We start from the raw sequence: 72,089 nt of genomic DNA on the forward strand, positions 1-72,089 counted from the left end.
AGCCGAAGGGGCCCCAGCAATCTTCCAGCTGCCAGCAAACTTCCAGCTGCAGGCTGATGATTGGCTCACAGCGGCCCCAGCAACATCTATCTGATTGGCTCCTCTGTGGTGATGCTCATTGGGCTGTTTCCCTGCCCTTTCAGACCACGGAGCTGCTCATTGGGGGACTTTTTTGGCTCCGCCCACGTGACCCAGCCAATCGGCCTCAAGAGCAGGAGGATTGTGGGAGGTGGGGAGAAGCTTGTGTGGGAGAGAGAGGCTTGTGGAAAGCCGGTGGTGGCAGTTGAGGCTCTGAGGGTTTTTCCTGAAAGGCTGTTTTGTTTGGCATGTGTGGTTCTAAAAATAAAGTTAGTTTCTTTTGACAAGTGGCTCCTGATTGTGCCCAGCCAGACTGCGGCACATGAGTGCTTTCCCAGTATGGCTTCTGGTTTATAGCACCATGGAAATTCACTGGAAGAGTATGTAAATTCCTTTTCCAAAGCCAGGCTATTGTGCAAATTTCAAGTTGCTTATCTAGTTATTTTGCAAGCCAGTAAGGGTTGTGCAACTTTCTAATAGTTAGGATTATCAGTATATGAACTGAGTTTGCTTGGGCTTTTTCACCTTTTCCCCACACAGAGGGGAGGCTCCACCTTTCCCAACTGTGGCATCAGGGTGTCAGGTGCTAGGATATTTTGTTTCACCTACCATGCTGTTTATTCCAGTTTTCTGGATCCTACAATGTCTACATTTCTTTCTCCTATTGATTTCCAATGTTTTCCCATGATCACTCATCTCAAAATTCAGCTATATACCTGCTGCTTTGGTTCTTATTTGTGGAGGAGCAGGTGAGTATTATTTGCCTCTATTCAGCAATCTTTCCATCTTGCCAAATTTTCTTAAAAGCAGTTTAGCAAAATGTATATTAACAGCTTTAAAATATTCAGATTCTAGAAATTCTATACCAGGAAACTATCCTAAAAGTATCCAGAGTTGGAGCTAAAGAAGCACACCATAAATGGCCATTTTTTGTTTATTTAAATAGTGAAAAACGGGCAGGTATTGAAATGGCTATATATCAATGCTCAGGGAGTATTACCTAATCACCATATGTTAGAGATTATTTAACAACATGGCCAAATGCTCAAATGCTTTCTAAATATTATGTGACAAAATCAGCATACAAGTTTTTGATACAAATTCACTAAGTGTTTCACACACACAGTAAGAGCAGAAAATGCAGACAAACTTGAAGAAATGCATTATAAAGTTAAGAATGATAAACTTTGTATGATGGGATTTTGAAAGATTTTGTGTTCTAACTAGTAATCATGATCTTAGAATCCATCATCTGCTTTATAGATATCAGAATTTTTGCTATGTTTGCTTGAGTCTTTTTAAAAGAATAAAAGAACAAAACATTTAAAACCTACTTTTTAACCTTGAGTTTACCCCAATATTCCCTTCCTAGGGATAATCACTATCCTAAAGTTACTTTCCTTTATGTCCCAGTTTTAGTTTTTATACAGAATGTTTCCATAGATCACTTGCAGTATATTGTGTGATTAAAAAAAATTCACTTACATTTTTTTTCTATTTGCCCTTTTGTAATATGCTTCTTTTTGCATTTTAGATTTTTATTTGAATTTGATTGTCTCTATGTTCTTGGGAGGAAAAAAAAATAATGAATGCAAAACTTTAAAAGGCCATGCAGATAATCCACTGTAAGAAAACTATCAAATAGAAATCTTAACAAGCTTTTATTTTTTAAAAAAAATTATTTGTTTTAATTAGTTACACATGACAGTACAATGACCTAGACATATCGTACATTTGGATCAGTTGGGATATAATTTCTCATTTTTCTGAGTGTACAGGTTGCAGAATCACATTGGTCATGCATTTACATATATACACACAGCATTAATAATGTCTGTTTCATTCTACTATCTTTCCTATCCCCCCTCCCCTCCCCTCCCTTCCCATCACTTCTCTCTACCCAATCTAAGGTGAGCTATTCTTTTTTTTCTCACATCTTCATACATGTATTTTGTATAATGATGAGGGTCTCCTTCCATATTCCATGCAATTCCCCTTTTCCTCCCTTTCCCTCCTACCCTTCTTCCCTATCTAGAGGTAATCTTCTTCCCATGCTCTTTCTCCTTACCCCATTTTGAGTCACCCCCCTTATGCTTTTATCTTTCATGTTGTTTTGAGATGTGTCTGTATTTATTATCATACATATTATCGATGCCTTCACTATCTTCTATTTTATTAGAGTATAAGGATTCAAAATAATTTCTAATTATCTTCTGTATTTCTGAAGTGTCTGTTGTGATATTGCCTTTTTCATCCCGTATGCTAGTAATTTGAGTTCTCTCTCTTCTTCTCTTCGCTAGCATGGCTAAGGGTCTGTCGATCTTATTTATTTTTTCAAAGAACCAACTTTTAGTTTTGTCAATTTTTTCAATTGTTTCTTTTGTTTCGATTTCATTAATTTGAGCTCTGATTTTAATTATTTCTTGCCTTCTACTTCTTTTGCTATTGTTTTGCTCTTCTTTTTCTAGGATTTTGAGATGAAGTGTGAGATCATTTATTTTTTTGGTTTATCCTTTTTTTAAGGAATGAACTCTAGGCAATGAATTTTCCTCTTAGAACTGCTTTCATTGTGTCCCATTGATTCCGATATGTTGTGTCTGTGTTTTCATTTATCTCTAAGAATTTTTAAATTTCCTCCTTGATGTCTTCTATAACCCATTGATCATTCAGTAACCTATTGTTCATTCTCCAAGTGATGCATGATTTTTCCTTCCTTCTTTTATCGTTGATTTCCAGTTTCATTCTATTATGATCAGATAAGATGCATGGTATTATCTCTACTCCTTTATAATGTCTAAGAGTTGCCCTGTGACATAATATATGATCTGTTTTTGAGAAGGATCCATGTGCTGCTGAGAAAAAAGTGTAACTGCTTGATGTTGGATGGTATATTCTATATATGTCAATTAAGTCTAGGTTATTAATTGTATTATTGAGTTCTATAGTTTCTTTATTCAACTTTTGTTTGGAAGATGTGTCCAGTGGTGAGAGAGGTGTGTTGAAGTCTCCCATGATTATTGTATGGTGGTCTATTAGACTCTTGAACTTGAGAAGAGTTTGTTTGATGGACATAGCTGCACCATTGTTTGGGGCATATATATTTATGATTGTTATGTCTTGTTGGTGTATGGTTCCATTGAGCAGTATGTAGTGTCCCTCTTTATCCCTTTTGATTAACTTTGGCTTGAAATCTATTTTATTTGATATGAGTATGGACACTCCTGCTTGTTTCCGAAGTCCATATGAGTGATATGATTTTTCCCAACCTTTCACCTTCAGTCTATGTATGTCTTTTCCTATCAAATACATCTCCTGTAGGCAGCATATTGTTGGATCTTTTTTTTTTTTTTTTGATCCACTCTACTAGCCTGTGTCTCTTAATTGGTGAGTTTAAGCCATTAACATTTAGGGTTATTATTGAGATATGGGTTGTTCTTCCAGCCATATTTTTTTATTTATGTTACTAAACATGGTTTGTTTTCCTCTTTGATTATTTTCCCCCCTTTACTGTACTACCTCCCATGTTGGTTTACATTGTTATTTTCCATTTTCTCTTCCTGTAATGTTTTGGCGAGGATGTTTTGAAGAGATGGTTTTCTAGCTGCAAATTCTTTTAGCTTTTGTTTATCGTGGAAGGTTTTAATTTCATCTTCCATCCTTAAGCTTAATTTCGCTGGATACACAATTCTTGGTTGGAACCCATTTTCTTTCAGCCTTTGAAATATGTTGTTCCAGGATCTTATAGCTTTCAGAGTCTGTGTTGAAATATCAGCTGTTATCCTGATTGGTTTACCCCTAAATGTAATCTGCTTCCTTTCTCTTGAAGCTTTTAAAATTCTCTCCTTATTCTGTATGTTGGGCATCTTCATTATAATGTGTCTAGGTGTGGATCTCTTATGATTTTGCACATTCGGCGTCCTGTAGGCTTCTAGGATTTGGGATTCTGTCTCATTCTTCAAGTCTGGGAAGTTTTCTCGTATTATTTCATTGAATAGATTGCTCATTCCTCTATACCTTCCTGTATCCCAATGACTCTTAAGTTTGGTCTCTTTATGTTATCCCATATTTCTTGGATGTTCTGCTCATGGTTTCTTAAGAGTCTCGCTGAGCTGTCTATGTTCTTTTCAAGTTGAAATACTTTGTCTTCATTGTCTGATGTTCTATCTTCTAAGTGTTCTACTCTGCTGGTAGTATTCTCATTTGAGTTTTTAAGTTGGTTTATTGCTTCCTGCATTTCTAGGATTTCTGTTTGTTTTTTATAACCTCTATCTCCCTGTATAGTTGATCTTTTGCTTCTTGGATTTGTTTATGTAATTCATTGTTGAAGTGATCTTTCATTGTCTGATTTTGCTGTCTAATGCCTTCCTTGAGACTCCAGATCATCTGAAGCATGTATATCCTGAATTCTTTATCTGACATTCCATCTGCTGCAGCTATTACCTCTTCTAAAGTTGAGTTGACCTGCATTGCTTGTGGTCCTTTCTTTCCTTGTCTCTTCATACTGTTCGCGTTTCTTTCTGCTTGGTGAAACTGTTGTGTTATTGAATTTTCCCCCTATATATTTATATTGCTCTTGTATAGTTGCAAAGTCTCCCTTGCAGGGGCGGGCGGCGGCTGTGCTCCTCCTCCAATTGGGGTGATCTATCATGCCAGCGGGCCGCTGGGCCCCTTCTCCAGGTCACATGGTCTGCCTACCTTGCGGGAAATGGCTGTGCCCCTCCTCCAATTGGGGTGATCTTTCAACTAGGCCAGCAGGCCGCTGGGCCCCTTCTCCGGGATGAATGGTCTGCCTACCTTGCGGGCGGCAGCTGGGCCCTTCCTCCAACTGGGGTGATGTGTCTATCACGCCAGCAGGCCGCTGGGCCTGTTCTGCCAGTCGGTCACAGGTCTGCCTACCTTGCAGGCGCAGGCGGAGGCTCTCTCTGAAAATACTTCAATAAAGTGTTTCTTATAAATTTATTTCTTCTTTGTTATCCTCAACTCTCTCCTCCTCCTCCACTCCTCCTCCTAGTCCTCATCCTCCTCCTCTTCCTCCCTGCTCCTCCGAGATTGATTATTTCATTCAGCATAATTCTCTGGAGATTTATGTTGCAGACATGAATAGTCAATTCCTTTTTATTATTAAGTAATATTCTCCACGGAATGAGTGTACCACAATCCACAATTGGTTTAAATACACAGTCACACAGTCATTGGAAGATATTTGGGTTGTTTACAGTTTACGAGTGTCTTTATTTTACCATTCTGTGCAAACTGAAGAAAACTTACTTCCCTTTACTCTTTTAAAAATAGTGTTATCATATATATACATATATATATATATATATATATATATATATATATATATATATATTTACTTATTTAGATCTTCTTTCTTTTTTTCTTGGTGTTCTAAGGTTCTTTCATAATTTACTTATCCCCCCCCACAGAACTTCCTTTAGCATTTCTTTCTTTCTTCTTTCCTTTATTCCTTCCTTTTTTTGTACCAGGGATTGAACCCAGAGTCATTTTACCACTAAGTCACATCCTCAGCCCTTATTTTTAAATTTTGAGACAGGGTCTCACTAAATTGCTTATGGCCTCACTAAGTTGGTGAGGCTGGCTTTGAACTTGTGATCCTCCAGTCTTAGCCTCCCCAGCTGCTGGGATTACAGGTGTGTGCCACCATGCCCAACTAGCCATTGTTTTAAATTAATTTTTTTAAAAAAAATATTTTTTAGATTTTGATGGATCTTTATTTTATTCATTTATTTATATGTGGTGTTGAGAATCGAACTTAGTGCTTCACACATGCTAGGCAAGCGCTCTAACTCTGAGCCACAACCCCAGCCCTTAAATTATTTTTGCTGGCAATAAATTCTCTTTGTTTCATTTCATTTGAGAATGTCTTAATTTTCCTTTCATTCCTGATGGTTATTTTTGCTATCTCTACATTTATGGGGTTGACAATTCTTTCAGCACTTGAAAACTACTGTAGAATTTCCTTTTGTTCTCCATGGTTTCTGATGAGAAATCTGTCATTCCAATTTCCCCTCTATAGGGCAAAGTGTTGTTTCACTCTGCTTTCAATACTTTTTCATTGTCTTCAGTTTTCAATTTTTAAATTATGATATGTCTCAGTGTATATTTCTTTAAGTTTATCCTGTTTCAGGTGCACTAAACTTCTTGAATGTGTAAATTTGTTTTGGAGTGAAGTTTTGAGGGATTTGCTACCATAATCTCTTGGAAGACTTTTTCAACTTTCACACTCCAATTAGATTTTTCTAAAAGGTACTTCATTGTTAAAGTTGATGTCAGAGTAGCTCCCAAGTTAGCAAGTTCAGAATCACATACTAAGGCTATAAAGGCAGTAGGTAAAAATCTAACACATCAGGCCTCTCATTCTACACAAATTGTCTGACGTGTATATCTGCCTTCTTCTAAACAATAGTACCCTGATTATCATACTAGCTACCAAATTGTTCTTCTTAGTTCCAACCTTGCCCTCTTAGAGTATATCCTTTTCATAACAGTCAAGTCATCTTTTAAAGTTAAATCAGATCATTATCTGCTCAGAATGTCCCAAAAGCTTTCTATTCAACTCTGATTACCACATTCTGCAAGGTCTTCCATGGTCTTATCTAGCCGATCTCTCTGACTTCAACTCATACTCTCCTTGCTCACACCAGCCACACAACCTTCCTACTATTCCTCAAATATGCCAAGCATCTTCTCACCTCACAGAATTCACATTTGACTTTCCCTTTGCCTAGAAAACTCCATTCTCCTATGGTTTGTGCCTTCACTTCCTTCAGATGTCATCACCTTTTACAACCACTATTTAGATAAAAGCTCATTACCTTCTGATTCTTTGTTCCCCTGAATCTACTTTACTTTTCTTCATGGCACTTATAATCATCTAACATATCATATGATAATTTGCTTTAAAACAAATCTTTCTAAAAAATAACAAATACTGTCAAAGATGTAGAGAAATGGAAACGATTACCCACTCTGGGTGGGAATGTAAATTAGAACAGTTATCCTGGAAGAGTATAGAGCTTCCCTTCAAATGAAAAATGATCATCTTATGATCTAGTAATACCACTACTGTGTATATAGCCAAAGGAAATAAAATCAGTGTGTCAAAGAGGTAATTGTACTCCCATGATTATTGCAGTGCTATTGACAATAGCCAAGTTAAAGAATCAAACTAAGTGTCTATTAATGGATGAATGGATAAAGAAAATGTGGACACACACACACACATACCATGGAATACTATACACACTATTTAGCCATAACAATGAATGGAATTATGTCACAACAAGAATGAATTTGAAGGACATTATGTAAAATAAGACATACTTAGAAGGATAAATATTATGTGATCTCAGGTAGAATCTAAAAATGTTGATTCCTATAGCAGTTGAGAGTAGAATAGTGGTAACCAGAGGCTGGGGATGAATGGGAGAGATTGGTCAACCAGAACACAGTTAGACAAAAGGAATAAGTGCTGGTGTGCTATTACATAGTAGGGTGACTATAGTTAATAAGAATGTATTATATACTTGAAAACAGCTAGAAGAGAGGATTTTTGAATGCTCTTACCATAAAGAAATGATAAATATTTGAGGTGATGGAAATGTTAACTACCTTGATTTTATTATTATACAGTGTATATATCTATCAAAGCATACTCTATGTCCCATAAACATACAATTATTATGTCAGTTAAATATAGAAATTTTAAAGTCAAAATAAAAAATAAACTCCAATTACACTAATGTTGACTTTTTCCTTATACCCCCTGCACGTTGAGTCTCAGTTCTTTTTTGTTTGTTTCTATCTAATTTCTCTCTGTTGTTCAGTTTGTTTAATTTCTATTCAATTTTTCTAATGACTGATTTTCCCTCTATTCTCTTCATTCTGTTTTTAAGTCCATCCACTAAGCTTTTGACTTTAGTTATTGTACTTCTGAGTTCTAAAATATCCATTTGATTCTTCTTGTGTTGTATTTCTTTGCTAAGATTTCTACTTCCTTGCTGAAGCTTTCTAATCGCTCATTTTTAGCATGTATGCTTTAAAATCTTTGTCAGATTATTCTAGTATTTCTGTCTTAGCACTGGCATCTGTTGATGTCTTTTTACCTTCATTTTAAGATCTTCATGGTGGGGGCTGTGGCTGTGGCTCAGTGGTAGGTCATCCAACATGCACGTGTGAGGCCCTGGGTTCCATCCTCAGCACCACATAAAAACAAATAAAGATACTGTGTCCGTCTACAACTAAAAAATGTTTAAAAAAAGATCTTCATGGTGGTTACTATGATGATGATTTTTCTATTAAAACCTGAAAATTCTCATTGAAAAATGGATCTTATTTATACCTTTGATTATTTCATGGATTTTCTATTTTCTTTGACACTGTTCTGGCAGGAGAAGAGGGGATGCTGCCTCATTACAGTCTGGTATAGTAAAAGTCAGGGTTCCCCACTTGGCTTCCATTGTTACCTGAGTATTGAGGAGTTTTTATCATTCTTTTTGTGTGAAAGTTGCCTTCCATCTCCCCTATGTAGTCTTCATTGACACCATAGTGAGAGATGTCTTCTCTTATTTCTAGGTAGTAGTAAAAGTCCTGTCTGTCCACTACACCTTCCCTGACCCAACCGTTGAAGAGAAGTGGGTGCAGTACTTCATTAGTGTTGGGTGGGAATAAAACCACACACCCCATGGATTTACTGATGCTATATGGTTATGATTTGTTACCAGGTGATGGATATGAGATTCTGTTCTCTATTTAGCTTTCTCTGAAACCACCCAATTGTGATCACGGGAGAGCCTTTTTATACTTTTGTGAAGGTGGATGCTTAGGCTACCCACTTGGCCTTTTTGGTAATGTTTAGGGGTCAGGCCACAAAGTTTTCTGTGATATCTGAGTGGAACTGACTGGTTATTATCTAAACTTTTTCTGTGTTACTAAATTTCCTGTCCTGATCCTTTAGATCATGTAAGCTTTTGTTGAAACTTTTTTGTTTATTTTTCCCTGCACCTATTGTCATTTATGGATTGAGTCTGGGATGGACATATTCAGGAAACTCACCAATATATCATTTCTTGGTTCCAAAGGTCCATATTTGGGCTGATTTCTTCTCCACATCACAGTCTTTTATGTTGTTTTTTATATAGTAACCAGCATTTTCAGTTTCACTTAGCAGAAGGAATAGGGAAAATACATCTATATTGTGTCAGCCTGGAAGTGGAAGTCCCAGGTTGTTTTTAGATTCCTATAAAATACAAGCAATGCCTCATAACCTTTACTCACATATGTACCTATTTCTTTGCTTAGGATTGCCTTTTGCATTTCCACTGCTTCCTTCAAATTCAGTCTCTTTCTTGTTGTAGTATAATATTAAGATATGCTTTCAGTGAACATTCATTAGTGGCAAGTTCCTTTAGTGTTTATCTGAAATTTTCTTTTGTCACATTAATTCTTGAGTATTTCTGGGTATAGAATCCTAGGTGAACAGTTATTTTTACCTAGCTGTTAAATAATATATGTCCAGTTGCTGTTATCTTGTGTTGTTGATATGAAACTGGCCTTTAGTGTGATTCTCATTTCTTTGGAGGTAACATTTCTTTTCTTATATTTATTTTAAATAGTTTTCTTTGCATTTGATAGTCTATAGTTTTCCCATCTTGTTTCCATGTATGAATTTAATTTTCTTTATTTTGATTACATCTTTACTCTTTCAATCTTGGAACTCATATCTGCCTTAAGTTCTGTATAGTCACCCTGTATTTTTTACATTTTTCTTTGAATTTTTATGTTCTCTTGTTTTGAAATGCTTGTTAGATGTATGTTACATCTTCTCTCATTCACATTTCTCTGTCTCTTAATCTCTTTTTAATATTTTCTAGTTGAGTCTTGCATCAATTGAATTTTTAAATTCAGTGACACTATTCATATTCCCAGAATTTTTATTTGATCTTTGTAATTATTTTCTTCATTTCCCCCACTGTGTTTTGTATTTCCTTTTATTCTGTTATTCAGATTAAATCTGTTTATTTTTACTTTGGGGATATTTTTCTTTTATCTTAAAATTACTTAAAAGATGCAACTGATTATTGCATCTTCAGAATTTCTCAAGGGTAGTCTACATATATGTGATCTGTGTATTTTTTTTGTATGACTACGTACACACGCTTTCCTTTTCTTTCAATTTCTTTCCTTTTTCTTCTCCTCTATTTTTTCTTATCTTTTTAAAGTCCCTAGTACTCTGGTTTGTAACATTATCCCTAAAGAATAATTTTTCCACTTACTTATTCTAGAGGCACTGGGGATTGCATATATCAGGAAGCAGTTTTTAGTGTTAAGTTTACCTTGAATTTCTCTACCCTATGTGTAATATAAATTCAGATCTTATAAGGGTAATTTATTGCAAGATTGTTTTTATTTCTCACTGCAAGGCAGGGGCTTGTTTCCCTGAAGCTTCCCTGGGATTTGGGCAGAGATATTTTTCCCATAGTCTTCTGTTCCCAGAGTGCAGCTTATTCATACTTCTGGCTCTGTTGACAGTTATACGCCTTACACAGGTACAAGGTCATGATTCCTTTCCCTGCAAAAGCTTTGATAGACTAACCCACAACAGCCAAGGCCTATGACCAGTTCAAATTGTTCTTAGGTCACCGCAGTACTAGCTAATGTACTTATCACTCCAACTTTGACTTCCTTCTATACTTCTGGCATCTGAGAATTTTGCTTTCAAGATTCCTTAAGATTATCAATACAGTTATATTTCATTCAACATTTCTATGACTTTAAAGAAGAGTTCAGGGTTAGATTAGTTTGATATGTTAATGGAACTATTACATAAATTACTTCTGTAATTTAAAAGGCTATTGTTCTTATGTGTTTCAGATAACATTGATTCCATGTAACATTCTAAAAATGTGCTTGATAGGTTTTTCTACTGGTTTAAATTATTATTATATTTGAAAATGTATTTGGTTTAGCATTTTCACAGGAAAACATGACTCCTTCTAACTCTGTCTCAAGAATATAAACATATAGGTATATGATCAATCACAAAATGTTATAAAATAAAATTTCTGACTTTTAAAGAACTCATATTTTTGTTAGCATAGAACATATTTGACTACACTTTTCATATTTTTTCAAAAATGGATAAATGCATGTTTACCTTTGTTTGGTTGAAATTATCTATTATTTTCTCTGCATCATTTTCCAAATTTATATAATATATTTACTGTGTTTAGACCTATTTTAGTTAAAATTATGTCTGGTGATTTCTGAGGTTGTTCACTTGCAATTAGTGGCCAAAAGACCTAAATTTATTGGAGAGACATACTAAGAACAGTCAAATGTTAAGGAAATCAAAGAAGTGAGCAAATATAATGAGCAACTGGGCAAAATGACCAGGGAAGTTCACAGGCAGAGCGGAGAGATCCATTATGGATAATTAGCTCATCAAAATTTTAGGATGAAGTAAATGAGATGAAATGAAGACTTCTCAGTGAAATTTTTATTTAGGTGCTAGGATAAAGATCATAGCCTACTATATTTCTTTTGTTTGAAAACATAGTCTCTACAAAATGCTAGACCATGCCTTGGATACATAAATTATATAGGCATGGTAGTTCAATATTTTTGCATGAAAGCCTGCTCTGGGCAGGAGAGGTTAAATTAGTCCAAATGAAAGCTTGCTCTGGTCACGAGAGGTTAAGTTAGGCCCAAAGAAACATCTGGTAAAAGCCCTGAAACAACTCACATCATAAATTTGAAATGAACTGCTATCCTCTATTTTCCATATTAATCTTAGTCTTGCAATTATTGGAGGATAGACTGAATGTGAAAATAGTGTTTTTAAACATGAAGATTTTTACTTAGGAGAAAAATCGTTTCAACTAAATTGGAGTTTTTTCAATTGAAAAATATTCCTACTTATGAGTATTACTGAAATTTATGTTTTAAGATGCTTGTTCCTATTTTGCTTTATTTATTCAGCTTTAGGAAATTACTGGCTGATTGAATACAGAGAAATGAGAACTGTACTATGAAATGAGCTAGACTTTCCCTTCCCATCACATGTTATTTACTTCTTGGTCTCTTTCAGTCCTAAAGCTGAAAAAGGGGACTATTATTTTGGATTCTATTTTAATATCAGTCTATACAGTACATTAAACTTAAAATCCTGTTATTATTATTGTTCCTTAAATTTCACTCAAAATTATATTGTAATAAATCATCACACATATTAAAATTCTCTTCAGAAAAGAGAAGGCAAAATTTAAAGACAAGCAATTAGTGAAGCTCTAAAAATTGCTAAGAAGGTCTAGTGAAATTTAATGCTGTATGAAAATACAGAGAACTCCAAAAAAGATTTAAAAACTATTATTTTGATGTTACTTACTTCAGTTGACCTATGTATTTTGAATGCTCATTGATATATTTTTGAACAAATTCTAAGGTTTAGAGATTTATTTGAATATGAAATTTTAATTTTTCTTTAGCAGAATTTTGTGCACCTGCAATTATGGGTATATATTACTATAAAACAAATTGACAATTTCCCCTTTCCCCTAGAATCCATTGCATCTGCCTGATAGTTAAATTTTAAAAATCCTAAAGGACATAAAAGATTTTATAGCCTATCTATGACTATGTTATCAGAGAGGTGGTGATATTGGAGAAAAAGCATAGATTTATATAATCATAAAATTAGTTTTCAAATAATCTTATTGAAACTACAGACTTTGTAACCTCATATTATCTACCATCACAGAACTCAGTTTTCTCATCCAGAAAGTGGGGGAATTAGTACCTGCTTCCTGCATTCTCTAAACTTGGCACATTTAATAAGTAAAACATTTATTGAATTTGTTGCATCATTTGAAGGTTTTGATTATAATCATCTTCAATAATTCTTCCATGGCTATTAGTGTAACACTTAAAATTTCTGTGTTATATTTACATGTTAGTTGCTGAAGGTTTATCTTAAAATATACACTTTCTGAATAGGATAAATTTTGAAGTCATTATTGGGTAATAATACATAAGCTGAATGATTTTTTTTCCTGTCCCTTAAATCCTTTCCACTAAAAGTGTGACCCCCCCAAACTGGCAGGTGTGAACTTTACTAGGAAGCTTATTAGACAAGAAGAATTGTAGGCCCCATTCAAGCCCTACTGAATAAGAAAATTCAATTTAACAAGGTGCCAAGTGAGTCATAAACACATTAATGTTTGAAAAGCATTTATCTAAATGTCTCCTGAGGGAATTGGATAGCTTTTGACATGAGCAAGTGATTCAAGTCTGGGCAGGAGAGAAGAGAATTACTGTAGTAGAAGACCTTATACAGTCAGATGACAGCAGAAAGAAAAAGACTCCAAGGAGAAAAGAGAGAAGGATTGCAGAAGGGATGTGAGCACAACAAAACAGAGTGAGTGAACTGTCTATTCAATGCTATGGGATTTATTTTTTGTTTTATTGAATGCTATATTAATTTAAAAGAACCATCTCTTATAGGGTAGCAAAACTTCCTAGAACCCCTAAGAACTAGGAGCAAATTTACATGTTGGTTATTAGTCATCCCACAAAGCATAAAACATTTTATCACTTTTGATAGACAAGTCTAGAACAATTCCACTCTAAAAGCTTTATTCATGAAAACTAATTGTCTTTTAGCCCTACTTGTTAAAAGGTACTTGAATTTATTCAATCAATAAGACATTTGTTTTTGTATAAATGAAAAACATTTTGAAGTCCTTAATAATTATTTACTACTTTTATAGCAGGGCACCCCTCTTTTTCTTTTCCAAGTTTAGACCACAGTATGAATTAGATTACTGGAGGAAAACAAGTTAAAAATAATCAAACTTTGGATGAGACCTTTGGAAGGTCTAGTTGAAGAATTGCCAAGAAGCTTTCTGTTCCAATGATGTTTTTTCAGTGATTCACAACATGACATCATCAGCTTTGCCTCTGGAAAAATCATATCATCTCCTCTGCCTAAATGGATGAAATAGAAGTTGAAGCATGAAGTCAAATTGAATGAATGACAAAGTGATATAGTTTCTCATTAATGAAAATAGAGTGTATTGAAACTATATGAGTTTATATACTTATATATCTATATTTATGTGTCTATAGTTATATTTGTAGAAAGTTCAGATTGTTAATGTATACTTTAATAACATTCGTAGTTCCAGATGAGTTCTCTGATAGCAGTACATTCACAGGCAATTTCAGCCTTTTCAGAATGATGAAATTTGTTTCACTTTTTTAACAGTATGTTCTGTATAAACTACTATGCATGAGGATCTGAGCTAAGCATTATGGTGAGTACAGGCTGTCTAAGAAAGAGCTTTTATGTGGTTATGGCCTAATAGAGGAGATAGATTATATTATGAAACAAGGCTTAAGTTCCATAAATGAAATGTTTCAGAATTTCTCAAAGTGTGAGTAATCAATTCTATCTGGGAGAAGTCCAAGAGTACATGCAGGAAGTGGCCTTGGGATGAAACCCTCAAAATAGGGATTGGAATTAGCAGACATGTGAAGAGAGGGCATTCTAAATAGAGAGAACAGTGTGTACAAAGAACCAGGAAAGGCAGATAATATTTAAGGTATGGCTATAATCCTATAAAGAAGCAGAGTGAGACAAGGCTGGAAAAGGTATGTTGAGACAATAGTTTTCAAACTATTGTACACATAAAAATCTTCTGGTAAGCTTTTTTTAATATAAATTCATGGGCCTCACCTTAGAAGGAATGATTCACAAGGTCTAGTTTGGGGACCTCAGAAAATTTTCTATTGAAAAAACTCTTCCAAGCCAGGTGCTGTAGTGCATGCCTGTAATCCCAGTGGTTTGGGAGGCTGAGACAGAATGATTGCAAGTTCAAAGCCAGCCTCAGCAATTTAGCAAGGCCCTAGGCAACTTAGCAAGACCCTTTCTTCAAATTAAAAAAGGGCTGAGAATGTGACTCCATGATTAAGTGCCCCTAGGTCAATCTCTGGTATAAAAAACAAAACAAACATAAAAATACCTCTTCCAGGTAATCTGAGGCTCAGTGTTTCAAAAACCACTGAGTGAAGGACAGACTGCAAAGGTAGATACTAAAATAATATAAGAAAGACAAATCTGACCTCAATGAACTGAAAGGATTGAAGTTGAAAGTGTTCAGGAAAGAACATTGAAATTGTCAATTTGTTGGGCAATAGCCCATAATTGTGGTTATCAATAATGAAAATGTAAAGATGTGTGGGGCATTGCTCAAAAGAACTGGATGTAGAAATGAAGTAAGAGAAGTCAAGGAATGGTATATCAGTGATGATTATGAAAATCAAGTTTAATTGATTGAATGAACTGGGGCATCATTAATCCAACTTAAAATATAAAAAAACTAAATGAAGCTTTCTTTGTGTCTTTATGAAGAGAAAACGTCATATAAGCCTTTACTGACACCCCTGACTTTAGGATAATTTTACTCTTATACAGTTTCATAGCATCATGTATTATCTTTTCTTGTAGTACAACATAAAGTGGAATTTTATACCAATTACTAATTATAGCAATTTTAATAATATGTGTGTGCCCTGCTAGACAACAAAGCCCATGGGGATAATGTACTACACTGACTAGAACATCATACTTGACACATCTTTTATTGATTCAATTTTCCATCTGAATAAACATATGAATACATTTAAAATTTTTGAGTAATTTATTATATATTACTGGTAAAATATTTACATAAGAAACATTCATTGGTAACTATATGTATATCTGTTCTAAGTACTTAAAAATACAATGGTTAAAATTGTGCATTTTCTCTTAACTTAGACAAAAAATTTAAATAAACTAATTTTATGAAAGACTCTCTAGATGAGGCATGTGTACTTACTTGAACAAGAAAAATTCAAAATATTTCAGAAATCCCATTTATCCAAGTGTCTGCTCATTTTAAGGAAAGTATGTATAAGTGATTCCTTAGGGTTGATTTTATAATTCAAGATCATAATATATGATTTTATGTGAATTTTGGAAATTATAGATTGCATTTCAATAAAACAATTACATAATGATCCTGTTCTTCATTAAATGATAAAGTCATGGGTATATAACTGCTGTGAGGAAACCCAGAGAAATTTTAGAGACATAAAGCTTTTATTTTGTTCAGGATCTACCCCATTCTTTGTGGGGGAATTAATATCTGCCTCCTTCATTCTCAAAGTACCAGGGTTAAACAAGCACCATTGTTCTCTTTTATTTTATTCAGAAAAAATGAAAGTTAAAGGGATTAAAGTACTTTGTGAAAGCTTTATATCTAGTTAATGAAAGAGCTAGATAATAAGGGAGGTGAGTCCAGTGTTTATTGAGTGTATCTAGTATGTGATAACATGTTAAACATATCCATATTTAAATATTACAACTCTCCCCACCATGTTTTAGGTGTTATTTTTATAGACAAAAAAAATTGGGGCCCATGATAATTCACTTTTACTGTGTCAAAAGTTGTGAGTACTATTTGATGACAATCTCTAAGCTTCTTTAATTACGACATGCTTTTCTCCAATTCTGTTGATTTTTGCTACAGTGGTCCATCCTGATTGTTTTCTGTGAAGTAGAACTATTTCAGTAATGACAGCTATTGTCAAAGGGTGGATATATTCTTACACTGTAAACACAAAGAATATTTATGTGATTATTGACAAGGTGAAGAAGATAATGGGGCTGTTGTTGTGGCTCAGCGGTAGAGCTCTCACCTAGCATGTGCGAGGCCCTGGGTTTGATCCTCAACACCACATAAAAATAAATAAATAAAATAAAGGTATTTTGTCCAATTACAACTGAAAAATAAAAATTTAAAAAAAGAGAAGATAATGAAAGTACAATTTGAGGGACATGCAGCACTGACTCAGAAAAGCAGAACTAAAATACGTACAAAAAGGCAGTTTTTGACAGAGTATAGCAAGAATCACCTCATATATAGGAAGAGGAGTTGGCAGATAAGTTAAGTAAAGGGAAATTGGAGGTCACCAAAGAGGACTTGGTCTTCCTTATGATTCGTGTCCTATTCTCTTTCTCCAGATTCCTTTTTAAAGGTAATAGTAAAATATACATTACAAAAATGTATATATTTAACTATTTTAATGAATACAATTTAGTGGCATTTAGTAATATCACCACTATCTAGTTCCAGCACTTCTCCATTACCACAAAAGGAAAATCCATACCATAAATTGTTTTATTTTTAAAGTCAAATTAAAGAGTAGATGAGTCCAGGAGAAAAACATTTAACTGTGAAATAAAAAAAAAACTTCCTGGTGAAAAAAATCAAGGGCTCCATGACATTCAATTTCTTTTTTTTTTTTTTTTTTTTTTTTTTGACATTCAATTTCTTTACTCTGCCAAATGTTCAGGGTGGAACTATATAATTAACTCCAGCACATAGATCAAAGGCAGCTATCAGAGAAGCCATTCTCTTTGTCCAGTCCACAGACACAGACTGATAGAAAACTAATTTATTAAACCATGTCAGTTAAACACCCATTCTTGATGTGAAAGAAGGGAATCTCATTTGACCCATGACAGAAGACACCATTAGGATGATACACTTTGGTCATTAAAACTTCACCATTCATGCACATAAGAATCCTGAAAAACTTGTTTTGGGGGATATGGTAGTAGGTGGGGAAGAATCTCTTGTGGTTACTGCTTAAAGAAAAGAAATTTGTGATAAAATGTGAATATTTGGTTTAATATTTCCAGGCAAAAGGAAATAAGGAATGCACCTAAAATGTTGAAGAAATATTGGACATTAGTGTACAAGAGGAATGAAAGAAAGCAACTGAACAAGGAGAGAATAAGGCATTATAGCTTAAGTTTTGCTTAATGTAATGGAAGCTATAACAGAGTCAACTGGAAGTTTTCTTCAACAGAGCAGAGCAACCCTGCCTCCAATAGAAAGAGAAATAGAAACTGATAATTGATTTTCTTCCTCAATAGGCAATGCTCTTTTCACAGTTACTGTGCAGGGTATTGTCTGCAGAAACCCACCAGATGGTCTGAGTAGGGAGGGAGAATAAGCAAGATGATAACGTGAGGGAATACAAATCAGTCACTTTTGTGGCATCATTGCTTGGAATTTGATTGGAATGGCAGACAGCAAGAGTTTTTTAGTATTCACTTGATATCTTTTTTGGGGAACCGATTTACTTTGATATCTTACCTTAGACATCAAAATTATACACAGAGCCAATGATTCTCAGCAGGCTTTCTTTGTTTGTTGTCACTAGAGTGGGGTCAGGCTCAATCTCCCAGCCAGATTACAGTTCATTAGAAGAGAGAACAAGAAGACCAACAATTTGAAACAAGTGGACCAAGTATTTAAAGAGAATATTGAACCAGTCTGCATCACCTCTTGGAAAGTTTCAGTAGGCAGAAAAGGGAACAATTTTTACTGTGACATAATTTTTACTGTGACATGGATTTAACACAAATTTTTAATGGATAATATTATCCTAAATATTCAGCTTTAGAAATATATATATATATATATATATATATATATATATATATATATATATATATATATATATATATATATAATCTTCTCTGGAAGGATCATGGCATAGGAATTAAGATCCTGAGAAGATGAGTGGGAACACCTTTCCTTTATAAGTCAGGTACTTAGAATTTATAATGCATTATCTTTTAAAGACAAAGATCAAGTGCCCCACTCAACCTCTAAGCCTGGACAATAATACTAAGCTCAGTCTGAGGTCCTGCTTTTGGGTCATGAAATAAAGGACAAAGAAATGAGAGGAGAAATCGGAGTTTTCACCTTCTTTCCAGGTGATGAGTTAATTACACCGGGGAGAATGATCAGCTCAAGGTAAATTTTTAAAACAGTCAAGATTGGTTTTTCATTTGGAGGCCATACCAGTGTCTTAGAGTCATATAAGCCTTTGTGCTCTCAGGCTGCCTAAATATTCCCACTGCCCATCACTGTGGTATTATAATGAGGCCTATCCAATTTCTTAAAATTCTGAAGGATACAAAATTACCCATTTTATTCTCCTTCAATAAAATCACCATGCCTTCCTTTCATATAATTCATTGTATATCCTAGGGCTAGGAAGAAAACAACCAGTTATAAGTCTCTCACTTACATCAATATCCACTAATCTTAAATTATTCAATTAGAATTTTTATTAATCTAAATGTGTCATTCACTAATCAACAGACTTAATTTTTATCAATAACATGGCTGAAAATATTCAACCAGCCTAGACAATGTTTTTCTAAGCTGAAAGCCACAAAATATGCTATTATTTCTGGGTGGTCTCCCTCCTTTCTAAGATGTTCTTCATTGGTTCTTCTTTAGTTCTTCATTTTCATGTATGTATATTTATAAATTTGTACAGTGACATAGTGACTCTTAAACCAGCATAAGTGGTGGCATCAGTATCAGGGAATATAGTAGAGACAAGGCAGAGAAAATGATATCTATTTTAATTTGTAAAGTAGGTGTTTGAATGAACTAATTACATTCCCTTTCATTATTAAATTCACCATGAGAACAAGATGTTCCTTCTTTTGTTTAAGTCCAACTGAATCATCAATAGCACAAAAAAAGTAAACATAGCATTTGGCAATAATAAACTATGGGTTGGCAAAACAATTTAACATAAAACTTATGTGAGACAAAGTTCAATTTCCTCCATTAGGGTTATTTCTGTTGAAATCACACTGGAGAAAGTCAGGATGGGCAATATAAATACTAGCACTTAAAAATTAAAACTACAGGTGCTGTTATAGCCCTGGGGTTGTGGGCATGCACACGCCCACATTTGCTGGGCTTCTTTGTGGAAATTTCAAAGTCATCTCAGCCGCACCAAAGAAGGGTAGGGCAAGTTAGGTGCCATTAGATCCAAGGGTGTGAGTGCATGCACACCTGCCACCACAGTTACTAGGACTCATCACAGAACTCTCAGAATCACCATGGCCTCTCAGAATAAAGGTGGAGTAAATTATTACTATACACTCCAGAGATATAGCATTTCCCACATGACATACAAAGCTGTACTTCCTGCCAGGGAAATATCTGGCAATAGGGCTGCAGACACTTGGGGGACATTCTCTCAGATTCTCTCAAGATTTTAGGTGCCTAGAAATGATATAGAAACATTAGAGCTGCATAAGCTCATATCAGAGGAGGGCAGGTTGAGGTTGATATACAAAGGCCCCCAAACCTGAATTTGGGGCAGCTTTTGAAGCAAAAACCTGAGCTAAACAAGTGATGAGTTAATTACACAGCCTCCAAACCCAGCAATGGATACAGCCAATGTGGTTGCTACCATCAGGCCCAGAGACACTCAGATTGTATGTATAGTCAAGGCGTGTGCACCCATTATACTTCCCAATTCCTGGCATAATCCAGAGCTGGAAGGCGAAATAAGAAATCCCCCTATCTCAACTATATTAGCAAGGAGTAATTTCAGACTCCTAAGTAAAGCTACTTTTATTTAACTGGTATTATTTTCTCTTGACATGGCATGGCTAATTCAATTTTATAAATTTTTCGGTAATGTATTATGTTAATTGGAGTTATTTACTTTATTGTTTTTCTTCACTCAGTTTTCCTCTCTCCCTCTCTTTTTTCTCTCATTTTTTTCTGTCTCTCTTCTCTTCTCCTGCTTGTTTTTTATTTGTTGTTTTTAAATACACATGACAATAGAGTGTATTTTGAAATTATACATATATATGGAGTATATCTTATTCTAATTAGGATTCCATTCTTGTGATTGAACATGATGTAGAATCTCACTGATTGTGTATTCATATATGAAAATAAGAAAATTATGTGTGATTCATTCTACTGTCTTTCTTATTCCTATTCCTCTCCCTTTTCTTCATTCCCCTTTGTCTAATCCACTGAACTTCTATTCTTCCTCACCCCTTCCTCCCTTGTTGTGTGTTAGCATCTACATATCAGAGAGAACATTTGGCCTTTGATTTTTTTGGGGGGTTGGTTAATTTCTCTTAGCATGATATTTGCCAGTTCTATCCATTTTTTAAAAAGTATTTATTCTTAAGTTTTGGTTTGGACACAATATATTTATTTTACATTTATGTGGTACTGAGGATCAAACCCAGTGCCTTGTGCATGCTAGGCAAGCACTCTACCACTGAGCCACACAACTCCAGCCCCTCTATCCATTTTTTACTATATATTGGCAGAATAATTTAATGTAGATATTATATGAATATTATATGAGTGCTCCTGGTCTAGGACACATAGTAAAGAGAAAGCAGCTCACTAAAGGACCTTCATATAATAGTGGAAGAGAGATCTAATCCAGCAGATGGGCATATCTCAATATTGAACCCAGGCAATATGAGGAAACAAGGAAAATAATGTATCTCTAATAGTCCATAATCCTCCAATAACTGAGTTCATAGATATCCCAAAGCAGGAAATGTCAGAGAAAATTCAAAAGTTGATTGTTAAAATGATCAATTAATTAAAAGAAGATCTAGGAAATGAACTAAGGGGAAATTACAGGATACAAAAGAGCACTTCAGTAGAGAGATAGCAATTCTGAAAAAGAACCCAACAAAAATCCTGGAAATGGAATATTCAAATGCAATAAAATGAATTAAAAGGTAAGCAAATAGGAAAGTAAAAAATCAAATTTCCCTATTTGCAGATGATATGGTCCTATATCTAGGAGACCTTAAACACTCTAACAGAAGGATTTTAGATCTGATAAAGAAATTTAACAAAGTAGCAATATACAAAATCAACAATAAAAAATCCATAGATTTTCTATACATTTTGACCCCACTGAGAAAGAAATCAGAAAAACAATTCAATTCACAATAGCCTCAGCAAAATTGCAGAGGAATAAGTTTAACCAAGGTGGCAAAAGACCTCTATAAGGAAAATTTTAAAACACAGAAAAAAACCAAATAGATGACACAAGAAGATGAAAGACTTCCCATATTCATATGTAAGATGAAATAATCTCATTAAAATGGCTATAATACCAAAAATGGTCTACAAATTAAAAGCGATCTCTATCAAAACACCAGTGACATTCTTCACAAAATTAGAAAAAAAAACAGTCCTAAAATTCATATAAAAGAACAAAATACCCTAAATAGCCAAAGTTATTCTGGGCAAAAAGAGCAAAGCTGGAGGCATCACACTACTCGACTCCAAACTATACTACAGAACTATTGTAAATACAAAACACAACAACAGCAACAAAAACACAGGCACGGCATGGTACTGGCATAACAACAGACTAATACACCAAAAGACTATACTAAAAGATACAGAGACAAATTCATCTGATTTTTGACAAAGGTGTCCAAAACGTACATTTGAGAAAGTACAGCCTCTTCAACAAATGGTACTGGGAAAACTGTATATACATATGTACAAGAATTAAATGGATCCTATCTCTCACTCTGCACAATAGAACACAAAAAGTGCAGTCAAAGTGGATTAAAGATATAGTAAAAGAACAGAAACTTTGCCACTGCTGGGAGAAAACAGGAGAAATTCTCCAACATATATGTGTAGGTAGCAACTTCCTCAGTAGGAGTCCTACATTTCAGGAAATAATAATAAGCATCAATAAATGGATAGCATCAAATTAAAAAGCTTCTGCATAGCAAAGAAAACAAAAGCATAAAGAGAGTCTACAGAATGGGAGAAAATCTTTGCCAGCTACTCTTTTGACAGAAGATTAATATCCAGAATATATAAAGAACTAAAAAAAAAACACCAAAACTCCCAGATAATCTATTTGATAATTGGGAAAATGAACTAAACAGACTCTTCTCAAAAGAAGTATAAAAGACTAACAATTTTATGAAAAAAATGTTCAACAACTTTATCCACCAGGGAAGTGCAAATCAAAACTATATTGAGATTTCATCTCATTCCAGTCAGAATATCAACCATTAGGCACACAAATAACAATAAATCCTAACAAGGAGGCAGGTGGAAAAGAAATTCTTAAACACTTTTAATGGCAATGCAAATTCTATAGTGGCTCTTTAATGAAGAGCCACTATAGAAATTGGTATGGGGGTTCTTCCAAAATGTAGAAGTGGGAATGCCATATGGTGCAGCTATACCACTTCTTGGATTTAAAAACAGCATACTTTACAGATAAATATATTATCATATTTCTAGTAAAACATTTCACAATAGCCAAGTTATGGAACTAATGTAGGTATACATCAACAGATAACTGGATACAGAAAATGTGGTATATGTACACAACTGACTTACATTCAGGTATAAAGAAGAATGAAATTATATAATTTGCCAGAAAATGGATGTAACTAGAGACCATTATGTTAAAAGAAATAAGCCTGACTCAGGGAGACAAGTATCTTATGTTTTCCTCTTGTATGTGGCAGCTAGAGGAATTAAAGCAAAGGGAAAAAATGGGTCTCATGAAAATTGAAGGGAGACAATTAGGGTAGAGTAAAGATATCACAAAGAGGAATGAGGGGGAGGACCAGGGTCATTACTGGATAGTAGAACTGATGAAATTATGTTATTTGCATGTACAAATGTACCACAATAAAACCTATTATTCTGTATAATTAATATTCACCAGATAGAAAAGTAAAAACAATAAAATAGCAAGGATAATAGATTTAATTAATATTATATATTAGCAAGCAAAATAACTCACAAGTTTGTAAACAATGACATATAATTTCTAGGAAAATGCAGTCAAAACTTAGTGTTCTAACCCCTGCCAAATCTTTAATATTTTGGTTTGAAATAGCAGGTATAGATGAAGAAGATGAAACAAGCAAGTATAAATTTACTTCTCTGAGATGCTCCAACAAGACTAGAAGCCAGTGAAATGCATGATATCCTAGAAAGAAACTGTAAGGGAAATATTCGCTACAAGGACCAATGGGTTTATTCATGATGGGCTCATTTATTCCTTAAACATGGCTAGTTAGGAAAAGAGTTCCAGGGCATCATCCCAAAGGCTGTCTTCTGAGAACAATTATATGCACTATGAAATGGGTATTTCCCTTCCTTCTCAATGATGCATGCACATTTAAAAATTTTACCCAACTCATGGATTGGAAAATCCAAGGAAATAATTTTGCTAATAATGCACAAAACATATTGGAGGTCAATTTGTGTTACACATTTATTACACATTTAGCACAGTTATTACACACATTTTCTAACTTAAGTCTCATAATTGCATGAGATATATATTTTAGCACTCCATTTTATAGATGAGAAAATGAGGCTTAGTGAGGTCACATTTAATATAAGGTCACACAGCTAATAAGTGGTAGAACACAAATTGAAACTCAAAGGTATCAGAGCCAATCTATGTTCAAAATGTATGATCTTAAAAGTGGATATACACACTCTAGGAAGTGTGCAAGAAGATTCCCTTGGGTGCTGAAAGTTAATAAAATATACATTTCAAATAAAAATCAAAACCATAAAGTTTATTAATGTTTGGTATACAGATAGAAACAAGCACCCTCACTAGATATGTATGTCATATGGTTAAATATTATATGTGGTATAAAACTTATCTCAGGGAAGTGTCAGCATTTCAGTATGTAAGGGGATGGCAGTAGAGCCCTATTGTGCACATCAGATAGAGTACTAATCTCTAGGGTATATAAAGAGTTCAAAAACCTTAACACCAATAAATAAATAAATAACCCAATCAATAAATTGGCCAAGGACCTGAACAGACACTTCTCAGAAGAAGAAATACAATCAATCAACAAATATATGAAAAAATGTTCAACATCTCTAGCAATTAGAGAAATGCAAATCAAAACTACTCTAAGATATCATCTCACTCCAGTCAGAATGGCAGTTATCAAGAATGCAAACAACAATAAGTGCTGGCGAGGATGTGGGGAAAAAGGAATACTCGTATATTGCTGGTGGGACTGCAAATTGTTGCAGCCAATCAGGAAAGCAGTATGGAGATTCCTAAGAAAACTGGGAATGGAACCACCAGTTGACCCAGCTATCCCACTCCTCAGTCTATACTCAAAGGACTTAAAAACAGCATACTACAGGGACACAGCCACATCAATGTTTATAGCAGGATAATTCACAATAGCTAAATTGTGGAACCAACGTAGATGCCCTTCAGTAGATGAATGGATTAAAAAAGTGGTATATATATATATACACATACATACACACACACACAATGAAATATTACTCAGCATTAAAAGAGAATAAAATCATGGCATTTGCAGGTAAATGGATGGAGTTGGAGAATATTATGCTAAGTGAAGTAAGCCAATACCCCCAAAACCAAATGCTGAATGTTTTCTCTGATACGTGGATGCTGATCCATAATGGGGATGGGGGGCATAGGAGTAATGGGGGGCATGGGAGGAATAGAGAAACTTTAAATAGGGTAAAGGCGAGGGAGGGAAAGGGAGGGGGCATGGGGGTAGGAAAGGTGGTGGAATCATTACCCTAGGTACATGTATGAAGACACAGATGGTGTGACTCTACTTTGTGTACAACCAGAGACATGAAAAATTGTGTTCCATATGTGTACTATGAATTGAAATGCATTCTGCTGCCATGTGTAACAAATTAGAAAAATAAATAAATTTTAAAAAGAAAACTTTGGATATAGGTAATAGTCAATTTAAGCACTAACAAGATAGGGTTGACATTTCTCGTGTGAGTTTTTCATCAGGTATGAACATTTAAAACTGATGGTATAAACAGATATGACTCTAAGGTGACCAAGATACAGTTTTCAATTTTCATGGAGTCTATTTGAAATGCAGGTGTATAACCACTCTTATTAAAAAATGAATCCCTGTCTAAATGTAAGTTGTGTCTTGCGCCATTAGCTATTTTTATTAGTGCATTATAGTTATACATAATAGTTAGGTTCATTTTGACAAAATCATGGATGTGTAGAATTTAATTTACTCAATTTCAGTCCCCAGAGCCTCCTTTTTCCCTTCCCCTCCATCCCCCTACTCTCCTTCCTCTGCTGTACTAGTCTTCTGTCATTTATTTATTTTTAATGTTTTCATAGTTATATAAAGATGGTATGTTTATATATTTAATAAATCCATTCAGCATTTCTTCCCCTTTCCTGTCCCTTATATCTCCCTCTCAGTGTTCTTCTTTTGTTCCACTTATTTTCCCTGTATCTTTATGATGTTCCTTCCCCACCTTACTTCCCTTATTTTGCTCTAGCTTCCACATATGACAGAAAATATTTGACCCTTGATTTTCTGAGTCTGGCTTATGTTACTTAGCATGATCTTCTCTATTTCCATCCAGTTATGAGCAAATGTCATAATTTCATTCTTCTTTACGGCTGAATAATATTCCATTATATATATATATATATATATATATATATATATATATATATATATATATATGTGTGTGTGTGTGTGTGTGTGTGTGTGTGTGTATGTGTGTGTGTATGTGTGTGTGTGTGTGTGTGTATAAAATATTATTTATCCATTATCTGTTGATGGGCACCTGGGATGGTCCCATAACTTAGCTATTGTGAGTTGCACTGATATAAATACTGATGTTGCTGTATCAGTACACTATGCTAATTGTACTTCTTTTGGATAAATACCAAGGAGTGGTAGAACTGGATCAGATGGTGGCTCTATCCTAGCTTGTTTGAGGAAATTCATACTGCTTCCCAGAGTGGTTATACTAATCTGCAGTCCCATCAGCAATATAAACATACCTCTCCCCCAACATCTATGTTAGCATTTATTATTATTTGTATTCTTGCTAACTGCCATTCTGACAGAAGTGAGATGAAATCTCAGTGTAGTTTTACTTTGATATCCCCTGATTGCTAGAGATGTTGAAATTTTTTCACGTCTTCTTTTGAGTTTAGTACTTTTACCCATTTCTTGATTGGGTTTTATGTTCATTTGGTATTAAGCATTTTAAGTTCTTTATATATTCTGGATATTAAATTCCTGTCAGAGGAGTAGCTGTCATTCTGTAGGCTCTCTGTTCAGGCTCTTAATCATTTCCTTTGTTGTGCAGAAGTTTTTAAATTTGATGTCATCCCACTTACTGATTCTTGCTTTTATTTCTTGAGCTTGAAATGTCTTGTTAAGGAAGTCAGTGCCAGAAATGATATGATAGAGTGTTGACCCTAGGTTTTTCTTCTAGCACTTGCAGTGTTTCTGGTCTAATTCCTAAATCTTTGATCCATTTTTATTTAATTTTGTGCAGTGTGAGAGATAGAGATCTATCTTGTTCTTCTAAATCAGCAATGTTTAAAATAATTCTCTGTAATATTTGATAGTAATTCTCTGAACAATCAAAACTATTTAGAAGCCTCTATAGCAGTTTCTTAATATATTTTGTTATGCCTATGACTTATAGATATGTATACATATGTTAAGTGTATTTTTAAAAGCTGATAAGCCTGTATGATCAAAAATATTTAGAGACCAATCCTCTAAATCACTAATATAGTATTTCTCCCTTTATCCACAGGAATAGTTTTAATACCTCCAGTGGATGTCCTCAAACATGGATAGTATTACACCCTATAGATACTATTTTCTTCTATACATACATATCTATGATAAAGTTTAATTTGTAAATTAAGCATAGTGAAAGATTAACAAATGTAACTAATATTTGTCTCTCTTGAAAGAACAATATTTGTCTCTCTTGAAATCGTTGAGACAAATATTAGTACTTTTAGACCATGGTTGAACATGGGCAACAAGCCACAAAAAGTAAAACTGCAATTAATGGGGAACTACTATACTATGCTTTTTCACAAAGGAAAGTGAAGCTTAAGGTTGTTCTGTAAAAAGACATTCAATATTATGAAAAGGAAAATATGGTACAAAAGAATAATTTTTCTATGACCATTTAAAACTCTTCAACTTTACTCTTTAGCTTCTTTTGCAGTCCCTTGTGCTTATATTATGTGATATAATGCTCAATGTTTTCATTACAACCTTGAGTGTCAGAATTACCCAGAATAATATTGGCAGTATAATTCCATTATTGTATTTTTAAAGTTGTGACTTCTGCTGTATTATTTACCATATAGGCAAATTTGTCTACTGTAGAACAAGTTCTTAAAATAATACTTTACCACATTTTCTTCACTCATCCAATTTTCTTTTTAGTTTAACATTATGGATTTCCAAATGCTATAAAACATTTATATTCAGATGATTTTCTTCAGTAAATATGAGATAATTAGATTTGTACCCTAACATTTTTGTTAATACTAAATATATTTTAAAGCACCATAATCTGGATCATGTGCACTAATTTCCCTTCTTTCATTTACACTTGACAAACTTGAGTCAATTTCACCTAATAGCATTGATGCTGCCATCCACCTGGTGGCAATTCCTTGAATTGCAGTAGTAATGTTTTGTCCCAGAACTGAGATACAATAGCAAGCAGTAAGATGTTGAAAAGCCACAGGAGGAATTTCCATACTGCTTTCTAAAGTGGTTGTACTACCAACAATGTATGAATGTACCTTTCCCCCTATGTCTTACCAGCATTTATTATTTGTATTCTGATGACTGTCATTTCAAGTGGAGTGAGACGAAATCTCAATGTGTTTTTTATTTGCATTTCCCTGATTGCTAGGGATGTGGAACATATTTTTATATATTTCTTGGCCATTTATATTTATTTTTTTGAGAAATGTCTGCTTAGTTCTTCTGACCATTTATTGATCGGGCTATCCATTGTTGATGTTAATTTTTATGAGTTCTTTATATATACTGGTATTAATCTCTAGTCAAAGGAGTGGCAGCCAAAGATTTTCCCTCCTTTTGTAAGCTCTTTCTTTGTGCTCTTAATTGTTCCTTTTGCTGTGCATATGCCTTTTAATTTAACAGCATCCCACTTATTTATTCTTGGTATTATTTCTTGAGCTGTAGGGGTCTTGTTAAAGAAGTAAGTGCCTGTGCCAATATGTTGGAGTGTTGAGCCTTTGTTCTTCTAGAAATTATAAAGTTTCTAGTATAATTCCTACTCAGTTATGCCTGTCCTTAGTATTTACCCATAAAAACTAAAAACAGCATTCTACAGTGATACAGCCACATCAATGCTTATAGCAGTGTAATTCACAATAGTTGGTTGTGAAACCAACTCAGGTGCCCACCAACAGATTAATGGATTAAAAAAATGTTGTCTGTATACATAATTTTACCTAACAATAAAGAAGAATAAAATTATGGCATTTGCTGATAGATGAATGGGATTGAAGAACTTCATGCAAAGTGAAACAAGCCAGACTCAGAAAGTCAAGGATCAAATGTTTTCTCTAATATGCAGAAGCTAGAATTAAAAAAAAAAAAAAAAAAAAAAAAACGAGTTGGGGGAAAGGTGAGAATTTTATGAAAAAGGAATGATCAGTGGCATAGGGGAAGGTTGAGGGGGAAGAAGGAGGGTTAGTAAAAGAGAGGAATGGTGTAATAAATCTAATTAAATTACCCTATGTAAGTACATATATAAATATACCACAGTGATTTTCACCTTTATGTATATCTACTATAGACTGTATTTTATAACACTCTAAATGAATAAAAGAAAGATCAGTAGAATAGAGGAAAGGGAACAGGGGGAGGGAAAGGGGAAGCACTGGGAACTGAACTGGAGCAAATTAAATACCATGCTTGTATCATTATGACAAAATGAACTCCAATATTTTTGATGTTTAAAAATTAAAAAAATAAATATCCCACAAAATAAATGTACATAAGAGGACTTGGATCATCAAAACAGAAGAAGGAGAGCAATTCAAAAAGGTAGAAAAATAAAAAATGTTTCATAATTATGCATATATTATTATATTCATCATTATATCTTATATATTGATGTATTTTATATATTGAATATACATATAAAAGAAGCTTTATTATTCTTCCATTTTTTAAACTCAAGCCTTCTTATTAAAGTTATATGAGTAACTGAGAATAAGACTATATTGAAGCCATAATTAATATTTACAGATTATTTATAATTGTTTTGTGAGAGAAATTTAGAGTTACAAGTAAATGGCAAGGTATTTGGAGTGAATAGTTTATATTTATTTTAAATTATGTTATGTTCAAGGGATACACAAGATTATAAAATAATGTTATAACATGTACAAATACAAAGAATTACTGAACTGTGAAATGACTAAGCAGTTTGAAAAGTTCCATATAGTTATTTATTAGTTATAATAATAGACTTTTTTACCTGCTTAGATTCATAAAACCTTGCCCTCAAACCACAGGTCATTTGGGGAGTAAACTTGGCTTGGATAGGACAAGAATATGTATATGCATATTCATTTGTGGATGTGGTGGAATTGCTAGTTGGAAGGTTTGGTAAGAAGGTCTAAGGGATGGAGATATATCTATATCTAGATAGATCAATGTAGGGTAATTTAGTGGAACTGATACATGTCTATAGGGAGAGAGATAAGTTCATGGGTATTATATACTGAAGTCATGGATGTCACCAGATGGAGTTTTTCTGAAATGGTGTGGTTGTATTGTTTAGTGCAAACACTCAGGAAGTGAAGTATTTTGTCAAAGACCCAAGCAAATGAAATAAATAGCTTAATTTGACAAATAGAAATAATATTACATGATCAATAGAGGATAAAATAAACTAAAGATGAGGCTAAAAGGAAAATATGGAAGAAGAACCCAGTATTATAAGCAGAAAACACTGAGGAAGGATTTACATTAAGTCAATCAAGCATAAGTAACAATGTGAGGTATGCCAAGAATTTGTCCATTTCATAGATAGCATTCATCCTAAGAGTCTCTTGTCCTGTAGTAACATGTCCTCTGAAAATAAAATACATTTATTTAAGTGGCATAATATGGAAAATACTGCTCAGGACACTAAATTTTCAATTAGAAGAGCTATCCAATGGGAGCTATATCATGATACCTGAGTAAGGAGCAAAGGGGAATCTATGGATCCAAAGGATATCATTTTGAGAAGAGACATCACAAACAAATTATACCCATGTCCCCAGATAATAGCATCAGAATGGTATCTATTATAAATCACATTTAATATATTGTATTCTTGAATTTTCTATGGAACATAACTAGATTACTGAGCAGTCTGAACTTGATGGTCTACAATTATAGAATAATTTTTCTCTCTTTTCATTGGTCAAAACTCTGCTACTTCTATAATATGATTAATATAATATTATATTATTTATGTATATAATATAATATAATTAAATATAGCATAATATACTTTTGTAGTTTAAAGCTACCAAGTTATAAGGTAGTTTTAAATAGCAGCAGAAATCCCATATGTTATATAACACTATCTTAAAAATGACTGGCTTAGAAGAATAAGCTTTCATTATTTTAATGATTTTGTGCAGTAATTGGACGATTTTGCTAATCTCGTCTAGGCTCACACATGTGACAGAATACAATTGGTAAGTTTTCATGGGGTTTCAATCAATTAAAAAGTGTGGAATTGCTAGGTATTTTACTGAATATAAACTTTCCTGCATTTACATTTTTAAAATTTAAATTTATTTGAACTGATTCATAAAAACATAAGCCTTGTATATATTTATGGGGTACCATTTGATGTTTTGACTCATGTATACATCATATAATGGATATAAATATTTATCATTTCTTCATGTGAAAATATTAAAAATTTTCATCTAGCTTTTGAAATATAGAACATATTACCATCATCTCTACGCATTTTTTGTATAAGTTAAAGTATTTTTGCTTGAGTTCTAAAAATTACTTCCACACAGGGAGATCAGTAGACTAGAGGAAAGGGACCAGGGAGTGGGAGGAGGAGAGGGAGGAAAAGTGCTGAATATTGGTCCAATTTTATTATTAAATTGTGTGCATTTACTAATATGTAACAACTTCCACCATTATATTCAATTGTAATGCACCAATAAAAAATGGTAGAACACTCGCCTAGCATGTGTGAGGCCCTAGGTTCGATCCTCAAAACCACATAAAAATAAATAAATAAAGGTATTGTGTCCAAGTACAACTAATAAATAAACAAATATTTTTAAAAGTGGAGAAAAAATTGAAAATAATAATTGCTTCCATCCCTGTTAAGAGTCTCTGTCAGAATATTGGGTATTTTCTCTGCGTTCTCTGGAAATTCAATGATACGTTATTTAAAATTCTTCATTCATGAGTTCCTTCATACTGGGTACTCCATGGATAGTCTCTGGTGCCTTATTTTGACCTTTAGGTGAGGTCATGGCCAGGCAACAAAAAGAAATAAGGGCATCCAGATTAGAAAACAAGTCAAAATGTTACTCTTTGCAGATGACTTGAATTAATATATAAAAAACCATAAAGACTCCACCAAAATTCTATCATAACTAACAAATAAATTCAGCTAAGTTACGGGATATAAAGTCACACAATGATCAGTGGATTGCAATCTATTAGTAGCCCAATTGCCTAAAATAGAAATTTTTAAAAAATCAACTTATAATAACAACAAAAAAACTTACTTAGGAATAAATTTAACTAACTAGGTGAAAGATCTCTATGATGAAATATTTAAAAAAGATGAAAGAAATTGAAGAGGACACAGAAAAATGGAAAGATATCCTGTGTATGGATTGGAAAAATCAGTGTCATTAAAATGTCCAGACTTCCCAAAGTGATCTGCAGAGTCTATATAATATCTATAAAAAATACCAGTGACATTCTTCACAGGACTAGAAAAAAAAATCTAAAATTTGTATGGAATGACAACAACAACAAACTGAAATCACTAAATCAATCCTGAGCAAAAGAGCATAGCAGGAGGTATTACACTACTTGACTACAAAACATACTGCAAATATGTAGTAGAAAATACAACAAAGTATTGATATAAATATAGACACATAGACCAATAGAATAGAATAGAGTGCCTAGAAGTGAGCACATATAGCCAACTGATTTTCAACTAAGGTGCTAAGAACACACAGTGGAGAAAGGACAGGCTTTTCAATAAATGTTTCTGGAAATATTAGATACCTCCATGTAGAAAAATTAAATGAGACCCATATAATACCAGTTGCAAAAATCAACTCAAAATTGATAACAATTTAAATGTAATAACCCAAACTATGAATCTACTGGAGGAAAACTAGAGGAACTCTTCAGGGCATTGGAATGCGATTTTGGGGGAAGAGTCCAAAAGCATAAGGAACAACAGCAAAAATAGAAAAGTGGTATTTTATCAAACTAAAAATTTTCTGAAGAGAAAAGGCAATAATCATCAGAGTGAATGCACACGATGGAAGAAAATCTTTGCAATTATCCATCTGATTAGGGGTTCATATCAATAATATATAAGGAACTCCAAAAACTCAAAGAGTTTAAAAGCAAATAATTCAATTAAAAATGGGAAATATACATAAATAGATATTTCTTAAAGGAAGACATAAGAATGGCCAAAAGTATATGACAAAATATGCATCATTGCTAATAATCAGGAATATGCAAATCAAAACCAAAATGGGAATCACTGTACTCCAGTAAGAAAGCCTATTACCCAAAAGACTAGAATTACCACATAATCCATAAATCCCACCACAGGGTCTATATCCAATGGAAATGAAATAACTATGTCAAAGAGACATCTACACTACCACATTCATTGCAGCACCATTGCCAAAAAAAATGGAGAACAACCTAAGTGTTATATAACTAATGAATGGAAAAAGAAAATGTGGTGTATACTATTCATCCTTGAAAAAGAATGAAATTCTGTCTTTTGCAAAAACATAAACAGAAGTGGAGGACATTATGTTAAGTGAAAGTCAGGCATAAAAAGAAACAAGTGTCACATAATTGTAATCGTGAAATCTCACAGAGTTGATCTTCTAGAGTTGAAAGTAGATTGGTTACTAGAAGCTAGGAAGAGGATAGAGGAGGGGCGGCTGGGAAAAGTTTATAAGGTAGTTTAGTTATAGTAGGAGCAAGAAGTTCTGGTGTGCTATTGCACATCATGATGACTATAGATAAGAACAATGTACTGCATATTTCAAAGAGCTAGAGGAAAGGATTTTGAAAGTTTTTACCACAAAGAAAAGATAACTTAGGACAGAAGTATGATTAACTTGGTTTAAACATTATTCAATGTATACATGTATTGTACTTTACATGGTACTCCATTAATAGTGCAACTTTCATACTTTTGTGAATTAGTTCTTTTAAAAAGTTAAAAATTTAAAGAGAGTAATGCTGGTCTTATATAATGAGTTAGGAAGGGTTCTTGTGTACCTTTTGTGAGAGTTTGACAATTGATGTCAATTTTTCTCTATATGTTTACTAGAATTTATCAATGAAGCAATCTGACTCTGTGCTTTCCATTTTGGGGAAGTTTTTGATTATTGATTTAATCACATTAATTAACACAGATTTTCTGTGATGTATTCATTAATAAATTAGTTTTCAAATATGTATGCTAAAATAAATATGTATGCTTTTTCCTTTAGCAGTGATTTAACATTTTTGAGAATTTATGAATCTATGAATACTTTCTTAGGAAAATATACATATCCAGATACATACTCACAAAATATTTCAGGTCTTCTCAATTTGGATTCAACCCACCTTTCTAACCTCACAGATTTCATATTATTACAATATTGGCTTTCACTTTCCTTCTTTATAACATGTATACACTTTTCAGTCACATTTTTCAAGCACACACTATTCTCCCCCAGTTGTGTGAGTCTTTATTCTAATCTAGCATGTCCTCTCCATCATTTTTCTACCCACTTAGTTTTTTTTCATATTTATTTGTCAATAGATCTTTTTTTTAATTTATTTATACACGATGCTAAGAATCAAACCAGTCCCTCACACATGTTAGGCAAGTGTACTACCACTGAGCCACAACCCTATCCCCTACCCACTTAGTTTTTAATACCTAAGTCATGCTTTACTGGTGAAGCCTTCTTTAAATTACTCAGCTCCATAACTTTGAAGTCCTATAGAAAATTGTATATATATTCTCTTTTACTATAAAATATTATATTGCACTATAACAATTATATAATTTTCTCTCTACCTTCTCTTTTTCAACTTGGAACCACTAAATTTAACTGTTATGTCTTATATATCTGAATTACTATTTAAAAATTAATAGAATACAAAAATAAATGAATACATTAATTTATTTATTGTTTAATAGAAGTAACTAATGATAGAGTATCTATCACAAATTAGTCTTCCACTTATTTCTGACAGGTGTTGTTGGATTATTCAGATGTACTAAAATATCCAGTATGAATTTTTTCCTTCTTTTCATTCCAACTGGACTCCTATCTTCTCACTCTGGAGTTCTAATTAAGCAGTCACTTTTAATATAAAATATCTCATTATCTTTCAGCAGAAGAGAGCAGTAAGAATTTCTTGTATTTTAATAAAATTCTGGAGGTGGAGTGTGGTGGGAGTTCTTCCATCATACTCAATTATTATAATAAAACAAAGAATTATTGCTGAGTCAAAATCATGTTGCTAAAAATCTTTCAAAGTCATACAGGCACATAGTACATTGTGCAATATTAAGTGCATATTATATGAAACACAGTTCATTTTGCCTAGATTAGTATAATTAATCTATTCACTTACAGCTTCTGAATCTTGTGAGGGGGATATATGACCTCCAGAAATACATCTTAAAGTTTATTTTGTTTATTTTTGTCCTATATAGTTTTCTCACATGTCAGTTATATTTATATCTATTACCTCTTAACTCCCCCAATTCTATGAAAATCTCCAATCTCCAGCCCTAAATACCAGTTATAGTTCTCCTTTTTTATCTTCTTTGATTCTGACTCTCTATCACTAAAAATTAAAAATATATTTGGCATAGCTGGACTATCTTCTGAGCATGGGAAAAGGGAGCAAACTATAAAGCATATTTTTTCTTTTTCAGGGATGGGGGAGAGAACTGTGATTATCAAACTTTAATAATTTTTAACTTGCCATGTTATAAGTTTGTTGTGTGACTTTAATCAAAATCAATAACCTCTTTGCTTTCTTTTTCTCTTCAGTATCTATTCACAAGTGTATATGTAAATGTAAAATGAAACAAAAAGTAAGTGCTGTACTAATTTACAATGGTTGTATTTTTATACAGAATGATCCTAGGTAAAAAATAGAAATGCTTTAATGATATCATTTTATATAAAGTAGTTTCAATCTTTAATGTTCAGAAATATTACTCATGGTGAATGTTTTTATATAATGCTTGGTCTGGGACTTTTCATTCCTGAAATATTACAATTTAGAATTCAAATCTTGATCCTTTTATTACTTGTACAACATCTATTTCTTATTTGACCTTCAAACTTTAAGGAATCTTCTCTGATTCATTTTGAAACAGTGTTTAAATTCTTTATTGAGTGTTAAGTTAAAATCTTTTATATTTGTCTTTAATATAATCTATTATGGTGTGTAACTTTCTCAACTCATTTAGATTTTTCTGGGAGTTAGTGTCATCTTGAGAGACATTTGATCACTCAAGATCCTGAAAATGACTTTCAAAGTATTAGTCAGCAGAGAATAGTACATTAAACTTCAGAAAATACAGATGTGATTACATTTGGGGCTAGTTAAATAAAACTAAACAAAATCTGAGTCTCTGAATAAGACATAGAAGGACATATATATTAGAAAGCAGTGAATCAGAAAAAAATCCTTACCTTTCTCCCTTTTACTCTGCAAGAGTTGGCAGCATCCTCATTAAAAGAGACAACAGATACAACCTTTGGTAGAATGGGATCTTGGTCTGTTCAGAGAGCAGAAGAATCTCTAGTTTTTCAAAACGGTGACATATAGATACTGTCATCCATATTTTCAGTATAATTTTTTAAAACTGCAGTTGTGAATTGCATAACAGGATTGTTTGCTTGAGGATTAACTCCTGAATTGCAATGAGAATGATTTTTTCAGAAAAAATGTTGTGTCGTTGAAGGATGAAATATCTCGCTGGATCTCTTTGTGGTGACTTTCCAGACAAGGGTATGTCAGGAAGGTGGGAAGGGAGAGGAAAGAAGTGATGATTAAATACTGGTTAAGTAGGGAGGAAGATTCTGAGGATTTTTATTAAGCCAAAATTTAGAAGAGGAGAAACTAGAAAAGTAACATTAGTCCTCTGAAATAAAAGAACTTGCATGCAGAATAGCAGTTATTCTGGTATATGCAGTGGGGTATAAAACAGGGAGTGAGTGATCACAAGTAGCAATTAGAGCACAAGAAGGAACTAGCAAGAAAACTGTAGGGCTGGGGCTGTGGCTCAGCAGTAGAGTGCTCACCTAGCACATGCGAGCCCCTGGGTTCGATCCTCAGCACCACATAAAAATAAGTAAACAGGGGCTGGGGATGTGGCTCAGCAGTAGAGTGCTCGCCTAGCATGCATGAGGCACTGGGTTTAATTCTCATCACCACGTAAAAATAAAATAAAGATATTGTGTCCACTTAAAACTAGAAAATAAAAAAATATTTAACAATAAATAAATAAACTAAATAAAGATATTGTGTCCAATTACAATTAAAAAAATAAATATTTTAAAAAATAAAGAAGACTATAGACTTCTTATTCACAGTTGCAAGTTTCTTATTAATCTCCAAATTGGCCTTAAAATGAGTTTGTTTCTTTAGGTTTATACATAAAGGGGCTATCTGCTCTTCCATTTCCTATGCTTCTAAGATTAAGACATTTCTAACTTTAGTACTATTCATATCTATAATTAAAATATTTCATAGTTCTAGTTCTGACTAAACAAGTATAGGCAATATCACCTACACTATAATTTAGGGGAATGCTGAAAGATTTAATTTCATTAAGCAAGATCATAAAAACCTGCTGTCTGAAGATATGATGCAGTAAACTTTCAGTGTAATTTCAAAGATAATTCGGTGTGCATCTCTGTTGTAGCTAATAGAACATGGATATCAATAGCTATTTGCAGGAAATTAGGAATGAACTTGTATATGTCTTACCTTTAGAATTTTGGAAACTAGGGGCATTGTTATAGGGGCAAATTAACTAAATTACTATGAAGGTGTTTGATTTTTAAAAATCCAACTATTTTGTTTAGGTCTCAGTGAAAGGGAATCATTTTTATAAGAAAATGTATAGAATTAATATTAGGAAGAAGGAAGCCCAAGATTAAAGGATGAAAATGGATCCCTCCCCTTTCTCCTGTTTCCTCTCTCCTCCTTATTCCCCTTTTCTTCTTCCTCTTTTCCCTATCTCCCCTTTCCATAACAGAACATAGTGTTTCTTTCCCTCTTGCACCCCCTCTTTTCTTACATTTGTCTTTCTCTTTCCCTGCCTACCTCTCTCCTTATCCTTCTTGTCCCCCCATCATGACTGAATTGTTCTGTCCTCATCGGTCCCCCTTCCCCAGGATTTAAAAAAAATAGATAAAAATGTCATTCTAATAAATAAAGGAAAATTAAGCCTTTGGAGGCTAGTGAACATTTTTTTCAAAGTTGTGCATGAATTAAGAAACTATTATGAAAGGAGTAGTTTTTAAGTTCATATTAGAGAAAACCATGATTCCTAAAATCCACAATGAGGTGATCAACAGAAGACATTTCAGACTATTTCTTTCCTTTATAAGGAACACAATCTTTTTTTTTTTTTCCTTTGGTACCAGGGATTGAACTTAGGGGCACTGGACCACTGAACCTCATCCCCAGTCCTATTTTGTATTTCACTTAGAGACAGGGTCTCATTGATTTGCTTAGTGCCTCACTTTTGCTGAGGCTGGCTTTGAATCCATGTTCCTCCTGCCTCAACCTCCCAAACTGCTGGGATTACAGGCATGTGCCACCGTGCATAGCACAATCTGTTCTTGATGCCACATTTGAATAATATTATTGTGCTATGATTTGAATGATTTTCCTTCCCAAACTTATGTTGAAATTTAAATTCCATTGTAATAATAATAAGAGATTGGATCATTAATAGGTGATAATGAGGCAGAATCCTCATGAATGTTTTACTGTTGTTAGTTAGGAATGGGCTCTTTATTAAATGCTGAGCTTGCTCCCACCATGTTTGCCCACTTTTTACGAAATGATACAGCAAGGAGGCCCTTGCCAGATGTCAGCTACTCAATCTTAGACTTCCCATTCCCCCAGCTAATAATTTCTTCTTCATTATAAACTAACCACTCTGTGATATTCTGCTATAATAACACAAAGTGGACTATGACAGCAGGGAAATAGGAATTCCTATAGAAGAGAGCAGCTATGCATACTCACCACACACAAAAAATGGCAGAAATACTTTACAAAAAAATTCAAGAACAAATGACCCTCCAATAGTGCTTTCAAATCTCCTTTTCTTTTAAATGTGTTGTCAGATTTAAAATAATTACATTTAAAATAAATTCATTTACTTTCTAAATTTAAAATGTAGTCATTGCATTTTATGTTACTCATATTCATAGGTATATTTGTAGGGTCCAAATAATTGCTGAGAAAAATTCTTGAGTTTTTAAATTTTCTTATTTTTAATTCATGAAAGAACCTCTCTATGTACTATTGGAAGGGCATTCATAATTTCTCTTCTTAACCCAGGTGCCTGGAAAGGAAAATGAATTGAGGAATGATTTTAATGATTATTGATTACTTCTATGTTGTGTCTTTTAATAAGAGACAGTACAATAGAATGGAAGTATATTGGATTTGGGGAAATACCTGAATTATTTGCTTTTCGTCCCTTTTTTGAGTCTTAGCTTTCCCATCTGCAAGATAAGGACTGCAGTACCTGCTTCATTTGCTATGGTGCTTCTTGAGCTGGTACATTTGAAATGGTTGTGTATACTTGGCATTTAATAGACACTAGTTGCCACAATAATATTATGACCGATGGGAAGCAATATCTTGGTAGCAACAGGAAGCATGGAGCCTGGATGAAGATGGGTCAAGGTTTGTCTCTGGTGTTTTATCTTCTTCTGTGTTCTTTCCTTTCACCTGTTCCTTCAAATCAGTCTGCATTTTAAATATAGCATTAAAAAATAATGTAAAGGCTTCATATAAGGTCTCATTATATACACTTATACGAAGGGCTGCAGTTTGTAAGAAAAAGGCAGATAGGGAAATCATTAAAAATGAGATGAGAAAGGTTAGGATATGAGAAAAGTGGGATAGGGTCATAAGAAATGGAAGTGGAGGGAAAGATTTTAAAATGATTATTACATAAGCAAAATATGTGTAGGTTATTTAAGAAGGAATACATGTAAATATAATGATATTTGAGAGAGTTAAATATAGGAATAGTAAACAAAATTGGGGAAGAGGAAGTCAGGGAGACCACATAAAAGACTGCTAGAATAATATTGGCAGAGGACAGTAACAGCCAGCCTGACTGAAGGATGTTCCCTGACTTGGGAAATGAGATTGGGGAACAACACAAATAGCATAATTTCCCACCGAAAGGAAGATAGAAAGATGAAGTGAATTGGTATATCACACAGGCTTTTAACCAACCTTAGATTCTGACATAAATGGGGCAGCCTTTTTCTGCAGACCCTGTCTCACTTATTCTGTTTCCTCTTGCTGTCTTAAATTCTTTCAATTTAATCTTTTGCACTCTCATTTCAAGGCTTCTAGGGAAGGGAAAGGCAAAGTTGTTCCTTATTCCCCCTTTGCCAATTTCAGTGGTTTATCCCATGTGTCACCAGTCAGCCTGACCCTGTTATTTCCAGCATTTGAAATGGACTATATACTAATCAGTCAATCTAGGTCAGATTGTATTACGTCTGACTTGGGGGATAAAATCACATTGTTCCTGGTACTCAGGAGTTAAACTCCGATAATCGGCTTCTGTACTCAATGCAGGCCCATGGGGATGAAGAAGACTCAAAGAGCAGTAAATCCAGAGTGAATTTTAACATTGGGATATCATACATTTTATTGTTTTATAATTCAATTGTTTTATTATGTGAATTTCTATTTTTTTTCATTCTTTTATTTTTGTTATTTTATATAGAAATGAGATACATATACAGATAGGAAGTCAGTATCATGACAGTATATAAATAACATCACCAAGAACCTAGGTATCACAAAGAAGAATAAAAACATTGGAGGAAATATTTAACTAGTACTTACATTTGAGAAAAATTATCTTTCCACTTTCAAAGACACCTCATTTTCAGCAGCACTTATCAGATAGCCACTATAGCCATCGCAAAACTATTTTCTTTCTGCAGTGCTGGGATGGAACCAAGGGCCTCATACATGTTAAGCAATGCACCCTATCATTGAGCTACATCTCCAGAATTTATTTTTAAATACGCTTTAGTTGTAGATGGACACAATACCTTTAATTAATTAATATGTGTTGCTGAGGATTGAACCCAGTGCCTCACATGCACTAGGCAAGAGATTTTCCACTGAGCTATAATCCCAGCATGCCCAGAACTTAATTTTTAATAATGAGGTCTATGAATTAATTGAAGCCCTGACAAAGACAATAGATTTTCTTTTTGCTGCTTCTTTTTTTTAAACCATTGTGATTTCATGGTTTCTCTTGGTTATGAGGAGAAGCATTTCTGTTCCTGGATCTTCTAGGATTCCCTTATATGGCTATAATACATATTTTCAGTTTTGTAGGAACAAAAATACCAAATCGGTACAATCAAACTTTCACTGGATACCTAGGGGAATGAGGATTTCTATGTACAGAACAGTCACAAGCTTAATCCCTCCCCTAAACAAATCAAAACGGGAAACACCCAAAGGCCACTGTTAAACACAAAGTATATGTTGATATATTATGAAATAAATGCAAGTTGCTGAGGAGATGCTAAATCTGACATCAAATCCTTCTGTTCTGCCTATTAAATATTCTTGTATGTTACTCTTCATTTTAATTCTCATTGTTGCCATGTCAGTGTAGGCCAGGCATGAGAGTTTTATTTTAGGCAACAGTGACAGAAGCCAATTCAAACTAGTGTAAGCAAAATAAGGAAGATTATTATAAGGAACAAAGGTCAAAGATGCATGCCAGCCTTATGAAAAATGGAAAACAAGAATGAGCATGCGAATCAAGGTAGTGTCTCATGTACTTACTCTCAGACTACTTTATCTCTTGAACAATCTTGTAATGCATTATGGATTCCTTCTGATACTCTGTCTGTGCCTATTTCATGTTCTCTTTGCATCTTACTGAAGAATATAGCCAAACTACAGCTTCCAGACTAGCAGATTTCCATTTTAGGTAATAATTTGATATCAAGATCTCTGAATACCAATTTCAAATAGTTAGGAAAGAAGAATTGATTGATTTCACCTCAGTCCTGTGTCCACCCTTGATCACTATGGTCCATATTGGAAGGAAAGAATCATATAGTGTGAATTACAAAATTCCAACCTATTGTTTTCTATGTATTCTTTCAGTTTTATTGTAGTAAAAAAACATGAAATCTACTTTTCTAATGGTATGTGCCATTGTGCTTTACAATACTAATTAATAAATCTCAAAGGAGGACTCAAAACAATTTAAAAACATCCCAACACCCATTTGGGAGAGGGATAGTTCTCAGAGAAGGAAGATTAACACCACAAGAGATGTCTGTAACAAAAAATAATGAGAGAAGGGTGGCTGATGATGGAATTAAATTGGTGCTGAAAGAATTGAATGTTGAAGTGGTAAGGGTGATCTTTGTGTTAAGATTGTATTTTTGTTTTTACAATTAAACAAAATTAAAAGCAAAAGAAAATGTAAAATCACACAAAAGTTCACCATTTGGGGAAATGGATATAGTAATAAATAAAAGTCACTTCATTACATATAATATTGAGTAATAGTTTTATTTATAATCTTCCCTATAATTTTCTATGTGAGGGTGGTTTCTATAGGGCATATTTATTGGTTTTTCTCTTTTCATTCTTTATTCACACCCATCCTTGTTTTACTTCAGGAACAAACTGAGCCTAACTACATGGGCATTTTAGAATGTGGTTTATATTATGGAGAAATTTGGGAAGAAGCAAGAGCCTTGAATGAATGCGAAGTATACACTGAAGGCAAATAATACTTGGCCATTGAAAGCTTTGAAAGATGATAATACTTCCATTGCTTATGCCCATTTTTGTCAGGATACCAACTGTTATGGTTGTTATAAAAAACTTTGGCATGCAAATATATAAAGCTCTATATTAAGATGAGATTATATTTTTGACTGGCTTTGATTTTTATTTAGGCTCTGATAAGACAATAGGTTAAAGAAGAAAGGTATAGACTCCATGTAAGAAGGGAAGCTAGAGGAGTAAGAGTCACTTTCTGTGGTAGAACTCAACATTGTAGAAAAAGCTGAAATAATACATACCTGGTTTCAAATTCTGCCTGAGCTATAAACTAACACTAAACTTTTGGTGAAATTTTGTCCTAGGGTTTGGTTTTATTCTCCAAAAAATTCGTATGCCAATATTTACTTTGCAGACTTGTTATGTTAGTAGGTTAGAGTCCCAAAAGAAATCAGGACTGTACTTGTCACTTAGTAGGTACTCAGGAATGTATTGCTATTGTTTATAGATTGCTTTCTATTTTCTATCAGTTTATTAGATTTTATTTAATATTATTATTATGTTATAGGTATTTCTACTTTATGTAAATAATTTGATTGGGTTGATGACAAAATTTAAGATTTCTTTCTTGAAGTCCTAATCTTAGAGTGCCTTTCCTACCATTAGTCATAAAAAGAGACATTTCAAATCTCCTATGGAATAGAATATTAGAATTGGGAAGACTTTTAAAAATCATCTGGTCCAACCTACTTATTGTACTGCTGATGGTGAGATCAATAAAAGGAAATTGACCTGTCCAAGAACAGAAGTGTTATATTAACTTTGTTTTGAAGTACTCTCTTCTCTGGATTTCCATAACAGCAACCACACCTTATTTTCTTCCTAGATCCTTCTCAATTTGATCTGATGTCTTATTTTCTTCTTTCTATCCCTTAATATTGGTGTTTCTCAAGGTTATGTCCAGGCTCTTTTATTCTAAACACTCTGGTTTGGGTAACTTTATGTACTTTTATGGCTTAAATTACTATTCCTCTCTTAATGAATACCAAATCTACAATTTAAGTTTTGAACTTTCTTCTGTTGTGCCAATGTCTGCTAGCATCATTGTTAGTGTTACACAGATACTTGAAGATAAATATGCACAATATTTAAATAATCATTTCCCCTCCTGCTCTGCATTAGTCAGTTTTTTGTCACTGTGACAAAATGCCTGAGGAAATCAACTTGGAGGAGGAAAGATTTATTTCAGCTCACAGTTTTAGAGGTTTCAGTCCATGGTTGGTTGGCTTCACAACCTTGAGCCTGAGATGAAGCAGGACATGAAGGCAGAAGGGTTTGGTGGAGGAAAGCTGCTCACACATGGCAACCCAGAAGCAGAGAGTGGGCTGATGGGTGGGGGACAATAAATATCCTTTTAGGAGACCCCCTTCGTTATACAGAATACAGGTATGACGATGTGAGGGAAAAAAAGAAGTGTGTCACATTAGATTGGGTAGAAAGAAGTGATGGGAGGGGAAGGGAGGGGAAGGAGGGAATGGAAGGAGAGCAGAATAAAATAGACATTATTATTGCTGTGGGTATATATGTGACTGCATGACCAATGTGATTCTGCAACCTGTACACTCAGAAAAATGAGAAATTATACCCCATCTGATTCAAATGTATGATATGTCAAGATCATTGTACTGTCATGTATAACTAATTAAAACAAATAAAAAAGAAATATCCTTCTAGATCATGCCCCCAGTAACCTACTTCCTCCAAATAGTCCTCACCTCCTAAACTTTCTACCACCTCCCACTAATGTTATCAAATTATTAATGTATCAATGGATTAATCTACTGATGAGGTCAGAATCCTCATGATCCAGTCACTTCCTCAAAGCTCTATCTTTGAACATTGGGGACCAATCCTTCAACACATGAACACTTGAGGAACATTTCAGAAACAAACTATAATATACTCCCTCTAGAAATAAGCTCTTCTTTTTTCTTTGTACCCTATTTTAGTATTTGGAACCACAATTAACCCAGCTGACAAAGAGAGAAACCTAAGGATCATTCTTGGCTCCTTCTTCTCCCTTACCTCTTCTCCACCCTTCATTCCATTTGTCAACATCATCAGTGAGGACTAGGCCAGACCATTAATCATCTCTTGCCTGTATCACTGCAATAATCTACTAATTGGTCTCCTAGCAATTAGAACTTCCCCTACACATCCTCTATACTCTAACCATAATGATCTATTTAAATATACAAAATAATTGTCACTTAGCACCTTAAAATCATTCAGTAATGCCTGCTTCTTTCAGGATAATCTCTTAACTCCTTAAATTGTTTATAAAGCTCTGCATGATCTAATCCTACATACCTTTCCAGCTTTTCATTCCTTTCCCACCCCATTCCATGACTTTTAAGCTTTATTCAAACTCTATTACTTATTTCCCTGGCACAAGGAATAGAGCCTTACACATATTCAGTGCTCAAATAAATGCTTGTTGACTAACTGGACAAAATAGGTATAATGCATAGCTAGCTCGATACTTAGGTCAAAGCAGTTGTTTTTGTCAAATTACTCTGCTAGTTATATAGTACAAACTTAAGATTTAATATTTTCTCTTTCCTCTTTTGCCATTCTGCCCTGTGTCCACTTTACTGCTTCCTCATTAGTATGCTTCATCTCAGAAACAGTTCTCTACCTTTGGGTCTTCAGTTCAAAGATCATTAGTCTGCATTTATCAGCTCTAATCAAACAATGATGAAAAGTGAGCCTCGATTCGTGTAATAAAACAAGATCTTCTCTTTGTTCAAATGATATAATTCTATATTTTGTGATTTAGAGTAATCTGAATGTTGTACTTTGGGAACAGAAGTAAGATCATTTTGGTCTGGGCAAATCCATGACCAAATTTCCCCAATCAATTCGTGATACTGGGAGAATAATTTATTGAACCCAGGGTCTTTTGCATATGAAGCAAGCACTATACCAACTGAGCTATATCCCCAAGCTCCCTGGGAGAATCTTAACAAGAATTGTCTTCTGAACTTGAGTTCAGGAATTTTAGCACCTAGAAACCAGTTTCTACTTGATTTTCTTTTGAGATTTGGCACTATGAACATATGTGAAATTTAATGTCTTATTTCCTATTGTAGTAGTTTAATGATCTTGAAAATTATTGGCTGCATATTATTAAGTATTTTTGTACAGATTGAAAATGTAAAATGGAAGTGACTTTTAAAAGGCATTTTTTTTCTTTTCTTCACAGCCCATGATCATGAGTAGCAATTGCTAGACTGTACTTGGCTCTACCTTCCTCTTCTCTCCTTTTGAACTTCTCTTCCTTCCCTCCTCATTTGCACTTTTATATAACACCTTCAGCACTTGCACAATATCACTTTTTGCTTCCCTTCCTTTTCCTCCTTGCTGCTGATTCTCAATATGATGAATGGTGTGTGTGTGTGTGTGTGTGTGTGTGTGTGTGTGTGTGTGTGTTTGGAAGGAAGAGGAAAAGTAGTAAGAAAAACAATACTGTCAACCTAAAGGAATTTGCAACCTAAGACAGAATATGCTTCTTTCCTCATTCTTGTACACAAAAAGGACATAAAACCCTGAATTATCAGATCTCTAAGGAGGTATACAGAAAATCTAAATTCTCACATGTGGGTACCTGAGGCTCAAAAATGTGAGCAACTTGCACAAGCCAGAGCTCAAACACCATAGTTTTACATACAAAGGTCAAAACAAATACATTAATATACTGAGCATATATTTTTAGGTAAAGGGATTTTTTTTTTTCAGAAGGAGGGTGAAGTGAGTACACAAAGAATGTGAGAATAGTTACGAAAGCTCCATTTCAAAGTTTGAATTGAGAGACCAGAGTGCAGTAAAATTGTCATAACGTTTATGTGCCTGTTTAAGTGTCCATAGTTGACTTACACTTTCCTTTATACTGTCATAAACTCTATTACAAATGGCTACCATTATACTTTGAACTTCTCAGAGAGGGCCTTGGGCTTTATAGAACATATTGCATATATCCAAACAATGAAGGAATAAATATATAATATGGCAACTTTGTTGTATAAGCATCAAATCTGTATAGTTCTCTCTCTTTCATTATAATTGTATCCCAATTTGGACAAAAATGTTATATGATCACCCTATGTACAAGACATGATGGGAAGAAAAACAGAATCCTTATTTTATTTTAAAGTCCTGTAATAGTCTGTAACAAGTTGCACCAAGAAAGTGCCAAGAGACACTTTATCTTTAGTTCTCATCATCATAACATATTTTATACATATATAATTTCATCATTGGAGTCTCTCAGAGGGCTTGTGAAGTCTCACATTTTTGTAACATTTGAAACCTCACTTCAAAATTATAGATGGCATCTATGGCAGAGAGTTTAAATGATCTGTGTTAGGTCATACATCAATTTAGATGGAGCAAACCTGGAAACATCATGGGCATAATAATTACTTAACATTGTAGTACTTCTTTTTGCACTTGTTTATAACTCTGTGAGCTGGGTCAGCTTCATTTTAAATAGACTAAAAGACCACATTTTAAAATAAAACTAGATATGATAATTCTAACATATATTGGCAAATACACTATGTATAAATAATTGTGGTCTTCAGACTGAGAAAGGGATTAATAGTTCTTTGTAATTTCTAGTTAACATCATTCTTCCAACAGCCCCATGACACTGTTTCTTCCTACTAAGCACAACCACAATCCTACTTTACATAGATAAGGTACAAATAAAAGCAGGCTCAACTTCTTTTCCTGCATGAATGCATTCATATGAATGTTATTCATTCTTATCTTCTTGTTGTAAAGGGAAAGGTATGCCTCTTGTACAAACATATTTCGTTCACCATGGGATCTCATTGTTACGTTTGATGGTGTGCTCTGAAGTTCATGTATTAGAAACTTAATCACCAATGCAATGCGTTTGGAGGTAGAGCCTAGTATGAGGAGATTAGTTCATGAGGGTTTTGCCCTCCTGAGTGAATTAGTGTTATTATCAGAGTTTGATTTATTCTTGCTCAGTTGCTCTTTTGAACTCTTGCCCTCCTGCCTTCTGCCATTGGATGACACAGCAATAAGCCTCTCACTAGATGTTGGCACCTGTTGGACTTCCCAGCCTCCAAAACTGTGAGAAATAAATTCAATTTCTTAGAAATTACCTCATCTCTGGTATTCTGTTACAGCAATTGAAAATGGACTAAGACACTTGTTTGATCACATCTTTTCAGAATTTAGATCCATAGATTACCCTGTATTTTTTCTTGTAATTTAAATTTCCATTCCTTTTCATATCTTTACCCTTATATAGAAACATGACAAATTTTATCTCATTATAAAATAAAATGAGCTTGATCAAAGGAAAAAATATTGTCTTAACTCTTTATTATCTTTTAGGAACTTATTATGACTTTTCCTATTTAGATAGCTTATGAAAATAACCATATCCACTCAGTTTTCCACATTTTTTATTTTTATATTTATTCTTTATATCCTCTTTACACAATGTACTGGCTTTTTTCCCTCACCATTTCATCATGGCAAAGGAAAAGAATATCTGTGGTGAGAACTAAAGAACAGAATAGGAAAAGCTCCTAGAACAATACATGGTGCAAAGTAAACATATAATAAATCTTCACATTTTATCACCACCATCATGATGATAATATTCCTAATTTTACTTCTATATTTTTAGTCATCCTACAATTAAAATATTAATAACCCTCAAAGTGCCATTTTTTTCTCAGTGATACTTTTTTTCTCATTTTTTATATGCTTATTCTGGGTGATTTCATCTACATCAAAATTCTTCTGCCTTTTGCTTATGAGTCATTCATTCTTTTTGTGGGGGAGGGTAGCAGGAATTGAACTCAGGGGCACTCGACCACTGAGCCACATCCCCAGCCCTATTTTATACTTTATTTAGAGACAGGGTCTCACTTTGTTGCTTCGTGCATTGCTGTGCCTGAGGCTGGCTTTGAATTCGTGATCCTCCTAAGTTCCTGAGATTACATGCATGTGTCACTGCACTTGGCCATTCATTCTTTTTCATGCTTCAAAGAGGGAAGTAGAGAATAGGATAGAGGAGAAATAGTGGTGAAGTAGACAGTGAAAGAAAAGGAAAAGGAACAAGAGGAAAGCCAGAGTAGAAGAAAAAGAATGTAGGTGATAAATATATTCCCAATGTAAAAAGTGATAGAAGAAATGAGAAAGAATTAGAATAAATATGTGTAAACACTGATAAAGAGATTATCTGAGGTATTAATAAGGTCAATTTAAGTAATGAGTAAAATTCTCAAAAGAAGCATAATGGTTAGAGAACTCAATTAGTAATATCAAAATTTGAGGACAGCTGAGTGTGCTGGCACATGTCTGTAATCCCAGGGGCTCTGGAGGCTGAGACAGGAGAAACTCAAGTTCAAAACCAGACCTAGCAACTTAGTGAAGCCCTAAACTTAGTGAGAACTTGTCTCAAAATAAAAAAAAAAAGAGGGCTGTTTTATGGGGCAGTGTTTAAGCACTTCTGGGTTCAAACCTGGTACCAAAAATAAATAAATAAAAATAAAAAACCAAACCAAAACAACAACAACAAAACCACCAAAACAAAAGAAACAACAACAACAACAAATAGCAGTACCTGAAAAAAAATTATGGTTATAAATAATCTTTTTTTGTTTTTTATTGGTGCATTATAATTATACATAATAATGGGATTTGTTATAACATAATTTGATCTATATCATTCCAAAGAACATTGAAGAATGAAAAAAAATGAGCTAAGTGTTCAACTGTTCAACTTAAAATGACAGAAAAAAAACAGTATAATACAAAAGAAACAAAGTGGGAAGATTCATAAACATGATGGTACAAAGAAATAAAATAGATTACAAAAATAACAATAGAGAAGATTATAAAAATAGCAAAAACTTTATCTCTGAAAAGATCAATAATTTAGCATCTCTCTAGACTGATCAAGACAAAAAGAGTGCAGATGCAAGGAAAGTACATAAGTAAAGGGACAGAAGTATTATTGGAAGAAAGACTTTACCTCTTTTTATGCCACTAAAACTTTAGGAGACAGAAATATAGGTTTATTCAAAGGCAGATTTGAGGAAGATACTGACTCAACTCTCCACTTTGGGGTACTCAGGAATGTGGATACCTTCCCCAAAAGAAGAGAGGGCAGAGTGAGATAAAATGCAGGAAATATGCATGTATATATTTAACTAGGCTGTGTTGATCAGAAATGTTTCAGTCATAGGTTCCCTGGCTCTCATCAGGCCGGGGAGCATGGGCAGCCCTTCATATTCTCACTATGAGGAAATATACAATGTAGAAAAGTTGCTTTTAATTTCTAAAGGAGTCTGTTTTATAACTACAGATAAAAATTTAAAAATAATGAAATATAAACAATCATCTGCCAATTAATTTGAAAGTATAGGTTTTATAAAGACATATTTATAAATATGTATATTTACATGATTAAATGCCCAAATCACCATTAAACGGTCATGAAATATCTTTGTATAATAGCAAATAAAAGTGAACCAATTTAATTTTCAAGTATGGATAAGGATACTAACAAGAAAGGATTGTAGACACAATTATTCATGAAGATATACTTGTATATGAAAATAATAATTAAAATGAGAGCTATTTGTTCTTGTGAATGTAAGAATAGTTTAAAATCATCATAAAGCATTGTGAGTCAACACATTAATAAAAGTAAGAAAGAAAATTAATATGACTAAAATATACAGAAAGGATTTCATAAAATTCAGTATCAATCATGAATGATATAAAAAAACTCAAACCAGGGTAAAAAAATACTAATTTAACTTTAAAAGGCTATATATAATAACAACACGTGATGATACTCATACTCCATGAGAATTTTATATGTATACCCATTTCCTTTAAAATAATAACTTTCCTATATACCAAAGTGAATGTCACCACCATGTACATCCACAATAAATTAATTAAAAGAATAACTATGGGTAAAGAGCAGAAATATCAATAGAGGGAAGGAAACAGGGGGTGGGTAGACCAAAAGGGAAGGAGAGGTATTGAGGTTTGAATTAGAACAAGATATATTCTGTGCTTGTATAATTATGAAAAACTGAATTCTAATGTCATGTATAACTAAAAAGCACCAATAAAAATACTGATTATGAGACATCACTAACACCGTTTAAAAAGTAAAATAAATAATATACAAGATAATATGTCCAATATTACTAATACTGCTTAGCATAGTATAGATTTCTTAGCTAAATTCGTGTCAATCACCACATGTTAACATATTATAAATACATACATAATGCACATATACTAAACAATATATATATATGTTGTTTTTACATATATAATATGTTGTTTATAAACATTTATATATATTATATATGTATATATATGCATATATATGTATATATATGAATATATATGTATATATGTATACATCCCCTAAATTATTTATATATATATATATATATATATATATATATATATATATATATATACATATATACATATATATATCAGCATCCCGCTTTATTTCCCAAACCATTTTAGTGGGAAGAATTATTAGAAGTTTCAATGGGAATTATGATTCAGTTGGTATGGGGTATAGCCTAGGGTATCTGTATTGTTAAATGTATTCCTAATGTATTTCTTATGGTTAGGAAAGATAGGAATTGCCCTGATTCTTCTGTTCCCTGAAACCCCACGCTCAAATAGTCATCAAGTTCTATATATAGTCTGCCTCCCCCTGAAACATTGCTCAAATCCATCTACTTTTGCCCATTTCATTGTAATTCATTCGGGAATCATTCATCATCTCCAGTACTGCAGAAGATTTTTGTTCTCTCTGCTTCCAGGCTTGTAACACCACAAGTAATTCTCCACAGTTGGAGAAACTTTAAATTCCAGCTACTTGTCAGGATACTTACACAACAAAAATTTGACAAGATTTCTCCCTTGTTTCATACCCTCCAATTACTCCCATTTACCTCCAGGCAAAGTTCAACCATGCTCATATTGTTCATATGACATCCTACATTATCTAGAACCAGTGAATTTCTTTGGGTACATTTCTGCTCTTGCACTTTAAGCCCCAACAATTCCAAATTTCATATTGCTACCCATACACAATGATATTTTCTCTTTCTGTGTCTTTCTTTGCTCATATTGTACTTTGCTTCTGAAATATTCTCTTTTTCTACCAGTTTTTACATGGTCAATTACAACATAAAAACTCTGCTGAGGAAATCATTCATTTTATTTCACCAGCCTGAGTTCGGTGCCCCTGCTCCATGCTGTCATAGCATGTTTTATTATACTTCTGTCATTGTTTTTCTTCTCTAAAAATTCCTTTAAGACAGGAGGATGTCTTTGGTGTCTCTCATTTCTGTGTCTCCATAGACTTTTCCAGTTTCAGCAAATAGCAGGTTCCCAGTAAATTATTGTTGAAAAAACTAAATGTCACTTTGTATTGCAAATGGAATGTATTACTTTTGTACTTCAGCCAATTAGTTGTATTTTTATTTTAATTGATATAGTAGCAATTTTATATATACAAGCCCAGAATGTGCTTATAGACTTTATTGCTGTACATTTTATAGCCTTATATTCACATGAAATCATTTTTTAAAAAAGAAATCTTCAAAGTTTATTTCATCTCAAAGTTTGTCACACACTTGGTCAATTTTAAAATAAATTTACTCATCCCCCCAAATTATTATTTTTCAAAAAATATCATGCCATTTTTTAATTTAAAAAAATGAAAAATTTATTCAATTAAAAATACCATGGTTGTGTTTTCAATTGAAAAGTCATTTAGAACTATTTTAGCTTTGGTCTTTATAGACTTTTACAGAGTTAACTTTATAAAGCTATTTGCTATATGAGAAAGAAAGGTAAGCACATGTGTTTGGTAAAATTCTAGAAGTTAAATATTTCAGGATTTGTCATAAAGTGATTGAAGATCATTTTGTCCCAAAGTGATTGGGGTTCTTCCTGTCACTAGCTTCTTGGATATGAAGTATTGAACAACTCACTGGCTTTAACTTTTATAGTTGCTTAGTTGCTACTATGTCATTTTTGAAATTACATTTAACTCAAGTTTATGGAATAAGTTCAGAATTAAAGTTGTGAGGTATATATTATGTTCCAAGGCTAATAGTCTTAAAGACACATGTTTTAAGGGCTGGGGATATAGCTCAGTTGGTAGACTGCTTGCCTCACATGTGCAAGGCCCTGGGTTCAATCCCTAGCACCACACATGAAAAAGACATATGTTTTGAATCTTTTGCTAAGACTTTTATCTATCATAGGATGTTGATGCTCTTTTATAGTTTTTCACAAGCCTTAATATAATAATGATAACATGTGGCAGGTTCAGGTGGAGCCATTATGTGACATAAATGGAGTCATATACCATCACTGGTACCCAGTCTAGTATGCGTATATGGAACAGAACTTCAGATGACAAAGAATAACATTGAGGTATTAAAGCCAATTTGGAAAATAAATTAACTGATTCTAGTGAATGGAAATCTCTAAAAGAAAAAATTCAAAGAGACTGGGTTAATTTATGCTTTCACAGAAGCCCATGAGTTATCATTTAAAAAATCCCATAAAATTCTATAACTTTTTATAATCATGTTAAAACATCATTTAAAGCACAAAATAAATTTCAAATAATATTTAATTAATAATTTTGATATTTGATCCAAAGGATCTATCTAGAATGGGAGAAAGCAAGAATCACTTCCCATATTAAAACTGGGTCCTTGTAAACCATCAATTTACGATATTGCTAGTAATTATGAGTTATCACTAGGCAGAAATAAACTTGGTCTAACTATATTGAATATCTAATCTTATTAGATAAGTATTATTTGTGAATTCGAATGTGGTGAAGCTCAGTTTAGGCAAAGATTTAATATACAAATACATATAGATAATGAAATTGTTAAGAATGTTGAAAAGTCTGATATTTTATCCTACTTGCAAGCTAACAAATAAACCATTACAATTTCATTGATACTTACAGCAGATATGAGACTTCTGAGTCAGAGACAAAGGACTTTAATACTCATGGCACAGCAAGTGGGAATGAACACAATGCTCACATCAGTTCCTCATGCCAACTCCCACCCAAACACCACAAGAATAACAGGGTGTTCCACATAGTGAGTTTTCCTTACACCAGAAGAACCCCCAAATTAGAAAGCCCCTATTATTTATAATGGGCTGCAAACACACCTGCCTTAAATTGCTCTAGAGGAAAATGAGTCTACCCTTTGTTCTGGAAGGAAACATTATCTTCCTAGGCTTTTTGCTGTACAAACATCTTTGAAAGGGTAATCTAGAACAAATGGAGCCAATAATTCTGCTCATAAGACATGGAAAATTGTGATATATTCATGGAGAATTGTCTCCCAATTATCATTAATTAATTATATTTATTTCAAATTGCTGTTTTCACATGTGAAATTGTAGTACAAATGAATTGGCCCTTAGATCTCATCACCTAAATATCTTCACAAAGTACAATTTGTCTATCCATATGCATGGGTAATTGGTTCCAGGGCCTTTTATTCATGCAAAAATCTGTGGATCCCCAAATCTCTTTTATAAAATGGAATGGTATTTACATATATCCTATGCACATTCACCTGTATACTTAAAATTATCTCTAGATAATTTACAATGTAAATTGTACATACTTAATACAATGTAAATGCTATGTAAATATTTTTATATGTGTCATTTAGAGAATAATGACAAGGAAAAATATTTCTACAGGTTTAGTACCAACACAGATATTTTTCAAATATCTTTAATCCACTGCTGGTGAATCTACAGATTCAGAATCCACAATTTGCTTTGTCAGTTACACTTTACATGTTGATCCTTATAACAATTTGAATACTTGGATTGCTTTTGGAAGGTTGTATAATTCTCCTGAAGGCACAATATGGCTAATGGCTTATATTAGTGGCTCTGCACGGGCCATTCACTTTTCATTCCAATTGTGCAGCTGTATCACGGTTCCACAGAATGATTTTTGAAATCCTTAGTCAAGTTGCTTCTTTTAAAGGTCATGTTAGTACAATAGCTGATATACTGAAAAGGCATAACTTTGGGGATATGGATGGAGATGATAATTTATTGATATGGAAACCTGTTTGACTAATAAACATTTTAACATCTTTCATTAGGCTTGGTTCTGATGGATCAAAGACATTTTTTGATGTACAAGTAATTTGATGGGTTGTTGAGAATTTCTGTTTCCATTTGGTCACATAATCAATATAACTTGTATCTGTTTAGAGGTCACATAGGCATGCCTATTTATTAGTATCAATTATCTTCAAGTGCCATTTTCTCTTTTGCTTTTTTGACTTGCCAAAGAATATTGAGGTGGTCAATAAATGTGTGTTGCATGAAACAATGAATGAAATTTACTGTGGGATTTTGCTACTCTTGCTACATTCTGAAGTGTGTGAAGTTGTGCAGCTGTTATATAAAAATATTCATGTTGGCACCAAAAGATGCAAGTACCATAGTCCCCACAGTGTGCATATTAGTTAAAATAACTGGCAAGCTATTTTGATCGACTTTATAATTCTTTTTTATATGAAATTGAGCCACATTATCACTGAAATTTATTAAAATTAGCAGATGTGGAACATTGAAAATTAATCTATCATATTTCACATGTTTGAAAATTGAAGAGGCAAGGGAAAATGTTAGATTCTTAAAAATTGATTTTCTCCAAATTTGTAATTAGATTTACAGTAGAATTGTCATCTAACTTCAAATTCAGATAAATTAATAGTATAGTATAAAATTTAATACTGAAATTGCAGGAATATATTTTTATAAATGAAAATATGAAATCTTGTGTAACAACAAGGTGATCCTGCAAAGGATAAAATATCAATACTGATAATGATTTGTAACTACCACTCTGCAAAATAAAAGCTTATTTTTTAAATATTTTTTTTAGTTGTAGATGGACACAATACCTTTATTTTATTTATTTTTATGTGGTGCTGAGGAATGAACACAGGGTTTCACACATGCAAGGTGAGTGCTCTACCACTAAGCCACAACCCCAGCCCTAAAAGCTTATTTTTTTTGTGAAGAATTTGAGAGAAAAATCAGATGTTTCTGTGGTGATTTTGAGTAAAATTTTCTGAGATGATCTCTAAGTTTACTTCTAAACTGTGGATCAATTTGGGAGAGCTAACTCAAGGAAGATAAAGTCCTGCTCTTAAATTCATTATCTTTATTTTATTTAGATAAGCAACAAAAATTCCACCAGTGAGCAATTCATTTCAGTTTCCACAGTTTCTTTTTAAAGAGCTAATTCTTAGAAGAGGAGTAAGGACAACCAGGCTTTCATACAATCCAATGAATGACATGGATACCATTGCTTCCACTCACAACTCAGTTGTGCTATATATGTGATCATTGACAGGTTTGACTGGATGTGAAACAGAAGTTGGTGAGGTTTTTTTTTTTCGCTGGATCACTGTATGAGATAAAGCTCATATGGGTCGGATACTGCAATATATGTGTAGGGGTTGGGTGGGGGAATGTGGTTTGGGACAACAGGAAGAGCCTCCTGCCTGAGAAATAATTCATTAGTCAGGAATGAGGAATAGCTATGTAGAAGGAGGTATAAGTATAATAATGAAAGCTTTTGTCTACTGTGAGATTTTACTCAGTGTTAATAATTTCATTACATAGCCCTCAGGTACTAGGACTTGAATTGAGGATACCATCATTTCTATGATAGCTCAAATTATATTAAGGATTAAAGAGGATTTTGTGTCACCCTACCCCATATCAGGGTGAAAGCATTCAATTGCCCACTGCTTAAAGGGTTTGGTGGCTGGAAACTTCTAATTGAGTCCCTCTGAGAACTGGCCTTGAGCACAGACTACCTTATCTCAAATCACAATCCTTTCCTAAAGTCAGCTTGCATCCAATGACTGGTCAGCGTGAAGGTGTAAAGGCATAGCCCTTGTCACAATTTGGGATGATTAAAAAAAAAATGATTTCAACTCCAGAGCAACCCAGGAATCACCTAAGGACTTTGTTGTGACTGTATCATGATTCTACTTTTCCCTCTGCCCAATTCTACCCCCTTCATTTCTCCCTCATAGATGTTCATCCTACTCCTAGATACACTGCCAGAACACATATTTAGATCTCAAAGTCCACTTCTCAGTGAACTTAACCTTAAACATGTACTGAGAATTTTGTCTGAAATTGCATTTTTATTGGGAAGTGAATTTCAAATTCCAAGCATCTTATTAAGTAGATGATCTTTCAATGTGCAATCTATTTGCTTGTATTTGGGGAAGGAACACTCCTGAACCTTAGATTGTTTTAAGCATACATAAAGTTTTAGTATTAACATGTTTGATGACTTGATCATATTTCTCTAAATGTAAATCTTTGAAAAGGTGTCCTTCTCTATGCCCAGACATAAGTAGCTTCTTTTTTGTATAGCTATAAATATTACTTCTTTTGTTAGCCTCATTTCCTTTGAGTCATTCCATTTCTATTTTTCCAATATATGCCATACTAACAGCCATAATTACCTTTATGGATCAGTATCACACTGATGCAAGATGTGAAGTTCAATAGGTAGTTGTCAGCAATTGAATTTTTCCCTGCCATATTTCAATTCTTTCTAAGCCTTTCCCTTCATCTCCCTTCACTTTTAGTTCTCACAAGAACTTAAAAAAAGTCTTATCTAACATCTGTTAAACCTTGTATTGAGACATGAGGTCTAAGTATAAATTATATTTGCATTAGGAAAAGCATGAGAGAAGAAGGAAAATTGTAAGGAGAAAAATAAATTTTCCAGAGACTGCAATCCAATATCCACACTAATAAGATGGTAGGTTATGTACAACCAAATTTTGTGCATGTTAATTCTTTTACCATTTTATTTCACAGCAGGAGTTCTAGGTATTATAAGGAAGAAAGAATGCTTAGAAAAGAGCTAGGATGATTTTCTTTTTCTCTCTTTTTAAGAGAAGAAAAAAATAGATACCCCATAATTTCTCACATAGGCATGTATGTTCTCCCAATTATTTGAATTTTTATTTTAAAAAGGCATGAAGTTCAATTTTTTCAAACAAGCTAAATGAACAAATTGATGTGCTTACTGTTTCATATTATTGTACACTCATGTCATAACTTTGCATCTATCTTTTTAGAAAGAATTTTACCACTCTGAGAAATTCAGCATGTCATAAGAGTTAAGTTAATTTCCTTTTGCACATCAGCTATTTGGTGTTTAATTGCTGTTGGGTAGCCTGAAATGAGTACATGTAACAAGATGATAATTTACTGAAATATGACATGATCTAGGATGCAGAGAACTCATCAGATTTATTTGTGAGCTTGGAACCATGGGAATCAACAGTCAGATCAGATGTTTTGGAGGCTAAAAAGAGATACTAGGCAGTGTTGAGTGAGATTATCTAAATGAGAACATCCACACTCCCTATGTGTAATGATGACTGTGGATGCTTCCGTTTCATGTTCTTAAGACTGGCACTGGGAAAAAAATGTCCTACTCAAATCTTTCATCTATAATACAGCACAGAGGAATAATTTCAGTCTGAACTCTCAATGCAATGCAGAGAAGGACAGATATGCTTTGGCATTAACTCAAATGAATGGTAGTTTAAGTAGGGCAGAGAAACATAAAGGCTGGAATATATGCATATTCAAATTACCCATCTGCACCATCTACTTACACTTGAGGCATTTCTGCATGCTTATTACCCAGAAACATTTTAATGAGGTGCTCATTCTCCATACCTGAGTTAATTTGCTTCTCCCCAAAGACTATTTGTGATGTGATTCTAAAAGAAAAGCAAGAGACAGCTGAATATTTCATAGGTATATTTGAGAGAAAAAGCCCTCTATGAACCATCTCAATGGGAGTAGTTCTATTTTGGGCTAACCTGTAAGATGAATGCACGTGTCAATAAAAAGAATCACTTTAATTATAAATAAATAATATTAATAAGATGGGAAAATAAATCTTAAAAATATCCATTTATTGTTGACTTGTAAAAATATGAAATGACTGATACTAAAACATAAAGGTATAAATAAAATAAATATGTAAATCATGTCAATTTCAAAGTTATTATATATGTGAAAATATATATTTTCAGGGCAGCCAGTGTTCTGATGAAGCCATTATATATCTTATTAAATATTTTAAATAGTCTCAAGTATTTCAAAATCTTGCCCCATATTCCCCATACTAATCTCATCACAAAGAGAAATATGACTATAGTCAAATGTGAACTTAAATTTTGTGACAATTATCAATTCATATATGGTTGAAAAATTCTTTGCAATAAGTAGAATATAAAAAATGAAAGATTTTGGAACATAAGTATGGTTAATATCTTTTTATGTTAAAATACAATGTGCAGACTTCTAAGATCATTTATGAATACACATTATAAATTATGACGTTTCCTTGAATGAAAATTGTATCTATTATATGCAGATTTTTTCTTTCATAATTTCTATAGAAGAAATATTTTCCCATATGAGCTCAAGTATTTGTCTCAGTCAATTTTCTGTTGCTATTACTGAATACCACAGACTTAATAATTTATAAAGAAGAGGGATTTATTTAGCTCATGGTTCTAGAGACTGGAAAGTCTAAGACCATAGCTCTAGCTTGTGCTTAGTATCTGTTAGGACCTTTTTTTTTTACATGTTAAGAACTATTTGATTGATTGATTGATATTGGGGATTTAACACAGAGGCTCTTTCCAACTGAGTTACAATGTGGTTAGCCTTCTTACTGTTTTATAACATGGTGGAAAGGATCAAATGAAGAGACCGAGCAAGTGTGCTAACTCAAGTCTCTCTTCCTCTCCTGATATAGACATCAGTCCCATTGTGGGGGCTCTGTCCTCATCACCTCATCTAATCCTAATTATCTTTCAGAGGCTCTAGTTCCAAATAAAATGAACATATGAATTTTAGAATTAAGTTTATAACACATGAATATTTGGAAGACATATTCAATCCATGGCATAAGCTGACCATGATTTTTAGCTAAGGCATGACCTAAATTTTTATTTCTAACATATCACAGGCATTGGTGGTCCTGCCTGCAAAAAGCATGCTTTTAGAATAAGCCACTCTTACAATAACCTATTTTCAACTAATATATTCATCCAAGAATGTGTTAATAAAGTCATAAAGGCAGAGCCCTTATAACACAGTCACCACTGAAGGTCCCATCTATCAAACACCTTTAACACATGTTTTTGGGGACTAAGTTCCTAACATAAAATTATGGGATGCATTCAAACCATATTAAGTACATACCAAAGTGATCTAGATCTTAGTTTCCTCTTGTAAGATGGAGACTGAGTTTTTGGAAAAAATATTTCCCCAAACTACTTTAATTTTTGAAAATTGTATGATGTTATCAATGAATGACAAAGTAGAAAGGAAAAGAGAGACACATGAACTGCAAGGCAGACAGAAAATAATTACCGAGATGGCAGTAATAAGTCATCATGTATTAATAATTAATTTAAATGTAAAAGCCTTACAGTATTCTATCAGGAGATAGAGGGGCTGAATATATACAAAAAAATATGACTATTTGCTCCATACGAGTCTCAATTTATATTTAAATCTACACATAGGCTATAAATGAAAAGATGGTAAAGATATTTCATGCAAATGGTAATCAAAAGAGAGTAGGGGTGCTTACATATATCTGACAAAAATAAACTTAAGTTAAAAACTTTTATATGAGAAAAGGAAGGTAATTATATGATGATAAAAGCATAAATCACCAGAAAGTTATATCAATTATAAATGAATAATATGTATATATTTATAATATCAGAGTTCCTAAATATGTAAAACAAATATTGACAAGCCTCAAGGGAGAAAAAATATCAGTGCAACAACAGTAGGATACTTTAATTCACCACTTTCAATAATGGATACAACGTACAAGTGGAAAATCATTAAGGGGCTGAAAATGAATAGCAGTATAAAATAAATGGATCTAGCAGACATATAAGCAACATTCCACCCAAGGACAAGAGAATACACATTTTTTTTCTAGCACACACTAAGCATTTTCCAGAATAGACGAATGTTGGGTCACCAAACAAGTTTTAGCAAATTTAAGAAGACTGAAATCATATCAAATGTCTTTTCTGACCACAATGGAATGAAACTACAAATAACAGAAGGAAAATTGGAAAATTCACAAGTATGTAAACTTTAAACAGCACACTCTTGAATGACAAATGGGTCAACAAAGAAATCAAAAGGGAATTAGAAAATGTCTTAAGACAAATGAAAAAGAAAACACATCATAGCAAAACATATGGGATGAAGCACCAGCAGTATTAAGAAGAAATTTTATAGCAATACATGCCTACATTTAAAAAGAAGGAAAATAATAAATCTACAACCAAAATTTATACTTTAAGGAATTGGAAAAACAAAGTCCAAAGTTAGCAGAACTAAGGAAATGAAAAATATTAGAGCAGAAATAAGTGAAATAAAGGATAGAAAAACAATGAAACTAAGATTCAGTTTTGTTTTTACTTTTTACTTGACAAATTAAAATTTTATACTTCTTTTGGGTACTTTTGTATGTGGGTGTACAATTTTCCCAGCACCATTTATTGAAAACTGTCTTCTGTACTTCATGTTCTAGGACATTTATTGAAAATCATTTGGCCATAGGTATATAGGTTTACATCTAGGCTCTCTAGTCTGTTCCATTGGTCCATGTGCCATTTTTATGCTAATACCATGTTGTTTTGGTTACTACAACTTTGTAGTATATTGTGAAGTCAGTATAATGATTCCTGATTTGTTCTTTTGGCTCAATATGGCTTTGACTATTTAGGGGTTTTGTTTGTTTGTTTTGGGCTGTGTGTGTGTGTGTGTGTGTGTGTGTGGTTTTCCACAAATTTTAAGATTGTCTTTTCTAGTTTTGTGAAAAATGTTATTGGTATCTTGACGTGTATTGTGATGAACCTGTAGGTCACTTTGGATTCTATCGAAGTTTTAATGATATTCATTATTTTGATCCAAAAAACAGAACATCTTTACATTGCTTTGTGTCCTCTTCAATTTCTTTCATCAGTGTTTTATAGTTTTATTATAGAGAGCCTTTACCTTTTTGGTTGAATTGATTCATATTTATTTTTTGTAGTCACTATAGATGGGATTGCTTTCTTGTTTGCTATTTCAGATAATTTAACATTGACATATAGCAATGGTGATGATTTTTGTATGCTGATTTTTCATCCTGCAACTTTAATGTTCTGTTGGATTCAGTTTTCTAGAAAACTTATTGAAATCTATCTTCATGAATTATAGTTGTCTCTAGCTTTATTTTGATTGTTTCTTTGTCTAATTTTAGTATCATGGTAAAGGTGGCCTCATATCATTAGTTTAGAATAATTGCCTCCACTTCTAACTTGTGGAATAATTTAAGAAGAATTGGCAGTAGTTCTTTTTAAAATGTTTGTTAAAGCTCAGCAGTGACAAATGACTTACTTCTTAAGAATACAACTTATGGGCTAGGGTCCAAGATGGCGGAGTAGAGGAGATACCATTTCTGGCTGCTCTGTGCATGAATCCAAAAAAGCAATCAGGCAGCTTCTCCACGGGGTCTTGCCTTGACGGAATACAACATCTCAGAGCATGTGACAGGACCCCATACAGCGGATTTTTGCAGAATCCACCAGAGCTGTGAACACTGCACAGAACTCAGAGACTCTGTCTTCCAGTAACACTCCAGACTCTGGTCCCAAAGCCACAGTTTGAGCACATGCTTGACTCTTAAGCGGTGGAGCAGAAACACCAAATCAGTACTTCTGCAGAGTGGTAGAACTGCAGACTACGCTCCACTCCCATGCAGGTCACCAGACTGTATTCTAGCCATAGCATGAGGACATCCCAGTTCCCCCTGCCTCACCAGACACCCCGACATGGGAAACAGATGGACTCCATCTTGGAAAACCTTTCTCACCATCTTTTGGTGGGCATAGCTACCAGCGTGGATCTGCGACTGAACAGGTACCTGGTTTCCAACTCCCCCTCCCCCCAGCTGTGATAATTTGGCACAGTGACTATCCAACACAAAAACAGCTCTCGGTTGAACAGGTGCACAGTGCAACTAGGGAGCTGCCCACCTGGTGTGATCTGAGGGTGGAGGGCGAGAGGTCCTGCAGCTGAGACTTGATAAGTAAGAGAGGGGAGGGGTCTAAAAATCAGGAGCAACTCAGAGAGACCAAGATTAGGGAAGCTCCAGGCAGGAGAGGGAGAGCCCAAGTCTTCTCACACTGGTTACCTCCACCACCCTAAGGGCAGAGACAAAAGCTTGGAATAGACAACTCCACCTACTGGAAGAGAAGAGAAGAGAAGAAAATGGAACTCTTAAGAGTATTTTTGTTTGTTTGTTTGTTTTTGTTGTTGTTGTTTTGTTTTCTTCTCTTCCATTTTATCCTCTTTCTTTCTCCTCTACCCTTCCTTCTCTGGTCCTCACAACCCCAACATATGTGAAACCAAGAACTTTGCATGAAACAGAGCTATAAGAAATGAGTCACCAGAATAATATAATATAGAGGAATTGCATAAGCCGCCCCCCTTTTTCTTTCCTCTCTCTCATTTTTTCTCTTTCTTTAGTTTTTATTTTTTTCCCTCCCTCTCTTCCTCTTTCAACCTCCTAATTTTTACTATTTTTACTTCTTGTAATTTTCTAAATACATATATGTGTTTGTTTTTATGCATTCTACTGTCCTCACACATACTTGTCTACACTAAATTACCTACTGTCTATTCCTCTGCTACTAACCTTCTTCATTAGAGTTCTCCTCCAAATTTTCTAAGTTATATTAACCCCATACCCTCAAATCTTTCCCCCTTAACATAACATCACACGCCTGGCCCCCAGTTCTCTATTTGCCACCAGAAGCTGTACACCTTTTACAAAACTACTGATTATATTTTAAAAAAACAATTGAATCCAAAATTTCTAGACATTGAGACTAACTATAAATGTCTTAATAACAGTAATTTGCTCATAGGTGATGTATTGTTGATATTGGGAACTATCAACATTGTCCTTCCCCACAAAGGAAGGATCTTGGGAACATACAAGAACACTACAAATCTATAGGGTAAAAACAACAACACACCAGTCTCACAGAGCTGGAAAGAAATGCAAGCAACATGAAAAGACAAGGGAAGAAAGTACTACAAACAATTCAAGAGAACACATCATTAGAAGAATTAACAGCAACAGCAGAAAAAAGGACAGAGAAAGATTTCAGGATATACATGATTAAAATGTTTTGGAATCTCAAAGACATTATACAACAAATACAGAAAGTGAAAGATCACTTCAACAATGAATTACATAAACAAATCCAAGAATCAAAAGATCACCTCTACAGGGAGATAGAGGTTATAAAACAAAAACAAAAACAAACAGAAATCCTTGAAATGAAAGAGATAATAATCCAAATTAAAAACTCAAATGAGAGCATCAACAATAGAGTAGACCACTTAGAAAATAGGACATCAGACAATGAAGACAAAGTATATCATCTTGAAAAGAACATAGACAGCACTGTGAAAATTATAAGAAACCATGAGCAGAACATCCAAGAAATATGGAATAGCGTAAAAAGACCAAATTTAAGAATTATTAGATAGAGGAAGGCATAGAGGTCCAAACCAAAGGAATGAGCAATGTGTTCAATGAAATAATATCAGAAAACTTTCCAGACATGAAGGATAAAATGGAAATCCAAATCCAAGAAGCCTACAGGATGCTGAATGTGCAAAATCACAATAGATCCACACCAAGACACATTATAATGAAAATGCCCAACCTACAGAATCAGGAGAGAATTTTAAAATCCACAAGAGAAAGGAATCAGATTACATATAGGGGTAAAGCAATTAGGATAATGGCACATTTTTCAACACAGACCCTGAAAGCTAGAAGATTCTGGAACAACATATTTCAAACTCTGAAAGATAATGGGTACCAACCCAGAATTTTGTATCCAGCAAAACTAAGCTTTGGATTTGAAGACAAAATAAAAACCTTCAATGATAAACAAAAGTTAAAAGAATTTACAGCTAGAAAACCAGCACTAAAATACATTGTTGGCAAAATATTTCATGAAGAGGAAATGCAAAACAACAATGAAAACCAGCAGAGGGAGGTAGTATACTAAAAGAAAAAAACTAATCAAAGAGGAAAACCAGGTCAAGTTAAATAATAAAAATAAACAAATATGGCTGGAAATACAAACCATGTGTCAATAGTAACCTTAAATGTTAATGGCTTAAACTCACCAATCAAAAGACATAGGCTAGCAGATTGAACCAAAAAAAAAAAAAAAAAAAAAAAAGATCCAACAATATGCTGCCTACAGGAGACTCATCTGATAGGAAAAAACATACACAGACTGAAGGTGAAAGTTTGGGAAAAATCATACCACTCACATGGACGGCAGAAGCAAGCAAGGGTCTCCATACTCATATAAAATAAAGTAGACTTCAAGCCAAAGTTAATCAAAAGGGATAAAGATGGACATTACATACTGCTCAAGGGAACTATACACCAACAAGACATAACAATCATAAATATAAATGCCCCAAATAATGGTGCAGCTATGTTCATCAAACAAACTCTTCTCAAGTTCAAGAGTCAAACTGATCACAACACAATAGTCTTGGGTGACTTTAACACACCTCTCTCACCACTGTACATATCTCTCAAACAAAATTTGAATAAAGAAACTATAGAGCTCAATACCACAATTACTAACTTAGTCTTAACTGACATATATAGAATATATCAACCAGCATCAAGTGGATACACTTTCTTCTCAGCAGCAAATGGATCCTTCTCAAAAATAGACCATATACTATGCCACAGGGAAACTCTTAGCAAATACAAAGGAGTAGAGATACTACCATGCATTTTATCAGATCATAATGGAATGAAATTGGAAATCAATGACAAAATAAAGAATAAAAATTTCTGTATCACATGGAGACTGAACAATATGCTACTGAATGAACAATGGGTTACAGAAGACATCAAGGAGGAGATTAAAAAAATTTTAGAGGTAAATGAGAATTCAGACACAACATATCAAAATCTCTGGGATACTATGAATGCAGTACTTAGAGGAAAATTCATTGCATGGAGTTTATTCCTTAAAAGAAGAAAAAGTCAACAAATAAAAGACCTCACACTACATCTCAAAGCCCTAGAAAAAGAAGAACAAATCAGCAGCAAAAGCAATAGAAAGCAAGAAATAATTAAAATCAGAGCTGAAATCAATGAAATCGAAACAAAAGAAACAATTGAAAAAAATTGACAAAACTAAAAGTTGGTTCTTTTAAAAAATAAATAAAATTAACAGACCCTTAGCCATGCTAATGAAGAGAAGGAGAGAGAACTCAAATTACCAGCATATGTGATGAAAAGGGCAATATCACAACAGACACTACAGAAATACAGAAGATAAATTAGAAATTATTTTGAAACCTTATACTTCTATAAAATAGAAGACAGTGAAGGCATCTATAAATTCCTTAAGTCATATGATCTGCCCAGATTGAGTCAGGAATATATACACAACTTAAACAGACCAATATCAAGTGAGGAAATAGAAGAATCCATCAAAAGAGTACCAACCAAGAAAAGCCCAGGACCGGATGGATACACAGCTGAGTTCTATAAGACCTTTAAAGAAGAACTAATACCAATACTCTTTAATTTGTTTCAGGAAATAGAAAAAGAGGCAGCACTTCCAAACTAATTCTATAAAGCCAATATAACCCTGATTCCAAAACCAGACAAAGACACCTTAAAGAAAGAAAATTTCAGACCAATATCTCTAATAAACATAGATGCAAAAATCCTCAATAAAATTGTGGCAAATCGAATACAAAGACATATCAAAAAGATTGTGCACCATGATCAAGTGGGATTCATCTCAGAGATGCAAGGTTGGTTCAACATATGGAAATCAATAAATGTAATTCATAACATCAATAGACTTAAAGATAAAAATCTTATGATCATCTCGATAGATGCAGAAAAAACATTTGACAAAATACAGCACCCCTTTATGTTTAAAACACTAAAAAATACCTAGGGATAACAGGAACATATCTCAACATTGTAAAGGCTATCTATACTAAGCCTCAGGCCAACATCATTCTAAATGGAGAAAAATTGAAGGCATTTCCTCTAAAATCTGTAACAAGACAGGGATGCCCTCTCTCACCACTTCTATTCACCATAGTTCTTGAAACACTAGCCAGAGCAATTAGGCAGATGAAAGAAATTAAAGGAATAAGTATAGAAAAAGAAGAACTTAAAACTAGCACTATTTGCTGACAATATGATTCTTTACCTAGAAGACCCAAAAAGCTCCACCAGAAAACTTCTAGAACTATGAAATGAATTCAGTAAAATCAACACCCATAAATCAAAGGCATTTCTGTATATCAGTGACAAATCCTCTGAGAGGAAATGAGGAAAACTACCCCATTCACAATATCCTCAAAAAAAATAAGATATTTGGGAATCAACAAAAGAGGTAAAAGATCTATACAATGAAAACTACAGAACCCTAAAGAGAAAAATCAAAGAAGACTTTAGAAGATGGAAAGATCTACCTCGCTCATGGATAGGCAGAGTTAATATTATCAAAATGACCATACTACCAAAAGCACTATACAGGTTTAATGGAATTCTGATCAAAATCCCGATGGCATTCCTCAAAGAAATAAAAAAAGCAGTCATGAAATTCATCTGGAAAAATAAGAGACCCAGAACAGCTAAAGCATTCTAAGCAGGAAGAGCAAAACATGTGGTATCGCTAGACCAGACCTTAAACTATACAGAGCAGTAGTAACAAAAATAGCATGGTATTGGCACCAAAACAGGCCAATAGACCAATGGTACAGAATAGAGGACACACAGACTAACACCCAAAATTACAATTATCTTATATTAGACAAAGGTGCCAAAAACATGCATTGGAGAAAAGATAGCATCTTCAACAAATGGTGCTGGGAAAACTGGAAATCCATATGCAACAAAATGAAATTGAACCGCATATCTCTCATCATGCACAAAACTAAAATCAAAATGGATCAAGGACCTAGGAATTAAACCAGAGACTCTGAGACTAATAGAAGAAAAAGTAGGCCCTAATCTTCATCATGTGAGATTAGGTCCCAACTTCCTTAATAAGACTCCTATAGCACAAGAATTAAAAACAAGAATGAATAAATGGGATACATTCAAACTAAAAAGTTTTTTCTCAGTAAAAGAAACAGACTGTGAGGTGAACAGAGAGCCTACATCCTGGAAGCAAATTTTTACCCTTCACGCATCAGATAGAGCACTAATCTCTAGGGTGTATAAAGAACTCAAGAAGCTAAACAACAAAATAACAAATAACCCAATCAATAAATGGGCCAAGGACCTGAACAGATACTTCTCAGAAGAGGATATATAATCCATCAACAAATATATGAAAAAATGTTCATCATCACTAGCAATTAGAGAAATTAAAATCAAAACTACTCTAAGATATCATCTCACTCCAGTCAGAATGGCAGCTATTAACAACAACAAGTGTTGACGAGGATGTGGGGGAAAAGGTACACCCATACATCGCTGGTGGGACTGCAAATTGGTGCATCCAATTTGGAAAGCAGTATGGAGATTCCTTGGAAATCTGGGAATGGAACCACAATTTGACCCAGCTATTCCTCTTCTCAGAGTATACCTAAAAGACTTGAAAACAGCATACTACAGAGACACAGCCACATCAATGTTTATAGCAGCACAATTCAAAATAGCTAAACTGTGGAGCCAACCTAGATGTCCTTCAGTGGATGAATGGATACAAAAAATGTGGCATATATACACAATGGAACATTACTCAGCATTAAAAAAGAACAAAATCATGGCATTTGCAGGTAAATGGATGGCATGGCATTGGAGAAGATAATGCTATGTGAAGTTAGCCAATCCCCCATAAAAACAAATGCCAAATGTTTTCTCTGATATAGGGGTATGACTCATAGTGGGGTAGAGAGGGAGAGCATGGGAAGATTAGATTAATTCTAGATAGGGAAGAGGGGTGGGAGGGAAAGGGTAGGGGCTGGGGATTAGCAAGGATGGTGGAATGTGATGTCATCATTATACAAAGTACATGTATGAAGACTTGAATTGGGTGTCAACATACCTTATGTACAAACAGAGATATGAAAAATTGTGGTATATATGTGTATTAAGAATTCTAATACAAAAAAGTACATGTATAATGGTATAAATTGGCGTGAATATACTTTATATACAGAGATACGAAAAATTGTGCTCTATATGTGTAATAAGGATCGTAATGCATTCCTCTGTTGTTGTGAATTTTAAAAAATAACAAAATCAATAAAATACAAAAAAAATCTCAGAGGTAAAGGCATCTGGTTATAGGCTGTTCTTTAATAAAAGACTTTTTTTTTTTTATAAATGATTCAGTCTTCATTACTTGTTACTGGTCTGTTCTGGGTTTTTGTTTCTTCATGATTCAATGTTGATAAGGTGTACATATTTAAGAATGTTCACTTTTTCTATATTACCAAATGGTTTATATATAGTTGTTTATAATAATCTTTAATGTTTATGTGTCTGTGGTATTGATTGTAATGGCTCCCATTTCATTTCTGATTTTATTTGTTTGAGTCATCTATTTTTCTTTAGCTAAGGGTTCATCAATTTTGCCTTTTCAAATAAACAGCTCTTTATGATTTTTAATATATGTTTTATTAATGTGAATTAATTACACACAGTAATGGGATTCACTTTGATATTTCCATACATGCACACAGGGTGCATTGATAATAGCCACCTACCCTTCTTCTAAATTTGCTGGCACTTTCTAGAACTATTTCTAGTCACTAGTAATCATTATTCTACTTTCAGATTGACTTTTTAGTCTCCACATATAAGAGAGAATAGGGCATACTTTTCTTTCTGTGTGTGGCTTATTTCACTTATACTGTATTCAAGTTCCATGCATTCATCAGTCAATGGCAGGCTTTCATTCTTCTTTATGGCTGAACAATAATCTTATTCATGCACACATATATACACATGTATACATGTATGTACATAAATACATACACACAATAATCTCTAATGGATAGTATGATCTTAGCTATTGTTATCTTAGCTATTATGAATAGTGCCACAATATACATGAACATGTGTGCTGACTTTATTTTTTTCAGGATATAAAGCCAGGAATGGTATATCTGGATCATATGGTAGATCTATTTTTAGTTCTTTAAGGAACTTCCATAACTATTTTCCACAGTGGCTGTAATAATTTACATTTCCACCAACAGTGTGTAGAGTTTTCCTTCACATTCTTGCAAGTATTTGTCATTTAAAAATTTTATTTGATAATAGCCATTATAACTTTGGTGAGATGATATCTCATTGTGATTTTGATTTTCATTCCCCAGATAGCTAATTACATTGAGCATTTTTCATATGTTTATTGCCCATTTATATTTCCTCTTTTGAGAAGTATATATTCAGATCTTTCCCCCAATTTTAAATTGGATCACTTGTTTCTTATTGTTTAGTGTTTTGAGTACTTCATTTATTCTGGATATTAACCCATGGGAAGATGAATAGCTGGCACAGATTTTCTCCTATTCTGTAGGTAGTCTCTCCACTCTGTTTTCTGTTTCCTTTTTTTGTGCAGAAACGTTTTAGTTTGGTGCAATCTCATTCATTAATTTTTGCTTTTGTTTCCTGCACTTGTGGAAAATCATTGTCTGTACCAATAACTCAAAGGGCTTCCCCTTTATTTTCCTCTAGTAGTTTCAGAATTTTCATTCTTACATTCATATAATTGATCCATTTTTAGTTGATTTTTGTACAGGGTGAGAGATAAGGGTCAAGTTTCTGCATGTGGATATTCATTCAGTTTTCATAGCACCATTTATTAGAGATTGTCTTTTCTCCAGTGCATGATTTTGGCACCTTTGCCAAGAATTAGTTGGCTGTAAATATATGGGTTTATTTTTCAGTTCTCTGTTAATTGGTCTGTATTTCTGTTTTATGTCAATGCCATGATATTTTGATTATTACAGCTTTGTGATAGATTTTCAATTTTGGTAATGTATTGCCTCAAGCTTTTTTTTCTTCTTCATATTGCTTTATCTATTCATGGTCTTGTGTGGTTCAATACAAATTTTAGGACTGTATTTTTCTGAAGAATAAAATGAGAAATGTGATAGTGATTACATCAAATCTACAGATTTCTTGGTAGTATCAAAATTTTAACAATGTATATTCTTCCATTCCATTATCAAAGGGTTTCTTTCCATTTACTTGTGTCACTGTAATTTCTTTCATCCATGTTTATAGTTTCAGTGTATGGATCTTGACTTCCTTGGTTAAATTTACTCTGAAGTATTTTAATTTCTTTGCTACTATTGTAAATATAATTGATCTCTTGATTTATTTTTCAGATAGTTTGATATTAGTATACAAAAATGTTAATAATTTTTGTATGTTGGTTTTGCATCCTGAAAATCTATGTTGAATTATTTATCAATTCTAATCATTTTTGGTGGAGTCTTTAGGATTTTCTCTATATAAGATCACACCATCAGCAAACAGATAATTTTCATTTCTTCCTTTCCTATTTAGATGCATTTTATTTCTTTTTCTGGCCTAATTTCTCTAAGATTTCCATTACCA

Source organism: Marmota flaviventris, chromosome X (assembly GCF_047511675.1).
Source record: "Marmota flaviventris isolate mMarFla1 chromosome X, mMarFla1.hap1, whole genome shotgun sequence".
NCBI classification, from domain to species: domain Eukaryota; kingdom Metazoa; phylum Chordata; class Mammalia; order Rodentia; family Sciuridae; genus Marmota; species Marmota flaviventris.